Source organism: Amblyraja radiata, chromosome 5, assembly GCF_010909765.2.
Source record: "Amblyraja radiata isolate CabotCenter1 chromosome 5, sAmbRad1.1.pri, whole genome shotgun sequence".
In the NCBI taxonomy this organism is placed as follows: Eukaryota; Metazoa; Chordata; class Chondrichthyes; order Rajiformes; family Rajidae; genus Amblyraja; species Amblyraja radiata.
Window position 1 is genome coordinate 75,244,575 of NC_045960.1, and position 72,089 is coordinate 75,316,663.

Sequence of the window (72,089 nt, forward strand, 5' to 3'; positions counted from 1 at the left end):
CTATCACTCAGGTGTTGCCAGTTAGGAGAAGTTTAAGGATTGATTTTTTTGTTTATTTTTCAGGGGGAGATAGAAAAGCTGTAACTGAATTTCCCCAAGCTCAATTTACGCATGTTCAAATGGAAATATGTGACTGTTTTTCCACAGAAATCTTATCTATAGATGTAGGATATTAGAAAGTCATCTGCATCAAATACTATGCAGAGGCTGAAGCTGAGTGAGGAAATGCATAGTGATCTTGGACATAGAAAAGTGTAGAAAAGTAACTGCAGATGCTGGTTTAAACTGAAGACAGACACAAAAAGCTGGAGTAACTCATCGGGACAGGCAGCATCCCATTTCTTTTCTCCAGAGATGCTGCCTGTCCTGCTGAGTTACTCCAGCTTTTTGTGTCTATCTTTGATCATAGAAAACATTGTTCCTGATTTTACCCAATATAGTTCCAGTGTTGAGTGGAGTCAATGGTGTCTGAGGTGCCTTAAAATGAAATATTATACATGTGAATAACTAGATGTAACTGCGTGACTGAAACCCAAAAGAGATGAATATCAGTCAATGAGGTGCAAATTCATCATTAGATATGATGCATTTGGAGCTGATTTACATATGATTAGTGAAGTAACCTGCAGAACAAAAACATTCTCTGTTTGTATCCAACATGAATTTTCATTATCTTTAAGTACACAATCTGATTGTAACCAAAGTTACCAACAAACCGTTAACAATCTTTTGCAATGTTTCAGTCTTGGTGTCAAATTTAAAAGTAAAGGTGCTGCATTTGCTCAAATTACCTTAAATTAGCTATAACCCTTGTGGACAACATTTATCCTTACCACTTTGTGCAGAAGAACACCTTAGACCAGAAGTCAATCAGTTACTGCTCTGCACGGAATATCCTGCAGGCCCAGATAGCTGTTGGATAGTACCTTGAACAGACAGTCAAAGTCATTTGGCTGAAAGTCTTAGCTCACGAGCCTTCACACCAACATCGAAGCCTCACGTGGTTTGTGGAGATCAGAACCTTCACCCTCAGATTATTCAGAGCCAGAATCTCAGCCTCATAAAATGCTGCTGCTGAGGTTACGAGCACCATCCTCCTCCATCTGGATTGTGCATTTGACAAGAAGGTCTGGAAAAGGATGCTGTGATATGTGTGGAGGTTCATGTGTAACACAGGACTCTGTCCTCTACGGGCTGTTCACAGAGGCACATACTAAGACAAATACGCGCTGAATAAGGCCTTCACCTTCATGAAAGACATAGTAAAGGCTCAGCATAGAAAGGCACTGTGTACACACTTCCATTCCATCTTTGCAAGAGCAGTTGAGCCACTTGTAAAAACCTTTGAGATTTATCACTAATAGAATGCTGAGGAGAAAACATTTGTTGACACAATGAAAGTAATGATGAATGCAGCTGCCTATTGTAGTTTTGTAGAGGCAGCAGGGTGAAGGCCACAGACGGCAACAGGATTAACAAGCTCATCAGGAAGGCAGGCTCCATCCTAGGGGTGGAGTTGGATTCATGGGAGGTGGTCATGGAGGGGACGATGCTCCTCAAACTGCGTAATATCATGGACAATACAGCTCAACTCCTCCCTGACACATTGGCCAACTGGAGGAGTACCTTCAGCAACAGCCTGGTTCCACCAAGATGCAGGACAGAACGTCACAGGAGATCCTTCTTCCTTGTTGCAATCAAACTGTACACTCCTCTCCCTTCTGTCATGAAGTAGACTGACTCCCCTCCCCTCCCCTCCCCTCCCCTCCACCCCCCCCCCCTCCACCCCCCCCCCCCCCCCCCCCCCCCCGCACACCAAACTTTGCACATTCCCAATCCTTTCCACTCATCCCTTTAATTTCTTGTTTCATGTATCTTGTGTTTTATTACTGTTGGCAGATCAATTTCCCTCCTGTGATATCTTATCATATCATATCGTATCGTAGCTAGGGCCAGGATCATGCACCAGCATCAATAGACAATAGACAATAGACAATAGGAGTAGGCCCTTCGAGCCAGCACTGCCATTCAATGTGATCATGGCTGATCATCCCCAATCAGTACCCCGTTCCTGCCTTCTCCCCATATTCCCTGACTCCGCTATTTTTAAGAGCCCTATCTAGCTCTCCCTTGAAAGCATCCAGAGAACCTGCCTCCACCGCCCTCTGAGGCAGAGAATTCCACAGACTCACCACTCTCTGAGAAAAAGTGTTTCCTCGTCTCCGTTCTAAATGGCTTACTACTTATTCTTAAACTGTGGCCCCTGGTTCTGGACTCCCCCAACATCGGGAACATGTTTCCTGCCTCCAAACCCTTAACATTCTTATATGTTTCAATAAGATCCCCTCTCATGTATATTACTGGCATGGTCCGGATCAATGTACTCGTTTGAGGGATTGTGTCAATGAAAGGAAGTGTAATTTAGTTTAGTTTTGTTTAGTTAGCTTACTTTTGTTTTTTATTGTTATGTGCAACAAGTTTTTTGTTACCTGCTATCCAGTCAAAGAGAAGGCTATACATGATTACAATCTAGCCAACCATAGTGTACAGATGAAAGATAAAGTGTACAACTTTTAGTTCAAGATGAAGTCCGATTAAAGATATTTCAAAGCACTAGTGAGGTAGATGGGATGTCAGGCTTACACTCTCGCTGATGAGAGGACATTTCAGTTGCCTGATAACAGCTGGGAAGTAACTGTCTCTGAATCTGGAGGTTTGCGTTTTCAAACTTCTGAACCTTTTGCCTGCTGGAAGCGGGGAGAAGTGAGAGTGAGACGGGTCCTTGATTATGGTGACCTAGGTGAGGCAGTGTGAAGTGTAGATGGAATCAATGGGAGGTTGGTTTGCTTGATGGTCTGGGCTATGTCCACAATTCTCTGAAATTTCTTGCAGCTTTGGATGGGGCCGTCCCTAAACTATGCTGTGAGGCAACCTGATAAAATGCTTTCTGTAATATATTTTTTTATTAAAGGTAATCAATTACAGTGCTTCAAACAACTTTATATCAAATTAATTCAATTTGCATTAAGTAAAACACTAATAATACTTATCTACTATTTTTTTTTAGAAATAATGATTGAAAAAGAATAGAACAGTTATAAATCATTAAGAGAGTGATTAAATAATAATTTGATTATATATAAGAAAGAAAAGAGAAACAAAAAAAAACAAAACAAAAAAAAAAAAAAACAAAAATGAAAAACCACAATATGTATTGTTAATAACACTACTACAAGTGATAGTATCAATAAAGACATATATGTTAATTAATATAAAAATGAATTATTCTCACCAAATCCCGCAGGGTGCACGCCGAGCTGTGTTGCCAAGAACAGCTACTTCTCTAAATACTGTATATATGGAGACCATATCTGTTCAAAAGAATTATACTTGTCCAATAGGACAAATCTAATTCTTTCCAGATGTAACGTCTCCATCATCTCTGCTGCCCACATTTTGGTTGTGGGGGATAATGTTCCCTTCCAAAATTTCAATATGATTTTTTTCCCAATTATCAAACAGTAATCAAAGAAATTTCTTTGATTTACTGTAAGTGATAGATGTAAATCCGGAATTCCAAATATTATTAGCTTTGGGTTAGGGTCCAATTTAACTTTGATGACTTCAGAAATAACTTTAAAAATTTCTGTCCAGTAATAATTCAATTTAGGACATGTAACGAAACTATGTATTAAATTTGCCTCTGCTTTCTTGCACTTATCACAAATAGCGGAGAGATTCGGAAAAATACTATTTAATTTAGTTTTCGAATAATGTAACCTATATAATACTTTAAATTGTATCAATATATGTCTGGCGTTTAATGAACACCGGTGTATTCGTTGTAGACTTTCTTCCCAGTTTTCTTTTGTTATAGCCAATCCCATTTCATTTTCCCATGCTTGACGATATATTTCCGTTATTGGATTCTCCTTATCCAAAATGATGTTATATATATAGGCTATTAATTTTTCTGTATTTGGATATAAATTAAACAGTTCGTCTAACAGTCCTGCTTCTTTATTTTTATAATCTTGTGTATTGGATTTAATATAATCTCTAATTTGTAAATACCTAAACAAATGTTGTGGAGACAATCCATAAATATCTTGTAACTCCTGAAATAAAAGAAATTTTCCTTTTCTATAAAGGTGTTCTATCCTTGTAATTCCTAAATCATCCCATTGTTTAAACCCCCCATCTAATATAGCAGGTTTAAACAATGGGTTATTCATAATTGGTAATCTAAATGAGAGATTATCCAAATGTAGAGTCTTAACTATTTGTTTCCAAATACGTCTATTATTATATATTATTAGGTTGTCTTTATAATTTTTTTTTTGTACTTCCGTTGGTGCAAAAATTATCGAACCTACATTGAAAGGTAGACAGTCTTCCTTTTCTATATTTAACCATGTCGGTTCATGATCCATATTTACCCACCAGAAATTCATATTCTTAATCTGAACAGCCCAAAAATAATATAAAAAGTTTGGAAGTGCTAATCCTCCATTTATCTTAGCTTTGCATAGATGTTTTTTATTTATTCTGTGATTTTTATAATCCCAAATAAAACTATTAACAATATTATCAATTTAAAAAAAAAAAAGTTTTCGGAAGAAAAAAAGGAATAGCCTGAAACAAATATAACAACTGTGGTAGAAATACCATCTTTATGGCACTTATTCTACCAATCATGGATATAGGAAGTGTTTTCCAATATAAAATATTTTTTCTAAGTTTATCTAATAGTTGAGGATAGTTGGATTTTATTAATGAGTTATGAGTTTTAGTTACGTTAATCCCTAAATATTTAAGTTTGTCTGTAACTACTTTTAATGGGTATTGTTGTAATGTATTTAGATTTATTCCTGTTATTGGCATAATCTCGCTTTTATCCCAATTAATCCTATACCCAGAAAATGCACCAAACTTAGTTATAATGTTTAGCAGGTTGGGAATACTAATTTCCGGTTTTGTAATATAAATCAAAACATCATCTGCATATAAAGAAATTTTATTAGTTGTTGTATCAGTATTATAGCCATATATTTCAGGTTCAGATCTAATTTTTTCCGCCAATGGTTCTATCACCAATGCGAACAATAAGGGTGATAACGGACATCCCTGTCTGCATCCCCTAGAGAGTTTGAATTTGGCTGATAAAATTTGGTTAGTCAAAATTCTTGCAATAGGATTCGAGTATAAAATTCTGTGTGAAGTGTAGATGGAGTCAATGGGAGGTTGCAATGCGGCCCCTGGTTCTGGACTCCTCCAACATCGGGAACATGTTTCCTGCCTCCAAACCCTTAACATTCTTATATGTTTCAATAAGATCCCCTCTCATGTATATTACTGGCATGGTCCGGATCAATGTACTCGTTTGAGGGATTGTGTCAATGAAAGGAAGTGTAATTTAGTTTAGTTTTGTTTGGTTAGCTTACTTTTGCTTTTTATTGCTATGTGCAACAAGTTTTTTGTTGCCTGCTATCCAGTCAAAGAAAAGGCTATACATGATTACAATCTAGCCAACCATAGTGTACAGATGAAAGATAAAGTGCACAACTTTTAGTTCAAGATAAAGTCCGATTAAAGATATTTCAAAGCACTAGTGAGGTAGATGGGATGTCAGGCTTACACTCTCGCTGATGAGAGGACATTTCAGTTGCCTGATAACAGCTGGGAAGTAACTGTCTCTGAATCTGGAGGTTTGCGTTTTCAAACTTCTGAACCTTTTGCCTGCTGGAAGCGGGGAGAAGTGAGAGTGAGACGGGTCCTTGATTATGGTGGCCTAGGTGAGGCAGTGTGAAGTGTAGATGGAGTCAATGGGAGGTTGGTTTGCTTGATGGTCTGGGCTATGTCCACAATTCTCTGAAATTTCTTGCAGCTTTGGATGGGGCCGTCCCTAAACTATGCTGTGAGGCAACCTGATAAAATGCTTTCTACAGCGCATCTGTAGAAGTTGGTGAGGGTTGTTGGAGACATGCCCAACTCCCTAAGCCTTCTACTGATGATTATACAAGGCTCAGTTCCATCCTTAGCCCCGTCGCAAATAAACTAGTACATACCTGCGCACAGTCAGACCCTGACATCGTACTGGCGCAAGCTGATAAATGTGTTCTACATGTGCTGGGCAATGGTCTTCTCTTACAATACAGAGTTCACTGTCTACCCATGACATCACACGGCATGGCCACTGAATCCCTCACCATCAACATTCAAAGAGACACCATTGATCATCTTTTAAGCAGATGTTCACAGAAATGACGTGGGGTCAAGTGCAGTTGAGAGGCTGAGGAATCCGGCAAACACAGGAAGAGACCGATGCCGGTGAGTGGGCTGGGGGCTTATCCCTTGTGCCTATTTCCAAAACATTTCCAGGCCGCCGAGGAGTGTTCACCCGATGCCGGAGTTCCAGCTTTCCGGCAAGAGGGCCTGAAAACATCGGACTGGCTGCAGAGGCCACAAATAGGCCCCGACCTCGGGTGATTCACAGAGGAAGAGGACTTAACTTTTTGATGCCTTTCCCCACAGTGGAAAAAATTGCTTCTGTTGTGGGGGGACGTTCATGTTGAATTCTATAATGTGCTGTGTCATTTTTTCTTATTTTAATTTATTTTTTTCTAAGGCGATGGCCGTCGGTGGAGAAGGAAGGCTCATTCACGGGCTGATATCGAGGAGGCGTCGGAGTGATCGACTTGGCAGTGTGGGCTGCTGGAGGGCCTGAAGCTGCCTGGAGCTCACATAGATCGGGGCTGCTGCAAGTGGCTGATCACAGGGAACAAATGCACCCTGCAGCGGCATGCAGCAGCGGAGGACGCTGAAACATCGCGTGGCCAGGCCAACCCCTCATACACGGGCAACGTTAATGAGCCTCATATAATCTTTAATGCACAGAACTTGCCTAATACTTCAGCATTTCAGATAAATTAAGATGAAACATTTTAGGGAGAGACAAGTTTTTGAAGCACACTCAGTCCTCATTATTCTTCATCCCAGATCTATGTACTTGAGGTTGATAATCCGTTACTGGGAGTCAGGAAACCTTGCACAATTTCTACAGCAATCTCTTGTGTGTTCATGTGTCTGGGGAACTTCTAGCTGAGGACCAATATGTCCAAAGATAGACACAAAATTCTTGAGTAACTCAGAGGGACAGGCAGCATCTCTGGAAAGAAGGAATGAGTTAAGGTAGTCAAGGTAGCTTTTGTAGTCAGTGGGTTTGTAATATACCTCAGTCCATAGACTATCCTTGTGATGGAGACAGAGAGATCAAGAAAGGGAAGAGAGTATCGGAGATAGTCCAAGTGAATTTGAGCTATTTATTGGTCTGATGGCTCTAATCTAACAGCTTCACTTGGCACCTAAACCTTCTCCAACCCCTGTACTCAGTATTTCCTTCATTCTTCTCAGACTACATCAGTAGAGCCATCTCCATCATCCAGGACCCCTACCACCCATCACATCACATCTTTTCCATTCTGCCATCTGGGAAGAGGTACAGGAGCATCAGCTGCAAAACCAGCAGGATGCTCCTCAGCTTCTTCCCACAGGCAATAAGACTGATTAACGGACTTTGTCCCCTCCCAAAATATCGCTCATCCACACATCCAACCGCGCCTATACTTTGACAGTTAGGCATCTGTCAAAGTAAAGCCACTTTGAAGCCACTGTCGATCAGAATGACTATTTTTATTATATAGTTAATCTTTAGGCCTACTTTCTTGTTAAAAATCGTAATTTTAATTTGTTTTTAAAGCTCTATGTATTATCCTTTTTGTTTTTATTTTTACACCGAATGGAAACCGATTGAGCAACGTTTTTTCGTTTCCTCTGTGTATGCGAATACTCAGTGAAATGATATTAAAGAAATACTGAATACTGAATACTGAATGAATATTATATGGAATTAGGCAATGCATATGTTCTAGACCAGCGTTTCTAAACCGGGATTCCCCGTAATGCGAGGGTTCCGCGAGAGGTCGCTCGGGGTCTGAAAGAAATAGTGATAAACTAGATCATGGGTTTCAAACTACCGGCCCATGGGCCGCATCCGGCCCGCAAAGGGGTCCAATCTGGCCCCCGGGATGATTTTCCCAATGCCAGAGCGGGCCGCAGCAGTCCCTGGTGCCGGATCAGACTACAGATGTCCCCGGTGCCGGGGCGTCCGGGCTCCCCCTGACAGTGCTTCCACACCTCAAAAAACATGTCCTTTAATAGAATCCCCAATTTTCAGGAATTTGATGGTATTTCCTGAAATTTTCAAAAATGCTTCCTGCCTGCTATTTGTTGTTGGTTTTCTTTCGCAGGCTCTCGTTAACAACACGAAGAAGAACAAGGCAAAACAGATATAGGTAACTACACCGTATCTGCCTGCTTCTGTTACCCAAGCTTTCAAGCTCCTCTAACATCTCCCAGAAGGTGGAAGAGGGAAAAGGGAATGACCAGAGTGGCAGGTACACTTTTTCCTCTTCTTCTTCCCCTCCATTATCAAGCTTCTGAACGGTCCTTCGATACGCTGGGGCACGGTCCAATTCACCTTGACCTAATTGTGGACATTAAACTCTGTTCATGGAGCTGATGCACTACAATCCTGAGAACAATGTTTTGCACTCTTTATCTTCCCCTATATTGCAAAATGCAGTTATTCACTGTACCTCGGTACAAAATACAATAAACCTAAACCTTGACAATACTTATGTGTGGGAAAGAACTGCAAATCGAAGGTAGACACAAACTGCTGGAGTAACTCAGCGTGACAGGCAGCATCTCAAAACAGAATGAATGGGTGACGTTTCGGTTCGAGACCCTTCTTCAGAATGATGTCAGGGGAGAGGGATTGAATAGCAAGGTCAGGAGACTCAGGGTTGAATTGTGTTTGAGTGAAATAGGGCCCAGCAGTCTCTGCTTGGCACAACAGCTCTGCTATAAGTTCTTTGAATTTGTTCATGTGTGATTGAACGCCATCTATACTTACTGCCTTCCTATTGTAACACACCATGACAATGGACTAGAAGGAGTCGATGAGCCCATATCAGCTTCTTTTGCCACCCCAGAACACATCAAATAGGAGTCGTAATTAGTCACAGCCTGTCATTCTGAAATTAGTTAACCTTCATCTAAGAGAATCCTAGGACAAACTTCCTTTGATAAATGCAACATCAACTCTAACTCTGGGAATCTCTGTGTCATGACCACTCATACTGGACGTGTAGTAGTTAGGATAAACATTGAGAACTACTGGACTATGCATCGCATACCCAAAGAGGCCTATCTTAAATGGCATCTCTAGTTTGTGAAAGGATGGTTCAGTTGCCTAATAACAGCTGGGAAGAAACTGTAGATTGACATCAATTCTTCACCTGCAGTTTCCAAATTGGGACTGACCTTCCAAGTAATTTCACAAGGGGTAACAATGAAGTGGATGTGTACAGCCAGTGACAGAGTTGAATTTAATATAAATTTAATAATAAGCTTTGGATTAAAAAGTAGGATCCAAATGATGGAATAGAATAATTAGGAGTTTGTGTCGTTAACTGAGGCAACGTTTGTGCTGGGGTGCCTCTGATTGAACACAAGGTCCCCTGTTTCTCCTGGAATATAATAACAACTTAAAAGTAAAAGGCATGATGAATTAAGTTTGTAATTAATTTAGTTTAGTTTAGAGTAACAGCTCGGAAACAGGCCCTTCGACCCACTTAAGACACGTTGACCGGTGATCCCAGTACACTAACACTATCCTATGCATTAGGAACAATTTACAACCAAAGCCAATTAAACTACAAATCTGTATGTAATTGAAGTGTGTGAGGAAACCGGAGTACCCAGGGAAAACCCACGCGATCACAGGGAGAACGTACAAACTCTGTACAGACAGCACCCATTGTCAGAGTTGAATCCGAGTCCCTGGCGCCTTAACACAGCAGCTCTGCTGCCGTGCCACCATGCCACCCGTAATGATACAATGAAAGTCCCTTGTAAACACTTGAAAGCTGAGTAGAACCAAAGGTTCCAGAAACAACACAGCCACAGGTCTTTGAAGAAAAGATTGAATCATGGTACGATCGTTTATAGGATAACATTATTTTAGGTTAATCTATCCAAAAGTACTGGACTGAAATTTTATCAAACATTAGTAACTGTAATTTATTGGGTTTGTATTTAATGTTCATTCATAGTTTGTTGAGTTATCAGGTTTAGACAGCGCTTATTGCCGATCTTTACAAGTAAAGGTAGTTTTGAGCTACTCATTTGAACTGCTACAGACCTTTGGTGAAAGTACTCCCACCGCCATCTTGTGTAGGGACATTCAGGAATCATTTACAGGACCATTTACAATACACTGAAATAACGGTCACCATGATATAGGAGGGACGTGAAGCATGAGCAAGGTTGCGGAGGAGTTGTATGAAAATGCTGGCAGGTATGGGGAACATTAGTAACAAGATTGACTATGTTAGGATTGCTTTCAATGCAACAGAGGTGGGGAGAATTCAATGGTGGTGTATTACATGGAATACTGTGACAGAATAAGAAGAAACGCTTAGTTTCTTTATTGCAATTTTTTCAGGGGGGGTGCTGAGAAATATCTCTTTGCAAATAAAAAAGTGGTGAAGATTTTCCTTGTACCTTCTACCTTGTACCTTGTGGTCATCACTTCCGAAGAGTCCACCAGGGACCATACTGAAAGTAGAACAAATTTATGCTGGAAATTTTTGTTTACATTTATCAAGCCAATTAACCTACACACCTGTACCTCTTTTTAATGTGGGAGGAAACCGAAGATCTTGGAGAAAACCCACGCAGGTCACGGGGAGAACAACGTACAAACTCCGTACAGACAGCACGGGTCTCCGGTGCTGCATTCGCTGTAAGGCAGCAACTCTACCGCTGCACCACCATGACTACTCTTTTCAATGGTTCAATGGATATTTGTTGTCACATATGCAATTAAACATTACATGGTGAAATTCGTTTTGCAAATAATGCAGACACCACCATGTTTGATGCCATTTAAACAGGTTCACAGCCCTGGCCTGATCAAGCACGTCCGTAGCCAAATTTGGAATTTGGTACTTGAAAGGTTGTTGAGGATACCGTCGTCACTTTTGAAAAGTATCCAGATGAGCACTTCCTTCACATTGCCAGTAATGTTATTGGGTTGAGAGCTGCAAAATGGGATTCATGCCAATAGTTTTTCTCCAACTGTCCTGATCGTGAATATAATATCCCCTCATGCCCCCCCCCCCCCCCCCCCCCCCCCCAGGGTTTGCAATTATTTTATGTTGCCATGTTTAATCTGTTGTTTGTGATTTATATTTTGAATGTCAAACTTCCTCTAGAAATTCACCCACCAGAAAACCACTCATCTCCAACTTGCTGCCCACAATTTCACAGGTCACAGTCATAGAGCCTCACAGTGAAAATTAGGCCATGCCAACCAAGATGCCCCATCTAAGCTAGTCCCATTTGACTACATTTGGCCCATACTCCTCTGAATCTTTCCTATTTATGTACCTGTCAAGTGTCTTTCTAAATGGTGTTATGTTACTTTGCCTCAGCTACCCCCCTCTGGCAGCTCATTCCATAACCCACCAAAAACTAAAATAAGTAAACAGATGGGGGAGACATTTGGAAAAAAGTTTACTTATTTTAGTTTTTGAGTAATATAGTCTATGTAAAATGTTAAATTGGATTAGAATATGTCTTACATTGATTGAGCATTTGTGTACATATAGCAAGTGTCTATCCCACCTCTCTTTTGAAATTTTTATAGCTAGTTCTTGTTCCCAATCTCTTCTAATTCTATCGGATGATGGTATTTCTATATTTAGGATGATATTATACAAGTATGATATTAAATTAGTTGATTCCGCCTTTATATTCATTGCTTCGTCTAATAGGTCTGGAGAAAAATTTTGATATTCTTGTGTATATTTTTTCAAATAGTCACGGATTTGAAAATATTTAAAATATTGATTACTTCTCAGATTGTATTTAAGTCGTAGTTGTTGGAATGATAAAACATTTCCATTTTCATGCATGTCTCCAAACGTTTTAATTCCTATTCTTTCCCAGTATGTAAATGATTTATCTATAATAGACGATGGATTATTAACTATTGGGGAAAGAAGCGATAGGTTTCTTAATTTTAAGGTTAATTTTATTTGTTTCCAAATTCTAATTGTACTATGAATAATTGGATTTTTACTGTATTTTATATTATTCAATTAATCTTTAGATTAATTTAACAGGCTTTAGATCTGTAGCCCAGTTTCAGCATCAGCAATAGATTGAAATGGAAACTGAACAAAGTTCTCTGTCTCCTTTTGTAGTTATGAAATACTGAATTTCTGTTGGAATATTTTGACTTCCCAAATGTCCTCTTTGAATCACAATGACACAGGGCTGGATGAAGTAAAATTTATTTTGAATTTATTAAAATCACATCAATTGGCCAATGGAATGCAATCTTTACAATTACAGCAAAATATTATGAAACAGGAGAATACATCAGTCTGAAGAAGGGTTTCGGCCCGAAACGTTGCCTATTTCCTTCGCTCCATAGATGCTGCTGCACCCGCTGAGTTTCTCCAGCACTTTTGTCTACCCAGGTGAATACAATTGTCTGCTTCTTTGACCTAAATATACACATTAATGGCAATGCACTTAATCAGCTCCAGTTTATATTTATTTCTTGGCAAAATCCCCACTTCCTTCCAATAGCAAACAACACACTATAAAAGTTAAAATAAAAGTGACATTAAAAATAAATGCTAAATTTAAAGTTATATTCAGAATGGAGTGGTCATTAAAATGTTCTCTCACCCCAACCTCTATACTACGCACTACCTGTATTATTGATTATATCCCCATTCCCTCCATTTTACAATCGCTAGTAATAATCACAATGGACAGATCAGCTTTTGTTGATGCACACAACATGATCTCTGATTCCAAAAAGCTATAGAAGGATAACAAAAATATATACACATCAAAATAATGCATTAATTAAAACAACATTGGATTTTAAAAAGAAGTGTTTGGTCAGTCACTTAACAGCAAAATTCTCTGGCAGAAATTTGTGATCTTTTAAGCAAGATGGCATTAAATCCACCACAGAACCCTTGGGTATGGTAACAGATTTGGGTTTAGTCTTTAATTTACATTGAAATCAAACTTTCTATATCAGTCCACAGTTTATATCTTTATTCTAACTACCATACACAGCCTATTGTACACAAGCATATGTATTTAGTATTTTGCAATCATTCAAAATAAAAAGAGTTAATAAAAGATAGTTGACCACACTGTCAACCAGAGAGTTGGGAATGGGATAGGCATATCCATTTTTTCCCATTCTCTCAACAAATAATGATGCCATTGTGTGCAGCCTTCAATAAAACACCTGCATAAATAATGTAAAGTAATTGCAATAAACCAAAAAAAACTTTTACTTAATGTATTTGTATTTTCAGTACAAGTTTGGATTACAATATTTCAGAATTATTTATCGCTTTTTGCAATTAGAATATATATATTTTTGGACAAGTAATGTTAATAGTACTTTGAAGAAAAGTACTCACATGAGCAAATAAACAATATCGGGATATCCTTTCTCAATAAATGATGCAGAGTTGAAATTATATTTTATACGAAGAGAATGTCTTGTGAAATAATAACAGAAACACCTGCTAACACTCAGCAGCCCAGGCAGCATACGTGGAGAAAGAAAACTAGTTTCAGGTTGAAAAATGTTAATTTGTCATTTAATTGATGAAAAGTTATCAAACTGAAATGTTAACTGCTTTTCTCACAGATGCTGCCTGACATGCTGAATGTTTTCAGCATCTGGACGTGTTTGTTTGGTGATGATGATCCGCAAAGCACTTTGACCTGTCGGTGCTGAGCAATATCTTGAGTGATCCTGTACATTAGGAGAAAAGCAGGAGCAGAGAACAATTAGGTGTAAAGTATAACAATGCAGCATTAGATATCAGAATTATAGAAGCTTCATTCACAAAGTGTTTAAGAATGTGATTGAGTTTTACTTTACTTCTCAGTCATTTCCCCACTACGTGGAATTTTAATTGTGAAAATGAGGTTATGGATTGATGTGAAAATTCAGCGTGGTTTGATTCAATGGCAAGCTCATAACATCCAATACAAATGTATTCCTTTAGTTATTAAAAGTGGTAAAAAGGAGCTAAAATGCCAGTTGGTGACTTTATATTTGTAACCTTCACAGCCAGACTAGTGGCTGCAGAGGGCCATTGGTTTATGGCCAAAGCCCCAGCATGAAGCAAGCAGAAAGACTCTTCCGAGTCCTACTTACGAGGAGGCATTCAAAACCTGATTCTTATTTTCACCAAAGGCCTGGTCAGATAAGATCAGTTCACTTCAGGTCTAGAAATAGCCACGAATATATGTGTCGTCTTGTGGAGCAGAAATGTGTAGAAACAATTATTTTGGCTTCCGAAAAACATCAGACGTCGCCTACAACTCCTACAGCTACATAACTCGGGCTTCCACCAACACCCCAGTAACAGAACACTTAAATAAACTGTGGATGTTGAAAATTTGGAATAAAGGTTTTTCAACCCAAAATGTGGACTTTGATTCTGTAAAATGAATGCTGCCTCATCTGTTTGGAGTCTCCAGCATTTTGCTGTTTGTATCCCAAATAATAAAAAACTGTGCAAAATATTGGATTCTGGAAATAGTCAGCAAGGAAGATTGCAACTGTAGGCAGAGAAACAGGTAACAATTTAGGCCGATGGTCTTTCACCAGAGCTGGGACATGTTAAAGATGGAACAGGTTTAAAGCAGGAAAGAAATAAGGCAAGTAGTAGCGAGTGCAGAATGGAAGATGTGAGATAGAACAGATACCAAGTGAGATTGTATGATTGAATGATTGGAGCTGGCTGAGGGAAAGTGTTAAACACTAGTGAATAATTAAAATTATGTTTGGAGGAGCTGCAAGCAAGAGGATAGGAACAAACTCTGAAATATGGAAAAGAAGAGCCAAAATAATTGGAATACAGGAAAGGTAAGATCAAAGTCTGGAATGGTTCATCATCTGCAATGACTGAATTGGATCCTGAGTCATGAACGACTGTACAGAAGGTGAGGTGCTGGTCCTGAAACTTTCATTGAGTTTTGTAGGAACCATGTAGATTGTTGACGACCGAGAGATCAAGTGAAAATGGGCTGGGGACTTAAAGTGGAAGCTAAGATTCACTCACACAGATTGAATGAGGATGTTCATCAGATTGTACTCCAAACTACATTTGGTTTGCTCAGTGTGGATTACCTGATATCATGATCAGTGAATGCAATACATTAAATTACATTTGAAAGGCTGGTTGAAGAGCTGGATGGGAAAGGGGAAGAGGTAAAAGAGATAAAAGGGCAGATGCACATATAAGTGTTGTGGCAAGGGAGTGGTATTGGCTGAGACGAAAGAATGATCCAGTATTTCCGAGAAAGTTCAATCCTTCAGAATATTGAAGGGAGAGGGGGGCCATGCATTTAGTGGTGGCATCATTTTGGAGATCAGAAATTGCAGTGGAATCTGAAGAGGTGAGAGCAAGATGAACTCTCTCCTTGCTCATGGTGGAAGGAGATGCTTTGAGATCAGAACTGATGGGAATGGAACAGGCACAGTCAAGAGTCTTGTAAGCTATTGTTGGGAAGGAGCACTGGTTAGGGAGAAAGATAGATATGCCTGAAGCAATGCTGCACTTTAGTAGCAAAAACAGGAAGACAGATTACTATCTAAATGGCGTCAAGTTGGGAAAAGGGGAAGTATAGAATTATAGACCAGTTAGCCTGACATCGGTGGTGGGGAAGATGCTGCAGTCAATTATAAAAGATGAGATAGCCGCACATTTGGATAGCAGTAACAGGATTGGTCTGAGTCAGCATGGATTTACAAAGGGGAAATCATGCTTGACTAATCTTTTGGAAGTTTTTGAAGATGTAGCTAGGAAAATGGACAAGGGAGAGCCAGTGGATGTAGTGTACCTGGATTTTCAGAAAGCATTTGATAAGGTCCCACTTAGGAGATTTGTGGGCAAAATTAGGGCACATGGTATTGGGGGTAGAGTGCTGACATGGATAGAGAAGTAGTTGGCAGACAGGAAACAAAGAGTAGGGATTAACGGGTCCCTTTCAGAATGGCAGGCAGTGACTAGTGGGGTACCGCAAGCTTCGGTGCTGGGACCGCAGCTATTTACAATATACATCAATGATTTGGATGAAGGGATTCAAAGTAACATTAGCAAATTTGCAGATGACACAAAGCTGGGTGGCAGTGTGAACTGTGAGGAGGATGCTATGAGAATGCAGGGTGACTTGGACAGGTTGGGGGAGTGGGCAGATGCATCGCAGATGAAGTTTAATGCAGATAAATGTGAGGTTATCCACTTTAGTAGCAAAAACAGGAAGACAGATTACTATCTAAATGGCGTCAAGTTGGGAAAAGGGGAAGTACAACGGGATCTGGGGTCCTTGTACATCAGTCATGAAACCTGTACATGAAAGTAAGCATGCAGGTACAGCAGGCAGTGAAGAAAGCAAATGGCAGGTTGGCCTTTATAACAAGAGGAATCGAATATAGGAGCAAAGAGGTCTTTCTGCAGTTGTACAGAGCCCTAGTGAGACCACACCTGGAGTATTGTGTGCAGTTTTGGTCCCCTAATTTGAGGAAGGACATTCTTGCTATTGAGGGAGTGCAGCGTAGGTTTACAAGGTTAATTCCCGGGATGGCGGGACTGTCACATGCTGAAAGAATGGAGCAGCTGGGCTTGTACACTTGAGTTTAGAAGGTTGAGAGGGAATCTCATTGAAACATATAAGATTGTTAAGGGCTTGGATAAGCTAGAGGCAGGAAACATGTTCCCGATGTTGGGGGAGTCCAGAACCAGGGGCCACAGTTTAAGAATAAGGAGTAAGTCATTTAGAACAGTGATGAAGAAACACTGTTTCTCACAGAGAGTGGTGAGTCTGTGGAGAGGCTGGGTATCCTGTAGCAAGTGACAGTTCCTTCCATACCAATTGCTTCCCAATTTCTACAGGGTACAAGTCAGGAGTATGAAGACTTTCTGCTTGCCAGGATGATTGCAGATCCAAAACCTCTCAGAAAACATGATACCATATGATGCTAATTTCCTTGCTTGTTTAACACCCTAAATACTCCTGCCCTGATGTTCCAGTTTACAATGTTTAAAATGTACAAAATGGACTGCAGTTACATGTCTGGCCTACTTTGATTTCCTTTCCAAATACTCAGCGTCTACCACCAAGGAACACTCAGCTGACATGCAAGTGTTGCTCTGCACACCATCTAATTGGAAGTATATTCCTCAACATCATTGGGTTTAAATCCTGGAATGCCCTGGCCCGCAACACTGGTTAAACTCAGTAGTACGGCAGTTGTGGCTTGGATTAAGTCCTGACCTTGGGTGCTGTTTCTGTTGATTTTGCATTTATCTCCCGGTGACTGCATGAGTTTTCTTCAGGTTCCTCCCCTCATCTCAAAGGCGTACTGATGGCCAGGTTAATTGGCCATTGTAAGGTCAGGTCAGTAGCAGGAGAAACTCAAAATGTCAATGGGCAGGTGAGAGAGAATAGGTTCACTGCCACTTTCTCAGAGTGTCCTAAGATTTCTAGTCTTATGTCTTTCTCCACAGTAAAAACAGAGGAGAAATACGCTTTAAAGACCATGGTCATCTCCTGAGGTTCCTCACATAGATGACCACTTTGCTTTCTGAGGGCCCCTATTCTCTTTCCCTTCATGTACTTATAAAATCTCTTTGGATTCTCTTTAATCATTTCTGTCAGAGGTATATCTTGTCCCGTTTTTGCCCTCTTGATTTCTTTCTTGAGCATGCTCCTCAGTCCCCTAAACTCCTCTGGGGATAAACTTGGTCCCAGGTGCGTATGCCTGGCTTGCCTCTTTCTTCTTGACTAGAGCCTTAATTTCTCTCTTCATCCAGTCTTCCTTCCTTCCACCTGTCATATCTTTCACTTTAACAGGAATATGTATGTTATGAACGCTCACTGTCAAGCTTTTAAAAGCTTTCCACTTTCCGAATGTACCTTTGCCAGCAAAAAACCTACTCCAATCAACTTTTGAAAGTTCCTGTCTAATACCTTCAAAGTTTACCTTACTCCAATTTAGAATGTTTCTCGTGTGGACCAGCCCCGTCCTTATCCATGACTATTTTAAAGCTAATAGAACTGTAGTCACTGATCCAAAAAGTCTCACGGACCAGCACTTCAGTCATTTGCCCTTCCCAGTTTCTGAAGAGCATGTCAAGCATTGCCCTCTCTCTTCTAGGGCCCTCTACATATTGGCGAAGGAAACTCCTTCACACATTTGGCAAATTACGCCCCATCAATGATGTTCACACTGTTGCAATCCCAGTCTACATTTGGAAAGTTAAAATCGCCAACATGACAACACATTTAGTCTTGCAACTGTCCACAACGCTCGGCATATTAATTATTTTAATTCCATTGTCTATTTGAGGGCCTGAAGTACACTTCCATCAAGGTGATCACCCTCTTTTTTATTTATCAGCTCCGCCCATTTGTGCTTCACTGAACAAACCATCAGTAATGTCATCTCGGATCTAACCAAGAGCCCAAATGGTCAGAGCATTCATTTTATGAAGTGCTTTCCTGAGTAAACAATATCACATGCCCCAGCGTGAGTATCTTGGGCAGGTGCTAGCTCAGCTCCCTAAACTACATTGCAAAATTAGCCGTTGCTTATTTCTTTGCTAATTCCACACTGAAACATAGAATTATAACATGCTAACCAGCCATTTGGTCCATCACGTCTGCCCATTCACACCCATCCTACATTCTTCCATCCCACTATGTATTCCCCCCACATTCTCATCAACCCACAGATTCTAATACTCATTTACACAGAGGAGACAGTATATTCCGGCCATTTAACCTACCAATCCTTACCTTGATATAATTTATGTCTGAGCAGCAGTTCAGTGGGTGATATTTCACAAGTATATTTTACATAAATCTGACTGACTACATTAAAAAAAATATTACAAGTATAGAGGCATTAAATAATACATACCTGAAGCCCATTGGCAATATCAAATACTGGTCTGAAGATTTCTTTCCAAACTGGTATATTTCCAGCACTTGGTGTCACATATATAATTCCCAGCAACCAGCTGAGACCCAGAAGTGGAGTTAGGATGATAATGCATCTCAAAATCAGCTTGACTGAATTTTTATCACTTTGCTGACCGCTGGATTTCTCCCCGATTGCTGGGCGCAGCATCTTAACTATGGCAAATAATGTAATGAGGAAATTCATTCCAACGACGATCAGTGGCACCAAAGCAAATGAATGGAAAATATCAATTTGCTTCACATTAATCCAGCAATTCTTCTTTTCTATATAATTGTCCTTTAAGTGGCCTTTCACAAGCACAGAACTAGCAATTATGAATGGACAGGTGTAGCCCAGGATAAATGACATGAGCATCATTGATGTTCTGCTGTAATTTCTGAGAAGAAAAACTAAATGGTAAAGAAGTAGGAGGCCCAGCGTGAACATCCAAAAAGACAAGGCAAGCAAGAAGAAGTGAATAAAATAAATGACCACTTTACAACTTATGTCCTTTGGCTTCAGAAACGGGTGTATACAGAACAATGTATTCATTATCAGTAGAGAGAGCGCAATATTCAGTATTGCAATATGACGGGCAAGTGAGGTAGTATTTTTGGTGAGGTTCTTCCAAACAATTGCTTCTATAATAATACCAATTATCAAACTGACCTGACTTGTGCCAAGTACAACATGGTTTAACACGCTCAACCATAGGGGTGCCTCAAAGTCTGTTATCGGCGACATCAATAGAGAAAAGGTTGTCAGATGGTTACATTGGCATATAATGTTGATTCCATTTATTTCATGTTTGCACCCTTCTGTATCCCAACCTTCATTCTTGAGATTCCAAAATACACATTGTGCACTTGCTTGTACAAGTGTGGTATCTAGTGGCATGAAATGCATCGTAATGTCAATTAACTTGATTTCTGCTGTTGTTGCTACAACAAGACCATTCAATTTGTAATTACTTGTAGGTGGTGTGCTGAGGATTTCATTCATTGTTAGAAATGCAATGCTCATAACAAGACTGTCTTTGGGCAATTCCACCAACTTGTTTTGCTTAATGAAAACACTATTCGTTACTGATCTGTTATTTAACTTATTATTGAAATCTACTTGATAATCTTTGCCAGGCTCATACTTTATCCCCTTTAGTTGAATATTTGGTTTAGTGATGTTGAAAGTTTGATCAGGTGCATCTAATAATCTGGTAAAGTCTTCCACTGACTTTAATAATTGAGAGCTGGATGTTTTGTTTTCAGTCTTCACTGAGGTCCAGGCAGACTCTACCTTGGAATCTACCAGCGAATCCACTATGGAAAGGAAACCCTGGAAATATAAGACAAAGTTTGAAGAGGTGAATCATCGGACCATATTCTAATTGGAACAAACTAGAAACATGTTGAGAAAGACAATTAACAAAACAGCTCACAATCACTTTGTTGGCTGAATGATTCAAGGGCTTAGATAGGGTGGAATTTGTCAGATGTGTTCAGGAAGCCTCCAAGGCCTGTCCCACTTGGGCAACATTTTAGGTGAAAAGAGGTTGCCGCATCATCGTCAGGTCGTGACCCGTTGTGACGCGTGGTGACGCATGTAGTGACGCGTGGTGACGCATGTAGTGACGCATGTAGTGACGCGTGGTGACGCATGTAGCGACGCATGTAGTGACGCGTGGTGACGCGCGGTGTCTCCCTGCCACCCCAGGGTTTTGGAATGGTCAAAATCCTGGGGCGACATCTGGGTGTCTCATCAGGTCGTGCGCCCTGTCAAACGCTGACATATGCTGTCCTGCGGGTGACACCCGGTTAGGGTTGGGCTGTAAAATATTCTTCCGTAAAATATTCTTCTGTAAAATATACCACAGATAGGCTGTAAAATATTCTTCCTTCAATGCATAGTTTTTAAACATTAATATATTAAAATTAATACAATATAATCAATAGTGCAAATGAAAAGATGTCTGTCGTTCAGTTTTATTTACAGATATATTAGTCCGCTTCCAGATCCAAGAACTGTCTCTAACTTTTCACATGGATGGATTCAGTGAGTGTAGACTGAACTCCTCTCTCCCTTTCACCGCCCTCCTCCCCCCTCCCGCCCTATCCCTCCTTCTCCACTCCCCTCCTACCCTCTCTCCCCCTTCTTCCCGTCCCCCCTCTTCCTCCCATCTCCCCGCTCCACTTTTCTCCCCCTTCACATCCCCTTCTCCCCCTCTCCCTCCATTCTCCCATTCTCCAACGCCCTCGCCAACCCACTTTCCCCGATGCCCCCCATCTGTGGACCCAGCCTGCGTCAGCTAGATCCCACTAATACTACTGCAGAAGGCCACATCATCAGTTTTAGTAGCATTGATTATGGGATGCAGACTTTGGGAACAACACCACCCACCTCCCCCCCTCACTTCAAAATGGGTGGTGGGTATTTAGACTCAGTGGCCGGAGCAGGTGGGAGGTACATTGATAACATTGCTGTACCCAGTTGAAAAGCCCACTGCCTCTTGGGGTTTGGAGAGACAATTGGAAGAGAGATCTGCCTCTGGGACAACTTGTGGCCAACAGTTTAGTTCCCATGCAGAACATTGGGGGTTCGAGTCCAACCCCTGGGGCCCCTGTGTCACATTTAGTTCAGTGATACAGTGCCCTTCGGCCCATCAAGTCCGCAACGACCAGCGATTCCCCGCACACTATTCCACACATGCTAGGGACAATTTATACTTATACCAAGCCTATCAACCTAGAGTTAGGGTTAGGGTTAGGGTTTCCTCCCGCACTCCAAAGGCGCACAGGTTTGTATCAATTGTCCCTTGCAGGTGTGGGATAGTGTGCGGGGGATCACTGGTCCCAGGCTGGGTCCACAAATAGGGGGCGTCAGGGAAAGTGGGGGGGGGGGGGGGGTTGGAGAATGGGAGGAGGGAGGGAGAGGGAGAGAAGGGGATGTGAGCGGAAGGGGAAGAGTGGAGAAGGGGAGAAGAGTGGAGCGGGGAGAAGGGAGGAAGGGAGGGAAGGGAAAAAGAGGGTGGCAGGGGGGAAGAAGGGTGGGGGGGTGGAGAAGGAGGGATGGAGCGGGAGGAGGGAAAAGGGGGATGGAGGGGAGAGGAGAGTTCAGTCTACACTCACTTAATCCATCCCTGTGAAACGTTAGAGACAGTGGTTGGATCTGGAAGCGGACCAATATATCAATACACCAACAAATAAAACTGAACGACTCGGACATCTTTTCACTTGCACAATTGATTTTATTTTTAAATCCATGCATTGAAGGAAGAATATTTCACAGCCCATTTGTGGTCCCTAACCCTAATCCTAACCCTAACCCTAACCCTAAACCTAACCCTAACCCTAGCCCTAGCCCTAACCCTAACCCTAACCCTAACCCTAACCGGGCGTCACCTTCTGGGCAGCATACGTCAGCGTGTATGTCGTGCAACTTGACGGTTTTACTAGCGTCAATCACTGACACTCCGCAGTCACCGAAAAAGTCGTAAAGTGGTACAGGCCCTTTCCTCAGGCAAAATGTAGAGGGTGCTACAAAGGAGAGGGGAGAGCTTGGACTACTCTTATGAAATTGGGAAGTGCAAGTGACTAAAGTGTCTGGGGTCAAGCTTTTTGACACCAGCAACCACAGTTCTATTAGCTTGAAAATTGTTATGGACAAGGACAGGTTTAATCCACAAGTTAAAGTTTTAAATTGAGACAAAGCCACTTTGATGGCATGAGACCACAACTCGTAAAAAGTTGATTGGAGTAGGTTGTTTGCACGCCAAAAAAAAATTCCGGAAAGTGGGATGCTTTCAAAATTGTAATGTGAGAATTGCATGTTGCTGTTAGAGTGAAAGGCAAGGCAGGCACATGCAGGAAACCCTATATAACGAGAGTCCTAGCCTGTCCAATCTTTCTCTTTAGCTCAAGTCCTCAACACCTGGCAATGTCCTTTTACATCTTGGAGTCTTGCTCATGGCCACAGAAGGACTTGTTTATGCCCCTAACCAAAGAGTCCCCTATCATTATGGCTCGTCTAGATTTGTCCTGCCCCGCTTTATAGCAGAACCAGTCATGGTGCCGCTGATCTGGCTGCTGCTGCTATTTTCCCATGAGAGACTATCACCCTGCAACAGTATCCTAACTGATATACTTGTTTGTGAGGGGTACAGCCACAGGAGACTACTGCACCACCTACCTGACTGAACGTTTGGTGTGACCACCACCCTGAAGCTAATATATTTGAAACTATCTGCCTCCGACGTACTTCTCAGTAATTTCTGCTGCTGCTCCAAATTATCCATACAGTCAGAGAGTAACTGCAGCTGGACACATGATAGACACAATATACTGGAGTAACTCAGCGGAAATGCAGCATCTCTTGAGAGAAGGAATGGGTGATGTTTGGGTCGAGACCCTTCTTCATACCCGACGTCTTGACCCGAAACATCACCCATTCCTTCTCTCCAGAGATACTGCCTGTTCCAATACAATACAATACAATACAATACAAATTTATTGTCATTTGAGCCTCAGTGAGACTCAAACGAAATTTCGTTTACACAGCCATACAAACAAAGACAATGTCCTACAGACATACACACAATTAAATTCACACAAACATCCATCACAGTGAACCCACTGTGATGGAAGGCAAAGTCTTTTCTCTCCCCTGCTCTCAATTTCTCTCCCGATGTCCAAGCCCCAGGCGGGTGATGATAAGTCCCACGGCCATTTTAGGCCGCGCGGGGCGATTTACGGCCCCGCTCCCGGTCTGAAAGTACAAGGTTGGAGCCCCCGGCGGGCGCTGGTGTGTCCCACGGCCATGAAGCCGCGCCAGGTGATGTACGGGCCCGGTCCGGATCGTTCCAACCCCGCGACACGTGCTGGAGTGTCGCGTTGCAGGAGCTCCGGGAAGCGGTCTCTCTCTCTCCCCCGGACCCGCGAGCTCCCGATGTCCCAGTCCACCGGACCTGCGGCTGCGGTGCTGGAGCCTCCGAGCCCCAGGAGTCGAGTTGCAGCAGCGAGTCACCACCGCTCCCCACGCTCCGAGGCCGGCCAGCCCCACGATGGTGAGTACTCCGCAGCTCCGCAGCTCGGCAGTCTCCCGAACCCCGGGTTGTTCAGGTTGGAGGCCGCTCCACGGTGCTAGGCCCCAACGACAACGGAGACCCAACAGGGAAAAGGTCGGGTCTCCAGGACAGGGAAGAGATTCTAAACGGTTTCCCCCTTCCCCCCCCCCGCCCCCCACATATACACATTTAAAATCAGTATCAAAAAACACAAACAACTACATTTAACTAGACAAAAAACAAAAAAAAGACAGACAGGCTGTAGGGGCCGCTGCAACGGGTGAGTCGCGTCGCGTCCCATTGAGTTACTGCAGTATTTTGTGTCTATCTTAGGTTTAAACCTACATCTGCAGTTCATTTTTACACATACATCTGGACACAGTTATCTTTCACAAAGATTTGTATTCTTTGTATTGAAATCTTGGACACTGTGCACTTGTTGCCACCTGTCAATTGTTAGTTTTTTTAGCAGTAATAATTAGCAGTGATTTGAACACACTTTGATATTTGAACTCTTAATTTCTATCATGCTTAATTCTTACCTCCACAACAACCGGCTTTTGAGGTTCAATTGAGACTGTTGAAAAGGCGTGGAGGATATCAAGTGAGGCTTGCAGGTTACCAGGTGTTGTGTTATTCTGGCTTTTTGAAATGCTGACTAACTTTTCAACCAGTTTGGGAAGTTGCTTAGCTAATTCAGTTGAGTTCTTGGTGATCTAGAGTACAAAGGACGAACAGTCAGAAGGAACACAATATCATATTATGGTGTAAATTGGTGAAAAAAAACATATTTAATTGTGTCAATACTTGCAGCGGATAAACTCACGCAGGTGACGTAAGAGTGGGACATTATATTGGTTTATGAGATGCATAAAATGAGCAGCAAATACTGCAGACAAGTGGTGAAGTCAAAAATATACTGGGCTACAAATGACTGGAGTGAAAAGTCTTGGAGGTGCAGATGCTGGATTCTTAAGTAAGACACAAAGTGCTGGCAGAACTCAGTGGGCTGGGACTCTTTTTCAGATTGTCCATTCCCTCCTACAGATGTTGCCTGACCTGTTGAATTCTTCCAACACTTTGTGTTTTGAAGGAAGACGTTGCAGTTTAATGGTCTTTGATTAGATAAATAATAGATTAGCTCAATCTACTGTCTGCAGTTTTAATTTTAGTGTCAATGGAAGGATGTACTTGCCTTGGCATCAGCGTCAAATGGTATAATTCATGGGACGAGGAGATGGGCCTGTGAGGTGAGATTGAGTAAAATAGACCTACTATAGATTAGAAAATTAAGAGATGATTTTATTATGCCACACAAAATGGAGGGCGATTGATAGGCTGGATGCTACTCTAGAAATGATTTAATCGATCTTTGCTATAACTTCTCTACATCCTTTCCAAATTACAGTAATCATAGATAGATATTCTATTGGGCTCACTGGACATGCACTACGAGATAGATTTCTTAAACCAAGTGCTATAAACTCTGAGGATGTCCCTGCTCGTGAGGATTATTAATATAAATCCTGCATTTGGTAAGTCTCTTGCTTCTGCTCATCTAAGTAGGTGAAAGTTGGCAATTTTAAATGTAAGATATGATGCAGAAAACTATAGTAACATTGCAGCACATTACAGAGTCTTTCTGCCTAATTAGTTTGTGTTGGCTCATTTTATGGCAATCTAGTTTTTCCCATTTCATCTTTCTCCATTGCGATGCAATTTTTTACCCTCAAATGTTTATTCAATTGGAATTCATTGCCACAGACGTCTGTGGACACCAAGACATTGGGGATTGATAGCTTCTTGATTTGGGATGGCATCAAAGGTTCCAGCGAGAAGGCAGGAAAATGGGGTTGAGGGGAAGAATAATCAGCCATGATTGAATGGTGTAGACTCAATGGGCCGAATGGCCTAATTCTGTTCCTTACGGTCTTACTTAACCCATCCCACTCCGAAGGTGAGAAGAGATTTGGTCACAATATACAAAATCTTGAGACCATGAGTTAAAGTAAATAAAAATAAACTGTTCACAAAGAAGAGGAATCAAAGAGCCACGGACACACAATAGAAACACAATATAAGGACACATAAAATAGTTGCAGGGGTGGTCACTATATGATTTTCAGGTGAGAGGAACAAAAGTGTATGCAATAAAATGGGCCTGCTGGAGTTTAGAAATTTGAGGGAAAATCATATTTTGAAAACTTCAAATAAATCACCTTTTATCTGTTTAACATCCAGGAAATGCAATTGTACATTCTGTAATTGTAATTTAATCTTTGGTTCGTGCTTCAACCTATTAAATTAATATACCATTTCTCCACAGGTAATAGACTCTTTTTAAGTCATGATGCTCACAACTGATCCATCAGCACTTTGTATGTACACCTTTAGTAAAGTCACATGAACAAAATGGCAACACTGGAGACTACAAATGCTGAAACCTTGAGCAAAAAACAATGTTGTGAAGAATTTTGTGAGTCCTTAGACAGGTGGCTTTTCTGAAGAAGGGTCCCAACGTGAAACATCATCAGTCCATTTAACTCCACAGATGCTGCCTGGCCTGCTGAGTTCCTCCAGCACTTTGTTTTGTGCACTGGCGAAATGGTAGCTGTTCCTGAGAAGTTGTCGCCTAAGTAAAAATCCTGCTGCACAAATGTTAATTATTTATTATTTAATGCTGGTGAAATAAATGATGTATAATATTTGGTACCTGCAGAAGTTCATTGATTACAATTGAAACACAGAAGTCTTCCTCTTCTTCATAGTTTCCATCTGTAGAACATCTTTTTATTTTCTGTCCAGTCATACCATTTGTGCAATTTATTCTTGCATCCTCCTTAGCCTTAGATATTCCATAGGTGGGATCAATACAGAAGCGTCCAACTAGTTAAAGAAAACAGTTGTCATGCAATAACTTGCAGAATGTTAAATGATAAACAGAAATGCTGCTTCCAAGGTATTAGCACTGTATGGAGACATTTTAGGAGTATAGTTTTGACACAAAGACATCAGAATCATGCTTTAAAAGCCCTGAAAATCTTGATTGGCCAATTTAGCTATATAACATCATAAAGGAGCAGATTTTCTGTTATCTAAATACACGCTTTGGGGAGTAATGGTCCATGGGCACATCCCAGGGTTTGGATCTCGCAGGTTATGTGCCGAAACACAGATATCCTTTAAGCAGAAATAATTTGTGGGGATATTTCTTTGAGGAACAAAGTTCTGCACATCGGCCTCGAGTGGAGAAAAACCACAAGATCCACATGCACCAGGCTGCTAACTTTAGCTGGAATTTTGCTTCTTGACAAAGGCTTCTGTTGCTTGGCCAGGCCGCCCCTGCAATGTCACCACGACAACAGGCCATTATGTCAGCTGCACGTAAAACAACTTGGACTTTGCAAATGGTGCCAAATCCTGATGATTCTTGTGTATTGTCTCAGTGGACTATTTCTATACACTTTGTACTTAATCTAAGATTGGGTTTGTGTATAATAATACTTTACAGAACTGTATTCAAAAAAGCAATTTCACCGTACCTCAGTACATGTGACTATAAAGAACTATTGAACCATAGTTTAGATTAGTTTTGAGGAGTAGCGCGGAAACAGGCCCATCGGCCCACCGAGTCCGCATCGACCAGCGATCTTCATGCACTTATTCTATCCTACACACACTAGGGATAATTTACATTTATACCAAACCAATTAACCTACAAACCTGGTAGACTAAAATGTTGGAGTTTCTCCAGCAATTTTGTCTACCTTCGATTTTCCAGCATCTGCAGTTGCTTCATAAACCTACAAACCTGTACTTCATTGGAGTGTGGGAGGAAACCAAAGATCTCAGAGAAAACTGAGCGTCACGCACATCACGGGGAAAATGTATAAACTCCATACTGACAAGCACCCGTAGTCAGGATCGAGCCCGGGTCTCTGGCGTTGTAATGCAGTAGCTCCACCATTGCAAAACTGTGCTGCCCTTGATTGAATAATCTCTCAGGACTAAGGTTGCACGTGGCAAGGTTACTGTATGTCCAGTGAGTCCCCATGGATGTGCCCTGGACTCAGTTCCACAGAAAAGTTGAGAAAGCCATTGAGGAGGTGATCAGCCTTCAGCACTTACTGCACAGGGTCAGAATGTGGGGCAAAGATGTTAAAGTTCAGATCTTGATTGTGATCTAAACACCAGCTGTAGCCTCAAAATAATGTTTCATTTTAATATTTACTATTAAAGAATGATCTTTTAGTATTGGTTACATATTAGCTTGTTGCAAGAGGTGAATTAAAATACTAATTTAGAAACTTATTGGAGTTATTCAAATTTTTCATGAAAATGTAATATCTTTCATGTAATCATGAACTACAGCAAAAAAGTGGATTCCTTTCCTAATTTATACATCATTTATATATAAATATATATAGTATAACTTACCCTTTGCATTCCAACATTTCCTGTTATTCTTTTCACATCCGTATTTGAAGGAGTAAGTTCCTGAAGTATGAGAATGCAAAATATTATAATTTAAATATTCTAGGCATCTCACAAAGATAAAGTCAGTGGTTGAGTGCGGTATATTAGTAGTTTAGACTAATGTGAATTTATTCATTTTTGGAGAATAATTAATAAACAGAATATCTTTAAAATAGTGAGAAAATAATAAATATTGGCATGCAGAAATACTTTTATCTAATTCATGAACCCAATGTAGTTGGTTACAAATTGGGTTCAGATAAGTAGGTAAGGCAGATGGACCATTATTTCAAGAGTGCTCGAGAACACAGAAATATAGAAACATAGAAAATAGGTGCAGGACTAGGCCATTCGGCCCTACGAGTCAGCACCGCCATTCAATATGATCATGGCTGATCATCCAAAATCACTACCCTGTTTCTGCTTTCTCCCTATATCCCTTGATTCTGTTAGCCCTAAGAGCTATATTTAACTCTCTCTTGAAAACATTCAGTGAATTGGCCTCCACTGCCTTCTGTGGCAGAGAATTTCACAGATTCACAACTTTGGGTGAAAAACTGTGGGTGAAAACATTTAGTAGATTGTTTTCTGGGGCAAGGAGGTTGTCACATCACGTGATATTGAATAAGATTGGTAGGTACTCAATGGAGACTAGAGATATGGTCCAATAGATTATTTGCCTAGAAAAGCTTACCAATCCTTAATTACAGGTCTCTGTGGAACTGCACAAACCACATTGTAATAATTTATTTATTATGATTTGTCTGTAGAACATGCAATTTACTGACATTGCATTTGAAAACATTGTGTTTTTGTAGGTTTACCATAATCCTTCAATCAATAACATCATTTAATGATACAAACATGCAAGTACATTGTACTACTTACCAATGTTAGACTTCCCTTTCATACTTTCCTATAAATTGGAAATATGACATTTAAGAACAGTGGAATGCAGTTTAAAGCTTTTTTTTCTGCTTCATTATAGTTCTATTATCACTTTCTTCTGCCTCCAAATGCTTATTCACAGCATTATATTAATGTTTAAATATGACCAACGACTTACTGCAACATTGTCAGATGTGTAATTTAGTAAAATCCTTTTAATTAGATCCATTTTACCAACTTAAATGTATTATTTCAGTATGTTCTCTGAATGTTTTCTGGCTTTGACAAGATTATTTGAAAAATGTCCTAAGATAGATCAAATGGTTGACATAAATTAAAGCCATGTTTGAAACCAGGATCGATTACAATGAAATGCATGCACTTGTAGAGGCACTGTACAAGACACTGTACAGGAAGTATCAGAGAAATCATAGGATCTACAATTTGTTCATTCTCTTTCATGTTTTCTGTCGTCAATTGGATTATAGATACAATAACATTTAGACCACTTCCTAAAAATATAAATGTCAACTCAATATTATGCTTTGTGAATGTATTCACCTATTCCATTTAGATATAATAACAACATTTAAGGGGCTTTTTCACTCAGAGGGTAATGGATATATGAAGCAAGCAACCAGAGGAGATAGTTGAGGCAGGTACAATAACTGCATTTAAAAGACATTTGGACAGGTACAAGGATAGGAATTTTTTTGAGGGATATGGGCCAAACATGGGCAAATGGGACTAGTTTAGTTGTGCCATCTTAGTCGGCATGGATGAGTTGGGCCGAAGGGTCTGTTTCCATGCTATGTGACTCCATGACTAGTAAAAGTTATAAACAATTCATAAAAGAATACATGACTAAAATATTTTTAAATTCATTGTTAAAATAAATTGACATGGATGTTAACATCAATGTTAACCGACATCCACTATAAACCTACTGACTCCCATGGCTATCTAGACTACACTTTTTCCCACCCTGCTTCCTGTAAGGACTCCATCCCCTACTCCCAATTCCTCCGTCTACGCCACATCTACTCCCAAGATGAGGCGTTCCACACCAGGGCATCTGAAATGTCCTTATTCTTCAGGGAACGGGGGTTCCCCTCCTCCATCATATATGAGGCTCGCACCATGGTCTCTTCCATACCCCGCAACACTGCTCTCTCTCCCCATCCCCCCACTCGCAACAAGGGCAGAGTTCCCCTAGTCCTCACCTTTCACCCCACCAGCGTCACATACAACAAGTAATCCTCCTTCAGTTTCGCCACCTCCAACGTGACCCCACCACTCACCACATCTTCCCATCTTCCCCCATGTCTGCCTTCCGCAAAGACCGCTCCCTCCGTAACTCCCTTGTCAATTCTTCCCTTCCCTCCCGTACCACCCCCTCCCCGGGCACTTTCCGTTGCAACCGCAAGAGATGCAACACCTGTCCCTTTACCTCCCCCCTCGACTCCATTCAAGGACCCAAGCAGTCATTCCAGGTGCAACAGAGGTACACCTATATCTCCTCCAACCTCATCTATTGCATCCGCTGCTCTAGATGTCAGCTGATCTACATCGGTGAGACTATGCGGAGGCTAGGCGATCGTTTAGCCGAACACCTCCACTTGGTCCGCAAGAACCTACCTGACCTCCCGGTGGCTCAGCACTTCAACTCCCCCTCCCATTCCCCGTCCGACCTCTCTGTCCTGGGTCTCCTCCATGGCCAGAGTGAGCAACACCGGAAATTGGAGGAACAGCACCTCATATTCCACTTGGGGAGTCTGCATCCTGCGGGCATGAACATTGAATTCTCCCAATTTATTTAGCCCTAGCTGTCTCCTCCCCTTCCTCAGCCCTCGGGCTGTCTCCTCCCATCCCTCAGCCCTCCTTTTTCCTTTCTTCTCCCCACCACCCGCCATCAGTCTGAAGAAGGGGTTCGGCCCGAAACGTTGCCTATTTCCTTCGCTCCGTAGATGCTGCTGCACCCGCTGAATTTCTCCAGCATTTTTGTGTACCTTGGATGTTAACAATAATGTTTGCTCAACACAAAATACAAAGAGCGTCCACTCACAATTGAGAGCGAGTTCAAAAGAATGCAAGTCACAATCACAAGGAGCTGCACATCCATAATTCTGAGACACACCTGAAAGAAAGTTTTAAAAAATCTATGAAAATATTGAAATGAACAGTGGAAATGTTAGTCTTGGCAACACTCCAGCAATAGCACTTGTATTTCAGAACTCGCAGCACCCGTGGCCAAGCTATTCCAGTATAGCTACACACTGGCGTCTAATATCGACTGAACAGTGTGAAATATTGTCCTATCCACAAGTAGCAGGAAGAATCCTACCAGCCGATTACTGCCTCATCAGTCTACTCCTGATCACCAGGAAAGCAACGGAAGGGATAATTGATGGTGTAGTGAAGCGGCATTTACTTAGCAAAATCCTGCTCCACAGAAGCAACAATGATCAAGGAAAGGGGAGCCCCCGATGGCGGTTGTTGGCTGTGGAGTTGGTGCTAGCGAGTTATACAGACAGTGAAACTCAAATGAAGCAAATTAGATGAATAGCACCTCATATTTCACTTGGGCAATTTACAACCCAACGGTATGAATATTCAACAGGAAGGAACTGCAGATGCTGGTTTAAACCTTCCCAATCTGAAGAAGACTTGACCTGAATCGTCACCCATCCTTCTCTCCAGATATGCTGCCTGTCCTATTGAGTTACTCCAGCATTTTGTGTCTATCTTCGGTATGAATATTTATTTCTCTAACTTCAAGTAACATTGCATTCCCTCCCTCTCTGTTCCTCCTCCACTCTAGTCATCCCTTTCCCCTGACTCTCAGTGTGAAGAAGGGTCTCGATCTGAATCGTCACCTATTCGTTTTCTCCAGAGATGCTGTTCAATCATAAGGTCAGAAGTAAATGTGTTCCTTGATGATTGTGCAATGTTTAGCACCATTCACAATTCCTCAGATAAAGACACAGTCCGCATCCAATATCCACCGTACCCAATTGCTCAGATAATGAGACAGTCCACATCCAATATCCTGAGCTGATAGTGGCCAGTAACATTCATGCCACACAAGTACTGGGTATTGAGAATATCCAACAAGAGAAAATTCCCTATCACTCCCTGACATTTAATGGCATTAGTTCAAGTTCAAGTGTTCAAGTTCAAGTGAGTTTATTGTCATGTGTCCCTGTATAGGACAATGAAATTCTTGCTTTGCTTCAGCACACAGAACATAGTAGGCATTTACTACAAAACAGATAAGTGTGTCCATATACCATAATATAAATATATACACACATGAATAAATAAACTGATAAAGTGCAAATAACAGAAAATGGGTTATTAATAATCAGAGTTTTGTCCGAGCCAGGTTTAATAGCCTGATGGCTGTGGGGAATCCCCATCACCGAATCCCCCGCGATAACAATATCCTGGGGTTACCATTGACCAGAAGCAGAACTGGAGTAGCCAAATGGGTGGCATGGTGGCGCAGCGGTAGAGTTGCTGCCTTACAGCACTTGCAGTACCTGAGACCCAGGTTCGATCCCAACTATCTGTACGGAGTTTGTACGTTCTCCCCGTGACCGCGTGGGTTTTCTCCACAATCTTCGGTTTCCTCCCACACTCCAACACTCCAAAAACGCACACGTTTGTAGGTTAACTGGCTTGGATTTGTATACTTGGTATGTGTAAATTGTCCCTAGTGTGTATAGGATAGTGTTAATGTGCAGGGATCGCTTGTCAGTGCAAACTCGGTGGGCCGAATGACCTGTTTCCTCGCTGAATGTCTAAACTAAACTAAACTAAAAATGCACAACATAGCAGCACGAGCAGGTCAGAGGCTTCCCGTCCATCACTTTGTGGTGAGTAACTCTCCTCTGAGCTTCCCAAAGTCCGTCCACCATTTACAAACCTCATGTCAGGAGCATGGTAGAATATTCTCCACTTGACCAGATGAGTGCATCTTCTACAAAGTTGCACTAAGCCTCACACCATACAAGACATAGCAACCTGTTTGATAGGCACAGCATGTACAACCATTCACTCTGATACACAGGAGCAGTGGTTTGTATCATCTGTAGGGTACTTTGCAGAAACTCATAGAAACATAGAAAATAGTTGCATGAGGAGGCCATTCGGCCCTTCGAACCAGCACCGCCATTCATTGTGATCATAGCTGATCACTAAATACCCTTCAGATAGCATCTTACAAATCCACAACCTTTACAAGCTGGAAGGGCAAGGGCAGAGAAAGCATGGGAATATCACCACCTGAAAGTTGCCGCCAAGCCACCCACCATCCCGATTTGGAAATATGTCAGTTCCTTCACTGTCAATGGGTCCAAATCCTGGAAATCTTGCCCTAATAGCAGCGACACCTCACAGACAGCAACGGTTCAGGAAGGCTGCTCGCTAACACATTCACAACAGCAACTAAAGATGGACCTTTAAATGCCAGCTTAGCCTGTGAACCCACAGAGACTTTATGAATATAACAAAAAGGATAATTTCTCAGGCTGACAGCCTCCTTAAAAACCATTGTGCATAATTGTTTTTTTTTAGGTAATTGGATGATAAGGGAGTTTATAGTTTACCATTAAAAATCCATTTGAGAACTCTATCCACCACAGGTTGAAGATACTTTTTTGCAATATATAAATATATTGTTCAAAGCTATGTTTATTTATTTGATTATAGTATATATATATTCTCTATTCCTGTATTCGTCTTTTTGCATTATATATTTAAGCAATTTCCCCCTGCGATAAAGTGCTATCATATCGTATTATATATATATATATATATACTTTTTGCTATATTTATATACACACGCACACACACACACACACACATATATATATATGAATATAACAAAAATTGCACAGTATATTTACAGTATCCAGTACATATATATATACTGCAAAAAGTATATTAAAAATATATAAAAGGACTAGAGAATATTATCAAAGAAATATACATAACTTTGAACAAAATGAATAGAATAATTTGTACTCACATTTTTTCCCATCTTCTGTTCTTTCAGGTGCTACAACAGGGCAGGAAAACAAAGCTTCCCCACGGACTGAGTTTACCAAATGTATGAAAGGTGGTTTGATGTAAACTACGTTACAAAGATATGAACAACGTCTCAACCGGAAGTGTTCAATTCCTGGTAAGTGTACATGTGATTGGCTAGTTTAATCATCCTGTTGAAAGACTAGCAGCACAGATATGTAAATGATACCAATATATTTTAATTTTAAATATAACTTGCAAATACTTTCACTGCCATTCAGTAATGTTGAAATACTAATCCATCAGATTGATCTCTTAAATGTAGGGAGCGGAACATAGAACCTAGAAACATAGAAAAACAGGTGCAGGAGTAGCCCATTAGGCCCTTCGAGCCTGCACCGCCATTCAATATGATCATGGCTGATCATCCAACTCAGTATCCTGTACATGACTTCTCTCCATACCCCCTGATCCCTTTAGCCACAAGGGTCACATCTAACTCCCTCTTAAATATAGCCAATGAACTGGCCTCAACTACCTTCTGTGGCAGAGAATTCCACAGATTCACCACTCTCTGTGTGAAAAATGTTTTTCTCATCTTGGTCCTAAAAGATTTCCCCCTTATCCTTAAACTGTGACCCCCTTGTTCTGGACTTCCCCAACATCGGGAACAATCTTCCTGCATCTAGCCTGTCCAATCCCTTAAGAATTTTGTACGTTTCTATAAGATCCCCCCTCGATCTTCTAAATTCTAGCGAGTACAAGCCGAGTCTATCCAGTCTTTCTTCATATGAAAGTCCTGACATCCCAGGAATCAGTCTGGTGAACCTTCTCTGTACTCCCTCTATGGCAAGAATGTCTTTCCTCAGATTAGGAGACCAAAACTGTACGCAATACTCCAGGTGTGGTCTCACCAAGACCCTGTACAACTGCAGTAGAACGTCCCTGCCCCTATACTCAAATTCTTTTGCTATGAATGCTAACATACCATTCGCTTTCTTCACTGCCTGCTGCACCTGCATGCCTACTTTCAATAACTGGTGTACCATGACACCCAGGTCTCGTTGCATCTCCCCTTTTCCTAATCGGCTACCATTCAGATAATAGTCTACTTTCCTGTTTTTGGCACCAAAGTGGATAACCTCACATTTATATACATTATACATCATCTGCCATGCATTTGCCCACTAACCCAGCCAACCTAGGGTCCCCCTCCTACTCCTTCCAAAGTCCACAATCAGTTCCTTGGTTTTGCTGGTGTTGAGGGCCAGGTTATTGCGCTGGCACCATATGGACAGTTGCTCGATCTCTCTTCTGTACTCTGACTCATCCCCATCAGTGATACGCCCCACAATAGTGGTGTCGTCAGCGAACTTGATGATGGAGTTCGCACTGTGGTTCGCTACGCAGTCATGGGCATAGAGTGAGTACAGCAGGGGGCTGAGCACGCAGCCTTGAGGTGCTCCCGTGCTGATTGTTATTGAGGCTGACACATTTCCACCAATACGAACAGACTGTGGTCTGTGGACGAGGAAGTCGAGGATCCAGTTAAAGAGGGATGCGCAGAGACACAGTTCTGCGAGTTTGGTAACCAGTTTGGAGGGGATGATTGTGTTAAATGCCGAGCTGTAATCAATGAATAACAGCCTGACATATGAGTTTTTGTTGTCCAAGTGGTCCAGTGCGGAGTGGAGGGCCAGCGAGATCGCATCCACCGTTGATCTGTTGTGGCGGTACGCGAACTGCAGTGGGTCCAGGTTTTTGTCGATGTAGGAGTTGATTTGCTCCATGATCAACCTCTCAAAGCACTTCATCACCACCGGCGTTAGTGCCACTGGTCGATAGTCATTGAGGCATGTCACCTTCCTCTTCTTGGGCACTGGTATAATTGATGCCCTTTTAAAGCAGGTGGGGACCTCAGACCTCAGAAGTGAGAGGTTGAAAATGTCCGTAAAAACTCCCGCCAGTTGGTCCGCACAGGTTTTTAGAACACGTCCAGAATTTTCTGAATTTCTCCCAGTCCTCTGGTAGGAACAAAGGCTTTCTTACGTCCTGTAGCACTTCGTAAATACAGTTCTTATCACACATGTACTTCAGGAGAAGTTTTTGACCCCAGGAGTGAATGTCGTTACACCTGCTCCACTTGGCTTGTATTGTCTGCGAGGCCGAGGATCCGATCACCTATGATTTGACATCGAAAAATAATTAGATTTGGACAACCATTCCAAATTTTATGACCTGCAAAGATCCCAATCAATCACAATCACAATCACAAGCATGTTTGTCAACATACGAGGAATTTAATTTGCCAAGTCAGTCATACAAATAAAAAGCTACAGAACACACAAAATACATTTTAACATAAACATCCACCACAGTGACTCCTCCACACTCCTCACTCTGATGGAAGGCGAAAAAAAGTTAAAATCTCTTCCCTTCTATGCTCTCCCGCGGTCGGGAGCCTCGAGCTCTCCAATGACGGGACGATCTTGACTCCCGTAGCCGGAGGCATTTGGGCTCTCCGCAACGGGACGATCAGTTCCTGCATCGGGGGGGGGGATGTCAACTCCCCGCGCCGGTGATCGGACCCCGCGTCGCGGCTGGTCAAGTCTCTGCATCATTGGAGCTTCCTGACTCGGCCTCTCCCGAGACTGTGAGCTCACGATTGTAAAGTCCGCAGGCTGCGTTTCAAGTGAATACCGGCAAGGGATCAGCTCCGATGTTAAGTCCACACCCTGCGGTAGGGCTCAAGTCAGTCCGAGGAGGCCTCCAGCTCCATGATGTTAGGCCGCAGAGCGACCGGAGATGAGATCCAGAAAATAATCGCATCTCCGGCAAGATAAGAAACTGATAAAAAATGTTTCCTCTGACCCCCACCACCTCCCCCCCACATAAAACAAACCGGAGAACATCTACACAAACTTTTAACACACACTAGAAATTAAAAAATAGTAGAAGAAACAGACTGTTGGCGGGGCTGCCAATCATGCAGCGCCCCTGATCATTCACAATCACGGATACTGGAACTGTGGCAACACTGGAGGAGGATGGTTGACCAGCCAGGTCTGTGCTTGCTCCACAAACAGTGATCCTGTTCGTCCTTATTCTGAAGAAGGATCCCAACCTGAATGGTCGTCTGCGAGTCTGAAGAAAGGTCCTGACATGTAACGTCGACTGACCATTTCCTCCATAGATGGTGCTTGACTCTTTGAGTTCCTCCAGTTTGTGTGGTGCTCAAGATTTCCGTTCTGTCTACAAATCTCCTTATCGTCTGCAAATGTCTTTCCTTCAGATACTTATCCAGCACCCATTTGAACGATACAATAATGTCTGCTTCCATTACACTCCCCCCCCCCCCCCCCCCACTCTCCAGCCGTGCATTGCAGCCCCTAACTATTTGCTGCATAAAGAAGACTTTTTGCCAATCACTTTCGTTCCCTTCAGCCTCTTCACTCATGACTTATTCCAATCAGCTCAGTTTCTCATGATATAGTTTATACCCTTCATGATTGTAAATACTTTCATCTCCTTGTAAGTTCATAGTCTTGGTAGAAAAGTAACTGCAGATGCTGGTTTAAACTGAAGACAGACACAAAAAGCTGGAGTAACTCATCGGGACAGGCAGCATCCCATTTCTTTTCTCCAGAGATGCTGCCTGTCCTGCTGAGTTACTCCAGCTTTTTGTGTCTATCTTTGGTCATAGAAAACATTGTTCCTGATTTTACCCAATATAGGTACAGTGTTGAGTGGAGTCAATGGTGTCTGAGGTGCCTTAAAATGAAATATTATACATGTGAATAACTAGATGTAACTGCGTGACTGAAACCCAAAAGAGATGAATATCAGTCAATGAGATGCAAATTCATCATTAGATATGATGCATTTGGAGCTGATTTACATATGATTAGGGAAGTAACCTGCAGAACAAAAACATTTTCTGTTTGTATACAACATGAATTTTCATTATCTTTAAGTACACAATCTGATTGTAACCAAAGTTACCAACAAACCATTAACAATCTTTTGCAATGTTTCAGTCTTGGTGTCAAATTTAAAAGTAAAGGTGCTGCATTTGCTCAAATTACCTTAAATTAGCTATAACCCTTGTGGACAACATTTATCCTTACCATTTTGTGCAGAAGAACACCTTAGACCAGAAGTCAATCAGTTACTGCTCTGCACGGAATATCCTGCAGGCCCAGATAGCTGTTGGATAGTACCTTGAACAGACAGTCAAAGTCATTTGGCTGAAAGTCTTAGCTCACGAGCCTTCACACCAACATCGAAGCCTCGTGTGGTTTGTGGAGATCAGAACCTTCACCCTCAGATTATTCAGAGCCAGAATCTCAGCCTCATAAAATGCTGCTGCTGAGGTTACGAGCACCATCCACCTCCATCTGGATTGTGCATTTGACAAGAAGGTCTGGAAAAGGATGCAATGATATTTGTGGAGGTTCATGTGTAACACAGGACTCTGTCCTCTACGGGCTGTTCACAGAGGCACATACTAAGACAAATACGCGCTGAATAAGGTCTTCTCCTTCATGAAAGACATAGTAAAGGCTCAACATAGAAAGGCACTGTGTATACACTTCCATTCCATCTTTGCAAGAGCAGTTGAGCCACTTGTGAAAACCTTTGAGATTTATCACTAATAGAATGCTGAGGAGAAAACATTTGTTGACACAATGAAAGTAATGATGAATGCAGCTGCCTATTGTAGTTTTGCAGAGGCAGCAGGGCGAAGGCCACAGATGGCAACAGGATTATCAAGCTCATCAGGAAGGCAGGCTCCATCCTAGGGGTGGAGTTGGATTCATGGGAGGTGGTCATGGAGGGGAGGATGCTCCTCAAACTGCGTAACATCATGGATGATACAGCTCAACTCCTCCCTGACACATTGGCCAACTGGAGGAGTACCTTCAGCAACAGCCTGGTTCCACCAAGATGCAGGACAGAACGTCACAGGAGATCCTTCTCCCCTGCGGATATCAGACTGTACACTCCTCCCGCTTCTGTTGTGGGGTAGACTGACTCCTCTCACCCCCCCCCCCCCCCCCCCCACCCCCCCACCCCCACCCAATCTTTGCACATCCCCAATCCTTTCCACTCTTCACTTTAATTTAATTTAATTAATGTTAACTGCAGCAACAATGGGAACTCGGCTACAAGGAAAACCCGGAGAAAACATTGAGGGAAGCAGGGGGGGATTCGGAATAGGCTGAGAGCCCAAGCCTTTTGTCCCCCTCTGCCCAGCATTCTTCTGGCGAATGTCCAGCCCCTGGAAAACAAGCTGGATGACCTCAGGGCGAGGGTCAGATTCCAGCGGGACATAAGGGACTGCAACATCCTCTGCCTGACTGAAACATGACTGACCTCACTGATTCCGGATCAGGTAATCTGCCCAACTGAGTCCTTCACTGTTTACCGTGCTGACAGAACAGAAGCATCTGGGAAATCCAAGGGTGGAGGAGTCTGCTTCATGACCAATAACAACTGGTGCAATCCTGGAAATATCAAGATGCTCTCCCGTTCCTGCTCGCCGGACCTGGAGCACCTGACGATCTCATGCCGCCCATTCTACCTTCCCCGGGAGTTCGGCTCAGTGATCGTCACAGCCGTCTACATTCCACCGCAGGCGGACACCGGCGTGGCACTATCGGCCCTACACGATGTGCTATGTCGACATCAAAACAAGTATCCAGATGCAGCTATGGTGGTGGCTGGAGATTTTAATAAATCAAATCTCAAGAAGATCATGCCGAACTTCTACCAACACATCACGTGTGCCACCAGGGGGGAGAGAACTTTGGACCACTGCTACACACCGTTCAGGAAAGGCTACAAGGCCGTTTCACTCCATTCCCTAGGAAAATCTGACTACGCTGCCATTTTCCTGTTGCCGGAGTATAAACAGAGGATAGTTCGGGAAGCGGTAGAGACGAGGGACGTAAAGCGATGGTCCGACCAGTCAGAGGCCATGCTGCAAGATGCACTGAGTGATGTCGACTGGAATATGTTCGAAGCAAGTTCCAGTGACGTCAGTGAGTTCGCGGAAGCAGTCACGGACTTCATCGCAACAATAACCAACAACATCGTCCCCACGGTAAGAGTAAGCACCTTTCCGAACCAAAAACCCTGGGTAGACAGGTCTGTTCGTGTGGCCCTGAATGCTTGCACCGCTGCCTACAACTCGGGCCTGGCATCAGGAAACATGGACGTCTACAAGGCAGAGTCCTACCGACTGCGAAGGGCGGTGAAGGACGCAAAGAGAAGGTACAGAGACAAGATGGAGTTACAGATGGAGCAGCAGGACACCAGAAGCATGTGGCAGGGGCTACGGACTGTAACCAACTACCGGAGCACCCCTCCCTCATCCGCAAGTGCCGGCACCTCCCTAGCTGATGACCTGAACTCCTTTTATGCTCGTTTCGAGAGGGGCAACACCACTCCAGGACTGCCGACTATCGACAATACCGCCAGCGGGCTGGCTACCGAAGCTGCAGGGAGGAATGTGCACACATTCTCGCTGTCTGAGCACGACGTGAGGAGGGCTCTGACACGGGTGAACACGAGAAAAGCTGCAGGCCCCGATGGCATCTCGGGGCGAGTACTCAAGTCCTGTGCTACGCAGCTAGCTCCGGTGCTCACTACATTATTCAACCTCTCCCTGGAAAAGTCCGTGGTCCCTGCCTGCTTCAAAAAATCTATCATTGTACCGGTACCAAAAAATGCCTCCCCAGCCTGTCTGAATGACTACCGTCCAGTGGCCCTTACCTCGGTAGTCATGAAATGCTTTGAGAGGCTGGTGAAGAAACACATCTGCACCTTCCTCCCTCGGAACATGGACCCGTTGCAGTTCGCATACCGTCCGAACAGATCCACGGACGATACGGTCTCCCAGGTCTTGCACACCGCTCTCTCTCATCTTGACAGCCAGAAGGGGGGCTACGTGAGGATGCTGTTCATAGACTACAGTTCAGCCTTCAACACGATAGTCCCCACCAGACTGGCCGGGAAGCTAATGGAATTGGGGCTCAACACCTCCCTGTGTGCCTGGGTCCTGGACTTTCTCACCGCCAGGCCCCAGGTAGTCAAGATGGGAGGGAATACATCGAAGTCCCTCACCCTGAGCACAGGATCGCCCCAGGGTTGCGTCCTCAGCCCCCTATTGTACTCCCTGTACACACATGACTGTGTGGCTAGTTTCAGCTCCAACTCAATAATTAAGTTTGCTGATGACACTGTGGTGGTGGGCCTGATCTCAGACAACGACGAGAAGGCCTACCGGGAGGAGGTGGCTGGTCTAGCACTCTGGTGCCAGGATAACAGCGTCCTCTTGAACATCAAAAAAACGAAGGAGCTGATCGTGGACTTTAGGAGGGCACATCATCCGAGGACGTACACTCCATTGAGGATAAATGGGGATCTTGTGGATAGGGTGAACTGTTTTAAATATCTGGGAGTCCACATCTCTGAGGATATGAAATGGACATCACACGCCTCAGCACTCGTGAGTAAGGCAAGGCAGCGCCTTTACCACGTCAGGCAATTGAGGAAATTCAGAGTGTCTCCGAGGATCCTCCAGTGCTTCTACGCAGTGGCTGTGGAAAGCATCTTGTCCGGAAATATTACCATCTGGTTTGGGAATTGCTCTGCCCAGGACAAGAAGGCTCCGCAGAGAGTAGTGCGTTCGGCCGAACGCACTATGGGAACTTCACTCGCCCCCCTGCAAGAACTATACATCTGGAGGAGCAACTCCAGAGCCAACAAAATCATGGGAGACCCCTTCCACCCCTGCAACGGACTGTTCCAGCTGCTACGATCAGGCAAACGCCTCCGTTGCCATGCGGTGAGAACGGAGAGGTTGAGAAGGAGTTTCTTCCCAGAGGCCATTCGGACTGTAAATCTCACCAGGGACTAACTTTACTGAACGTTTTTCCTTCCAATATTTAATATGTAAAAGAATATGTGTGTGTTTATGATTGTGTTTATAGTTTGTTTGGTTGTTTGTCTGTTTGTCTTTTTGCATAAAGTCCGCGAGCATTGCCACTTTACATTTCACTGCGCATCTCGTATGTGTATGTGACAAATAAACTTGACTTGACTTGACTTGGATCTTGTGTTTTATGACTGTTGGCAGAATAATTTCCTTCCTGCGATAAATAAAGTTCTATCGTTTTGTATCGTATCGTATCGTATCGTATCGTAGTTAGGGCCAGGATCATGCACCATATTTCAAAGCTCTAGTGAGGTAGACGGGAGGTCAGGCTTACACTCTCGCTGATCAGAGGACCGTTCAGTTTCCTGATAACAGCTGGGAAGTAACTGTCCCTGAATCTGGAGTGTTGCATTTTCAAACTTCTGTACCTCTTGCCTGATGGAAGAGGGGAGAAGTGAGAGTGAAACTGGTCCCTGATTATGCTGGTGGCCTAGGTGAGGCAGTGTGAAGTGTAGATGGAGTCAATGGGAGGTTGGTTTGCTTGATGCTCTGGGCTATGTCCACAATTCTCTGAAATTTCTTGCAGCTTTGGATGGGGCCGTCCCTAAACTATGCTGTGATGCAACCCGATAAAATGCTTTCCATAGCGCATCTGTAGAAGTTGGTGAGGGTTGTTGAGGTCATGCCGAACTTCCTAAGCCTTCTACTGATGATGATACAAGGCCCAGTTCCATTCTCAGCCCTGTCGCAAATAAACCAGTACATACCTGCGCACAGACCCTGACATCGTACTGGCGCAAGCTGATAAATGTGTACTACATGTGCTGGGCAATGGTCTTCTCTTACAATACAGAGTTGACTGTCTACCCATGACATCACACGGCATGGCCACTGAATCCCTCACCATCAACATTCAAAGAGACACCATTGATCACCATTCAAGCAGATATTCACAGAATTGACGTGGCGTCAAGTGCAGTTGAGAGGCTGAGGAATCCGGCCTTAAGTGACTCACCTCCTGACACCCCAAAAGCTTGCTACCTTCAACAAAGCATATCAAGAATATCCCCCATTTGTTTGGATAAACATCCCTTCAAGATGGCGGTGGCGGCAAACACCGGAAATGACCGATGCCGGTGAGTGGGCTGGGGGCTTATCTCCTGTGCCTTCGGAGGAACTCGGAGGTCCTCTGTGTAGATCAATCACTATTGCTGATTTGATTCATGTCTTGTTTTGCTATTGCCATCCCGATCCATGATCCAAGCCGGATTTTCACATTGCCATCTGGTGATACGCAATTAACTAGATTCAGTTTGATCGACGATGCAGTACCTTGCAGAGGCTAATTCTATGGTCTCTACATGTATTCTTAACAAAATAATTTAAAATAGGTAGAGCCAGGATTTTGCCATAAATGCCATGTGCCTTTCCATGCCTTTTTTGATGATTTCACGAAGATAATGCCTTTTTTTGCCGTTTTGCTGAAAGGTCATTCTATTTTCTCCAGTTGTACCATGATTACAATTACCTTTTCTATGTTAACCCAAAAATATTAATGAGTTATTATTAACATGTTAATATAGTTTAACTTGCATGAAAATTTCCACCACTGGGGCGAAACCGTGGGCACCACCGTCGGTCGTTCATTCGTTCGTGCCGCTGCCCGCTGGTTCAGTTTTCTCCAAGATCTATTTAAGAAATAACTGCAGATGCAGGAAAAATCGAAGGTAGACAAAAAATCCAGGAGAAACTCAACGGGTGAGGCAGCATCTATGGAGAGAAGGAATAGGCGAGACCCTTTTTCGAAAGGAAGAGGCAGAGACAGCAGGACTAGACGGAGTGCTGGGAAGGAGGAGGAGGAAGAAGACAAGGGGTATCTAAAATTAGAGAAGTCAATGTTGATACCGCTGGGGTGTAGAGTACCCAAGTGAAATACCCAAGCTTGTCTCCTCACTACATTTACTGCTGGCTCCAGTCGCAAATCTGAGTGTTTGAGTGATCTGTGCAAGGCATTTATTGTCGCTGGAATTCCACTGTGGAAATTGGAAAACAAATCTCTCAGAGGTTTTTTAGAGATATACATAGAGGAACATTTACCAAGCGAGTCATCATTACAGAAAAATGATGTTGACAGCAACTTCAACATTGTTGTGCAGAAAATTTGAGATGAAGTTGCATGCAACAAAATATGGATATCAATAGACGAGACAACCGATGCTGTGGGGAGATATGTGGCCAATGTGCTCTTCGGTACACTGGGAGCAGGTCAACCATCAAAGAAGTATTTGTTGACATCAAAATTATTGGAGAAGTCATACAGCTCAACTATTGCTCAGTTGTTTACATCTTCACTTGCAGTACTTTGGCCAGAAGGTATAAAACACGAGCATGTTCTTCTGTTTGTGACTGATGCAGCTCCGTACATGAAAAAAGCTGCTTGTGCTCTTAAAGTTTTATTCCCCAAAATGTTGCATTTTACATGCTTAGCTGAAGGGCTTCATAGAATTGCCAAGCACATACGTAGCTTGTTTCCAAATGTCGATCGCCTAGTTTCCAATGTCAAGAAAATCTTCCTCAAAGCACCGTCACGTGTGCAGTTGTTCAAGGAAATGCACATGAGATTCCGCTACCTCCTCAGCCCGTTTTGACTAGGTGGGGTACATGGCTCTCTGCTGTACTCTACTATGCTGCAAATTTTGAAAAGATAAAAGAAATTGTCAACTGTTTTGAAGAAGAAGAATCTGCTACAGTCAGGATTGTCAGTGAAATCATGCAGAAAAGGTCCCTCCACCTCGATCTTGTGTTTATTGCTTCCAATTTCACAAACTTCCCACAATCTATCACTTCCCTTGAGAAACATGGCGAAACATTAGTGAATAACTTGCAGGTTTTCAACAAAGTAACTGACAATATTAATAAAGTTCCTGACGATGTAGGTAAAGACATACAAAGAAGTAGAAAGAAGTAGCCTGCCTATTTCAGAGTTTTTTCGTGCTTAAACATCCTGGTACTATTTTTAAGAAGTTCCACAATTGAGTGTCCTCACACTTCTTTACACTCTGGGTCGGTTGCGGGAGGCTCCCCGCGCACGAAAGTTCAGTGATGGCCGTCGGAGGTGAAGGACGGCTCATTCATGGGCCGATGTCGAGGAGACGTCGGAGTGATCGACTTGGCGGTGTGGGCAGCTGGAGGACCTGAAGCAGCCTGGAGCTCACATAGATCGGGGTCGCAGCAAGTGGCTGATCACAGGGAACAAATGCACCCTGCAGCGGCATGCAGCAGCGGAGGACGCTGAAACATCGCGTGGCCAGGCCAATCCCTCATACACTGGCAACGTTAATGAGCCTCATATAATCTTTACTTCACAGAACTTGCCCAATACTTCAGCATTTCAGATAAATGAAGATGAAACATTTTAGGGAGAGACAAGTTTTTGACGCACACTCAGTCCTCATTATTCTTCATCCCAGATCTATGTACTTGAGGTTGATAATCCGTTATTGGGAGTCAGGAAACCTTGCACAATTTCTTCAGCTTCTCCTGTGTGTTCATGTGTCTGGGGAATTTCTAGCCGAGGACCAATATGTCCAAAGATAGACACAAAATTCTTGAGTAACTCAGAGGGACAGGCAGCATCTCTGGAGAGAAGGAACGGGTGATGTTTTGGGTCGAGACCTTTCTTCAGCCTTTTCTCCACCAATATGTCCAAGTCTCTTCTAATCTGACAAATCACAGGGATAGACCTGACGTATACTACAAACCCACTGACTCCAACAGCTACCTTGACTATTCCTCCCCCCACCCTGCCTTCAACCACTTATGTGGAGTGGTTGTGTGTGACAAGTGCAAAGCCGACAAATCTTCCCAATTTCGTCTGTTTCAGACAAAGCAACAGAGAAACCCCGAAGGTAAAGGAGCAGTGGTGATTTGTCACCCGTATAAGCATGGCCTGTGGGATTTGAGGGGACTCTAGTTTACCACAATTATTTGTTGTGGTGACAGGAGAGAATTTCAGCAAGGCACCTCCCTCTCGTCACCACCAAAGAATGATTAAAGCTTCCAGAGCAGTGATTTAGAATCGGATGATTACTCAAGTTGAACCTTTCATACAGAAGAGACCCATGGTGGCATCTGCATTTTTATTATGCCCGGAAGTCTGTGCTTCTGTCCCTTATGGATAATGTAGACTGCATGTCACCTACAGTTGAAGTTTCAGACGCTTCTAATTAAGGGCCGTAGGTGCAGAGACATCTGTCACTGTTTCAAGGCAGGGCTGTGAATAGTGGCTTTACTGCCTCACACCTACTGAACCAGTGCAAGCTTCTAAATTACTGTAACACCAGCCTTTGATTTTGCTACAGGCTTTACGAGTGTTCTTTAAGCAAGCGCTGAATTAGGATTTTAAGGTTACCTGAAGATGTTCAACACATATAAAAAATTGACTCTCACAGCACCCATACAGATTTACCCAACTCCATTTCATATTCTTTGATTCCCTTCCTAAAGTATGTGAATTGATCACTTCACTTAAAAAGCCTCTGCCTTCTTATCTACTTACTATCTGCTTTCATTCCTATCTGAGCCTGCTGGAGGCCATTTTGTTAGTCAAGAGCAATTGCTTGATTCCATATAATATAGTCTGAGCAGAGCAGCTCAAATTCACTTGGACTATCTCCGATTATCTCTTCCCTTTCTTGATCTCTCTGTCTCTATCACCGGGATAGTCTATGGACTGAGGTATACTACAAACCTACTGACTACACCAGCAACCTTGACTACCTTAACTCCCCCGTCCCCCTAAATGGTATAAAAACAGTTCCTCTAGTCCCCACCTCTCAACCCATCAGTCTCTGCCTCAAACACATTATTCTCCAATATATCCAATATATCCACTCCTTCAATGTGACCAGTGACATCTTTCTGTTTCCACCACATTCTGCTTTCTGTAGCGACTGTTCCACCACAACTCCTTGTTTCACTCATCCCTTTCCACCCAAACCACTTTTCCCCCAGGCACTTCTCCCTTTAAACATAGGAGATGTAACACGTGGCCTGACAACTCCTCTCTCAATTTCCATCCAGAGACCATAGCAGCCCTTCCAGGAGTGATAGACGTTCACGCTCCCCTCTTCAAACTTCATGTACTGCATTTGATGCTTTTGATGCAGCCTCCATTACATCGGAGAGACCAAGCACAGATGAGGCACTCGTTACGAGCCGATTGCTTACTCACTGTCCACCAAGGCCTGCTGGATCTCTCGATTGCTAACCATTTTAACTCCCCTGTCCATTTCCATGCCAACCTTTCTGCCTGGGGCCTCCTCCATTGCCAAAGTGTAGCCACACACAAATTGATAGAACAGCACTTCATTTTCCGCCTAGGTAGGCTCAAACCCCGTGGCATGATCATTGAATTCTTCAGTGCCAAGTAATACCCTCATCGCCTTCTCTTTCTTTCCCCTTCTCTTCCAACCCGGTGCACACATATTCCTCCCACCATCTTCCACTGCCCATTTCCTTTTTATCCCCTCTCTTTCCCCTCCCCACTGTCCCCTTCCACCTGTATCTCTCTGCAGCTTCACATTTCCCTACCTTCTCATAGGATCATAGTCACACAGCACGGAAACAGGCCTGTTGACCCAACTCCTCTTCTTTCCTTACCTATCTTTTTATCTCCTTTACATCCCTCGCCTTTGTCACCTACTCCATCCATCTGCCAAACACCCCCCCCCCCCCCTCACCTGTATCTAGCTACCAAGTTCACAAGTCATTGGAGTAGAATTAGGCCATTCGGCCCATCGAGTCCACTCCGCCATTCAATCATGGCTGATCTCTGCCTCCTAATCCCATTTTTCTGCCTTCCCCCCATAACCCTTCACACCCATTCTACTTGTCATACTTTGCCCCACCCCCACCTCCCTTTCCCCGCGACCTCCCACTCCATCCATTTGAAGAAGGGTCCAGGCCCGAAACATCATCTCATTATTCCCTGCACAGATGCTACCTGGCCCACTGAGTTCCTCCAGCACCTTGTATTTGCTCAAGAATCCAGCATCTGCAGTTTCTCGTCTCTTTAGTGAATGATCTGGTTCCCACAGACCTCACATCTCTTTGACAAACATTAGCTGACAACTAGAAAGCTTATTCGAGTTACAGTAAATTTTAAAAGGTGGGTAAATATGAGGTATACTACAAACCTCATTGTATTATTCTACCACTGCCATGTCTCCAGGCATCTATTGGATGCCAGCCCATCCCATCTCTGTTAAAATGGCTATTGGATGAGTAAGAAGCAAATTGAGGTCTAACTATACAAACATTATGACATCTCATCTGATTTCATGATCACAACAACATTCTTGGTACCAAATACTGCATTATACCAGAAGAGCACAGGATTTCAAATTACGCCTGTGCTCAAAACTGCTCCACCATGTCATTCAGATGATTACTGATACATAAAATGTAGATAAAGCAAATTTGGTTGTCCAAAGAAATCCATACTGCACATTTTCTTGCAGCTCTTTTGCGATTAATATTTCAACAGAATGTTGTATGCAAGCAAATACAATGGCTGCACTTTTGAAGTTATATTAGACTTGAGAAAAGACGGATTTCCCAAGGAAAGACCCAAAGTGCAGGAGTAACTCAGCGGGTCAGGCAGTATCCCTGGAGAACATGGATAGGTGACGTGCATTTGGATTATAGCAGGATATTCTGCATAGACATAACATGGACTACTACAAAATAACAGATATTTTCAAACACTACTTCATTAGTCTGTTGAAGGGTCGAGGCCCAAAACGTCACCCATGCTTTCTCTCCAGAAATTGTTCCGCTGAGATGCTCCAGCATTTTGTGTCTATCTTCTGTTTAAACCAGCATCTGCAGTTCCTTCCTACATTACCTCCAGCCTTGAAGAAAAACCTCCCACCAGGACAGTGTGAATTTCTTCACCAAAGAAACTAACTATCTTGACAGCTTTCAAAGTCAACCTCTTAGTGTTGCAGTTTTATGCCAAGATGTTAGCTGTATTTTACACTAAGACTCCCAGGCTTTGTAGTATGGATCAAAAGATAAAGAACTTTAAGGAAACCTATTCACCACAAATAAGGATAGTGCCTCGAAGATCCATTATGATTTTGTTCAGCAATTCTTTATGTAATAAAGTTCACTTTACTTTGATGAATTTCAAACCAGTTCTTTGGATAATTTAATAAAAGCCAACTCCCACATTATTATTAAGACACCAACAAAAAAGTTTTAATTTTGATGATATATCACCACCAGCTAGTAAGGTGGTGATAAGTGGAAATATTTGAAGCATTTTTTAATATCAAAATATACCGCTTTTCATATAAATATCTATCAAAGCTATTTTAGTTTAGTTTTGTGATACAGTGCAGAAACAGGCCCTTCGACCCACCGGGTCCGCGCCAACCAGTGATCCCTGCACATTAACACTATCCTACACCCACTCGGGACAATTTTGTTATCACATTTGCCAAGCCAATTAACCTACAAACCTGTATGTCCTTGGAGTGTGGGAGGAAACTGAAGATCTCAGAGAAAACCCACGCAGGTCACGGGGGGAACGTACAAACTCCCTACAGACAGCACACGTAGTCAGGATCGAACCCGGGTCATTCGCTGTAAGGCAGCAACACTACGCTGCGCCACCGTGACCGCCCTTCGTAAGTGATTTTAAATCAACATGCTCACGGTTAGTTAACATAACATACAACCTATCTAAAACTTCAATTATCCGCTATCCAATTTTTCAGAAAACCTAATGGTTAGGCACCTGGCTCACTTGCTTCTGTTTTCTGCGCTCCCTTTAAACTCACCAGTATCCAATTCACACAGCTCATTTTAAACAGACCTGAGCTGTTTCCAGTAAGTTCTTTAAACTCACACTGGAAATGTTAATATACTACTACGTAATATCCAAAAAAGTGAATAAATGTATAATGTCTGAAAAATCTTGCAGGAAGGAACTGTAGATGCTGGCTTAAACCGAAGATATACACAAAATGCTGGAATAATTTAGCAAACAGGCAGCATCTCTGGATAGAAGGAATGGGTGACCTTTCGGGTCGAGACCCTTCTTCAGGATCTCAATTGAAGAAGGCTCTCGATCCAAAACGTCACCCATTCCTTCTATCCAGAGATGCTGCCTGTCCCGCTGAGTTAGCATTTTGTGTCTATTTCCAGTCTGAAAAATCTGCCGGTCTGGCAGCATTAATGTCCAAAGATGCTGGATTATCAGATTTTCCAACTTTAAATATTTTGGCGATTTCCTGCGTGCAAATACAAGACCCCTTAACATGGAAAAAAACTAATAAGAAATAAATGAAATTAAATAATTTTTCCCATGAAGAAGAAATGTAATTAATAAGGAAATCTGAGAGGAAAATCTAGAACAAATAATGAACCAATTTCAGAGTTTTAGAATTGCATCCTAAAGATTAATACCAATCCAAAGTGTCTTCCCTCTGTTATCCGGCAGCTGAACATGCCTTCCATAAGCTAGGATACCTTTCAATTCATCTCTACCCCATTGTGGTCATTGGACTTTGTCTAAGGAACTGAAGTGCGACAATGCGCTAAAATGCTGAGAACCATATTCTGCACTCTGCATCTTCATTTTTACACCTGAGTTTGTACTGATTGTACTTGAGTTTGATCTAATTGTATCTATGTCTGAAATATCTCATCTGTTTGTTATGGTATGGTACTTTATTTGTCACATGTACCGAGGTGCAGTGAAATTCATTTTTGTAGATGATAACATGCAAAACAAAGCTTGTCAGTGTACTTAGTGCATAAGAAACTTAAACCTAAACCAAACAGTAGAAAAGATACTGGTAGACTTTGTAAAAATGTTACTGAAGATTATTAAGCAGGTATTCAGGATAAGTGCTAGCCAAATCACATATTAATATGGAAATTCTAATAAAAAGGTAAAAGGTTTTTTTTTGGCTATTGTCTTCTCTGTTCCCCTGATGCTCTGCTATTTTCAGCATGCCTGCATCACTGGGTTCTACTTCATCTATTTTATGCAGTGAATGAAGTGAAAAAAGGGAGGTCAGAAAAGTGCTCAAATGGTGAACCTCCTGCAAACTCTCCTGCAAGTGTGACCAAAGTTGGGGCTACTTTTATGTCGGAACTTGGGATAGAATTCTTCAAAGATTTGTGCCACAAACTGGACCTTGCATATCGCAGAAAAATCAGTGCTGCATTCCGCACAATATTCAAGTCAATGGATATTTTTAAGGCGGAGATTGATAGATTCTTGATTAGTACGGGTGTCAGGGGTTATGGGGGAGAAGGCAGGAGAATGGGGTTGAGAGGGAAAGATCGATCTGCCATGATTAAATGGCAGAATAGATGATGTACCGAAGGGCCTAATTCTGCTCCTTTAACTTATGAACTTATGAACAGTAGTTCACTGATGAACATCAGGTTAAAGAAAACTCCATTCCGCAGCACAACCGTGGTTTTCCAGCAAATCAGTTGCAACATCCAAGACCTACTACTAGTATTGGAGCTTCAAAAAATAATGACCATTAACTTTATCAAAAGCTAGCAAGCGATTCCAGGAATGATAATTCAAATTGGTTTTAATAATGATGAATTGATATTTATGCAAGCCTGGAATCATTACAACATTTTCATATTTCCATTTCCATATGACATAGAGGGAGGTCACTCTGCTTTCAAAGTGATCATATCATTTCCATACCCCTCCTTTTTTTTGGTAACCTATTCTCTTTTGCGTAACCCATGAATTTCCCTTTACTTTCCAACCTCCCACATACACTGAGGATAATTTGCAATAGTCAATTCACCTAACAGCACCTTTTTTGGGATGTGGGAAGAAACCAGAGAACCTGGAGCATGTGGTCACAGGGAGAGAAGGTGCATAATCCACACAGATAGAGTTTAGGACTGAAAGCCAGATCGCTGTGAGGCAGAAGCTCCACCACTTCCACTACCATGGAAGTAGGTTATTTTGTTCACAAATCAGTGCCAGCAATTCTGATGGCCCTGGGATTTGCTCTCCCTGAAGTGTCCATCTAATAAACCCCTGTCCCACTTAGGAAACCCGAACGGAAACCTCTGGAGACTTTGCGCCCCACCCAAGGTTTCCGTGCGATTCCCGGAGGTTGCAGGTGGTTGCAGGAGGTTGCAGGTAGTGGAAGCAGGTAGGGAGACTGACAAAAACCTCCGGGAACCGCACGGAAACCTTGGGTGGGGCGCAAAGTCTCTAGAGGTTTCCGTTCAGGTTTCCTAAGTGGGACAGGGGTCATTCCCTTTAAAAACAAAGATCAAATCCCATTCCGAATCCTTCTCCACAGGGAAATGGACACCATTACTATTTGCTGCATGAGAAAGCTGTTGCCTCATGTCAGGCCTGGTACTTTTACCAATCACCTTAATTCCCTCAAACCACCCCTCATCAGAGTAGTGCACCAGCTTCGACATTCTATTCGCAGCACTTAAACCATTCACACCCAGGACCAAACCGCTAAATATTTATTGCATTCTCTGTAGGACTAGCACATACTTTCAGTAGCTCGGAGATCAGAAATAGATGCAACACTCCAGCTGCAGCTGAACCCATGTCTAATAGAGATTTTACACGGGTCCCCTTGATTTCATACTCTGTGCCTCAATTCATGAAGCCCAAGATGCAGTAAGCTTTTCTCAGTCATTCAATTTCCTTTATAACTTCAAAGATTTATGTCTCAGGCTTATCTTCATTACATTCCTTTGTGAATTGTAATCCTATGTTATATTACGAAACTGAAAGCTAGATCTTGGAGTGAATATAAAAGACATATCAATTATATTATGTTCATCGTTTCAGCATTTATTGGTGTTGCCACAAAAAAATAAAACATTGTAGTCATTAATCAGATAAAATTTGTTATAAAGTATCTCAAGATTATTTGTAGAATGCATCAATCTCTCTTACCATAAGTATGAACTATTCAATATACTGATAGATAATGATAGTTTTTTTTTACATTAATATTTAATGGTTAATACAAGTTGTCCAGTAACACATAAACTTTGAGCTAAACTAATCTAAATTTACAGTTAATATCAATTCTTAGTCCATTTGTACAAAACGCGTTCTTTTAACGCAATCGTTTCACATGCTATGTCCTGAATTCTGATGTCTTCCTTGTGCCAGTAATGTGGAAAGCTCAGAAATGTACTGGATGGCGCAGTGCAACGTCTGGATTTTGGTGAGAGTCTGACCACGCTGGCTGTAAACGGGTGGTAGAAAAGTCCGCAGCATGTGGAGAGCATGCGCCAGCCTCCTCATTCTCAGCTTTTCTCTCTCGCTTGCTTTCATCCGGCGTTTACCTGACATCTTGGCTCTGGGCAGTTGTTGGAGCCTCCGGGATGACGTTCCCTTCTCTTCAATGGCCCAGATCTGCCGCAAGGATTCAACGTCACGAGTTCCCACGGGCACGTTGTTTTTCGTCTCTGAGAGGGGTGTCATAGGAGGAGAGTATAATTCAAAAGACGATCCTTGTAAGAAACTGCGATGTGATGGATCCTGCTTAGACTCAAACTTGTCTTCTTCATCGTTCCAGCCGATGGAAGAAATCATATCCATGTCCATGAGTCCCACATCATCACCCATTTCCAGCAGAGTTTTCAGAAGATTCTCCATCGTGGATTCGGAAATCGTAGCCTGAGTTTAAGTCTGCAGACCAGCTGACTGCTGCGTTACCAGAAGCCTGTTTTATATAGTGAGCAGAGAAGTGACAGCTTGTGGATTCACAGCTGAGAAGGCAAGTTCAAAGAGTGAAAGTGTTGTGTTTTAAAATGCAAAACAACATCAAACTCTTCACTAGCACACAATCCATTGTCACCTCTCAACGCAATGTTGAAATAATTGTTGAAACAAGTTGAAATAATTTGTACAGGATCAAAAATGCTGTCAAAAATAATATATTTATAAAACTGCACTTTCATGGTGACATCAGTAATGGCACCAAAAAAGGAACCCATTAAAATCTGTAGACAAGGTGAATGAACTGGATATTGCAGATTTCATTTTTACATTTCCTAATTCTCCCATTAACTAGACAAATAAATTATTTTGTCAAGGAATCTTTTTTCCCTATAATTGCTACCCGTATCAAACTGATAAATGTGAAATGTGTTTTGGAACTACTTATACTGTGATCGCAATGTTATTTACAATGTACAGTATTTATTCTTCCTGCTTAAGTAAGAATACAAGAAAGTTTGGGATGAAAGAAAATCTTACAGCTCAGCAAAGAATAACCCTCTGATAATCTAACGTCCATATTAACAGCCAAATAACTAATAGACATTTTTATTGATTCTGCCTACTAATAGGAACTGCCAATGGGGACCTCTCCCTACCCGAGCCGGCTGCCTGCCCCTTTTCCGGGGATACGCCCTGTCTACGGGCACCCTGAGGGAGTTCCAGGACCGCTGAGTTCTGCAGGGTGTAGAATGTATCCTCAATAAGGATTGTATCATAATTGTATAATAGTTTATTATGGTTATATGTTTATATTGTATTATAGTGGTGGGCTCTGGCTTGTTTTATTGTAGTGTAAATATTATTTTTTAATAATTGAATACATTTTTTGATTAAAAAAAAAAAATGGGGACCTCTCGATGATGGCACATATTAAATATCAAAGGGAGCTTTAAAAATCTGATCCAATTGTGATACCACTCCTTCCTGCAGTCTCCATTTTTTTAAACAAACTGAAGCCACAATCGATTTGCTTCACACTTCTGCTACAAGATTACCGCTCCTGAATTTTATGTCATTTATATTGTACCTCACATTCTACTGCAGGGACATAGAGTTATACAGCATGAAAACAGGCCCTTTGGCCCACCTTGTCCTTGCCGACCAAGTTGTCATTCTGGGCAAATCTCATTTGCCCGCTGCTGGCCCATATCTCTCTAAACGGTCAAGATCCAACATTGCAATTTGAATGGCTCAGATTCAGATTCAGATTCAGATTCAATTTTAATTGTCATTGTCAGTGTACAGTACAGAGACAACGAAATGCATTTAGCATCTCCCTGGAAGAGCGACATAGCAAATGATTTGAATAAATAATAATAAGTGATAATAAGTGTCCGGGGGGTGGGGGGGTGATTGGCAGTCACCGAGGTACGTTGTTGAGTAGAGTGACAGCCGCCGGGAAGAAGCTGTTCCTGGACCTGCTGGTTCGGCAACGGAGAGACCTGTAGCGCCTCCCGGATGGTAGGAGGGTAAACAGTCCATGGTTGGGGTGAGAGCAGTCCTTGGCGATGCTGAGCGCCCTCCGCAGACAACGCTTGCTTTGGACAGACTCAATGGAGGGGAGCGAGGAACCGGTGATGCGTTCGGCAATTTTCACCACCCTCTGCAATGCCTTCCGGTCGGAGACAGAGCAGTTGCCATACCATACTGTGATGCAGTTGGTAAGGATGCTCTCGATGGTGCAGCGGTAGAAGTTCACCAGGATTTGAGGAGACAGATGGACCTTCTTCAGTCTCCTCAGGAAGAAGAGACGCTGGTGAGCATTCTTGATCAGAGCTGAGGTATTGTGGGTCCAAGAGAGGTCATCGGAGATGTTGACTCCCAGGAACCTGAAGCTAGAAACACGTTCCACCTCCGTCCCGTTAATGTGGATGGGGGTGTGCGTGCCGCCCCTGAACTTCCTGAAGTCTACAATGAGCTCCTTGGTCTTCTTGGAGTTAAGGGCCAGGTTGTTGTCAGCGCACCATGCTGCTAAGTGCTGGACCTCCTCCCTGTAGGCCGACTCATCGTTGTTGCTGATGAGGCCAATCACCGTTGTATCATCTGCATACTTGATGATGGTGTTAGTACCATGTACAGGTGTGCAGTCATAGGTGAAGAGGGAGTAGAGGAGGGGGCTCAGCACACAGCCCTGTGGAACGCCGGTGTTCAGGGTGAGGGTTGAAGAGGTGTGCTTGTCTAACCTAACAGACTGGGGTCTGTTGGTTAGAAAGTCCAGTATCCAGTTGCGCAATTTGAATGGCTCCACGCGAAACAAAGAATTTTACTGTACAAAAACAGGTAATTTGGTCTTTCATAAATTTATTTTGCTTTTCTCATTTCTGCAATCTAGTCTTAACCCCTTAGAACTCTTTACTCTTTGTAGCTTTTTAATATTCTTTGATATCAAGCAGCAAGCTAACTCTTTTGTGAAGAAAACCAAAAGCCAATTTTAACTCTTCAGTCCTTCAGTCCAAATTCTAATCCTATAATTCTCCTTTAAAAACAAGGTTGGAATGTTTATTCATTATCCACTGCTCCTCTCCTTCATGCTATCTAGAAATAATGTCTAGAGACATTCCTCCTATATGGCTTACTGTTTTTATACTTATGGGCCTGTCCCACTTAGGCAACTTTTTAGGCGACTGCAGGAGACTATGCAGTCGCCATATGGTCGCCGCATATTTGCGGGCGATTGCCGGGGAGTCGGCTTCATGGTCATGGCGAGTTCCCAGCAACTAGTCGCGGCCTCATTATAGTTGCCGCAAATTTTTCAACGTTGAAAAGTTAGCGGCGACTAGAATGAAGCCGCCATGGAGAGTAGCGAGAATTCTCGTGCTGTAGGTGTGTCGCCAGGAGGTCCTAGTGGGTTGTCAGGAGGTCGAAGATTCTCGTAGGTTCTCGTAGGTTGTAGCCGGTGCTGACCGGTGAATTTCATTGGCTCATTGGGAAAAATAAACGTAAGCACTAGTTTTCAGAACCAAGGATAACCGGCCGGTAATGTTAAATGTCCGCCGAGCTTCACAGCCGTGTATAGAGATTTTTAAAAAGTTGTCTCCACTCCTTCTCCCTCCTTCTCCCCCCTCTCCCCCCCTCTTTTAAAGGACTAACCGTACACTGTGCTCTAGCCGTCTTAATTACAGTGCCAACCTTCCTGTATCACATTGGCTTTGCACTGTGTGAATTTCACTCAGACAGCACTCCCCCACTTGCCCTGTCCCCGCCTTCATAACGGGCTGGTGAAGGAAGCGAGTTGTTTGTGTGTGTGTGTGTGTGTGTATATGTGTGTGTGTTCCACTCTGACAGTCGCCGTTCCAGTTGCCAGCTTTTCAGACGACTGCTAGCAACATGACAGTCGCCGGCAGTAGCCTGAAAAATCGCTTAAGTGGCATAGGCCCATAACTTTCCCTTTCATTTGATTTAAACGTAATATATTACTACTCTGGTGTATTTGAGGAGACACAAAGAGCCAGCAAAGGGATTTAAATAGGTTAAATAGGTGGGCAAGAAGTTGGCAGATGGGGTATAATCTGGGAAAATGTGACGTTGTTTACTTTGGAAAGACGAATGAACAACATTATTTAAAATTAAGTGAGACTGCAAACTGCCGTACTATGAAGAGGAAACAAGGAACTGCAAATGGTGGTTTACACAAAAGGACATAAAGTGCTGGAGTAACTTAACGGGTCTGCAGCATCTTTAGAGATCATGAAAAGGTGTTGTTTAAGGTCTGGACCCTTCTTCAGTCAGATGAAGGATCCTGACCCAAAACGACACCTTTCCATGATCTCCAAACATGCTGCCTGACCCGTTGAGTTACTCCAGCACTGTGTGTCCATTTTCGGTACTAAGCAGCCTGGGGTACTTATACCTGAATTGTAAAGGCCTGACATGTAGGGAAATAAAGTAATTAGGAAAGTAATGAATCATTGACCTTTATGACAAGGTGGGTGAGGTTTAAAAGTAAGGAATTTTTCATTACAGGTCAGTGATGAGATCTCACCAAGAGTACAGCACACTATTTGGATCTCAATATTTACTGAGGGATGTGTGCATTGAAAGGAAGACAAAAGTGCTGGAGAAATTCAGCGCGTGAGGCAGCATCTATGGAGCGAAGGAAATAGGCAATGTTATGGGCCGAAACCCTTCTTCAGACTGATGTAGGGTGGGGGGGGCGGGAAGAAGAAAGGAAGAGGAGGAGCCAGAGGGCTGAGGGAGAGCTGAGAAGGGGAGGAGACAGCAAGGGCTACCGGAAATTGTAGAAGTCAATGTTCAAGCCGCTGGGGTGCAGACTGCCCAAGCGGAATATGAGGTGTTGCTCCTCCAATTTCCGGTGGTGCTCACTCTGCCCATGGAGGAGGCCCAGGACAGAAAGGTCGGATTCGGAATGGGAGGGGGAGTTGAAGTGCTGAGCCACAGGGAGATCAGGTTGGTTATTGCAAACTGAGCGAAGGTGTTGGGCGAAGCAATTGCTAAGCCTACGCTTGGTCTCACCGATGTAGATCAGCTGACATCTAGAGCAGCGGATGCAATAGATGAGGAGGTGCAGGAGAACCTCAGTCGCACCTGGAACGACTGCTTGGGTCCTTGAATGGAGTCGAGGTGGGAGGTAAAGCATCTCCTGTGGTTGCAAGGAAAAGTGCCCGGGAGGGGGTGGTGCGGGTGGGAAGGGAAGAATTGACCAGGGAGTTACGGAGGGAGCGGTCTTTGCGGAAAGCAGACAGGGGGGAGAAACTCACTCGCTGAGTTTCTCCAGCACTTTTGTCTACCTTCGATTTTCCAGCATCTGCAGTTCCTTCTTGAACAATGCATTGAAAGGAATCTAGAAAATGACTAGTCCATGACTTATGACTGTAAATGGTTCACGAGTTTTATACTTGGGGTGATAAATAATGTATGAAGAGAGTTTGAGCTGATTTTGTTTGTACATATTGGAGTTTAGAAGAGTAAGTGATCTTGTGGCAATATATGAGCTTCTAAGAGGAATGACAGGATGGATGCTGAGAGGGTGCCCCTAATAGGGTGTATAGAATGATGGGCATTATATCAAAAGACATCCATTTATAGAGATGAGGACACATTTATTCTCAGAGGATCAGGACTCTGGAATTCTCTTACCCAGGAAAGTTGTGGAATCAGAGTCACTGAATATATTCAAAGAGAAGGTTCACAGGGATGTGATCTACAAGAGAATCAGGGAACTTTGGGGTGAGAGCAGGAAAATTATATTGTGGGCAAGATTGGATCAGTCAAGATCTTATTAAAGAGAGAAACAGACTGTTGGTCAAATGGCTCACTCCTGCTCCTGTTCCTTTTGTTTTTATACTATTCAAATATTGATATTTCACTTATAACATGCAAATGACTTGATTTTCTTTTATCATCTGTTATATAAACTACTTGCTTCAAATTGAATAAATCCCATCATTCAGTCATGATATTTCAGTCTTCATTGCATGTCTATTCATTTCTTTATTCGCTGCAGCCATCAGGCTATTAATACAACAACGAATAAGCTCTGAGCTCTGAACTGCAAAAGACGACATTATTATTGCACTATATATGTTATTTATTGAACTTTTTATTTTTCTTCTCTTCCCCCGTTATGTACTATGTTTACATATTCACATATTCTGTTGTGCTGCAACAAGTAAGAATTTCATTGTCCCATCCGGGACATATGACAATAAAACGCTCTTGACTCTTGATAGACTTGGTATAACTTTTCACAGGCTGTTACTTATTCTTCATTTCATATACTATTTAGCTATATACTAAGTGCAATTTAGCTCAGTACTATTTATTTCTTTGCAATTTTATTTACAGGTTTTCACTCAAAGTTGTATTCCTTGGCCTTTCCTTTGTTCTGATAGTAAACATAATTAACTTGCAGTAAGTATTTCCCAAATGTTTTACTTCTAACAAAGGTGAAAAAAAATGCCTTCTGCACCATGAGGATTTCCCCTATTTCAATCTTCTTTTTGATATTTTAAATAAAAATCACCTTCAGTTATGATTATGTTAAAATTCATGTTTTCAAATTCAACTGTGATATAATTCTTAACTTTTCCCTGCAGTATGCAGATTTCTAATTGTGGGACATCACTTTTACACTTAAATTATTATTTTTTAGGCTGGTTATATTATCTTTAGTTTTCCTCTCTCTCTCTACCGAATCCAATACTTGATATTAAAGTTTACTTAACAATCAGTCCTGACTGATTTATAACCACCCATTGGTTGAGGTCTTGAAGATTGCTTCATGAATCTCTAATTTGAGCAATGCAAATTCCCAATATGTTTTCATTGGGCAATAATCACCAAAAAATGCATTCAATTTTCTGCAGCATCGTTTTAATGTAGGAAGCATGACAACTAAATTATATACCATGAAATAAATGGCCAGATTATCTGGAAGTCTTGATTGAATTTTGACCAAGACATTAAGGATTTCCTTGGTTCAAACTGTAAGCTGTTTTACATTCACAGCTGAGAGCAAGTAGAGCATTAGTGCAAGGTAACACTATGGCAGTGCAATATTTCATCTCACACTGGACTGAAATCTCAGTTTACAATGTACACGCAGATGTCTGATCCAGGACTTGAGGCCACAGTTAGAAGCAAGAGTGGTCCTGCTGACATCATCACTTAATTTGCTATAAAGCTATAATGATTCTTTGAAGGCTCTCAGTTATAGAGTCATAGTCATAGAGTGATACAGTGTGGAAGCAGATCTTTCGGCCCAACTTGCCCACACCAGCCAACATGCTCTAGTTACACTAGTCCCACCTGCCCACGTTTGGTTCATATCCCTCCAAATCTGTCTTATCCATGTATCTGGCCTCGATTTGCCTACTCTGGGCAAGAGACTCTGTGCATCTACTTGATCTATTCCTCTCTTGATTTTATAAACTTCTATAAGATCACCCCTCATCCGCCTGCGCTCAAGGAATAGAGTCCCAGCCTGCTCAACCTCTCCCTATAGCTCACACCCTCTAGTCCTGGAACCATCCTCGTAAATCTTCTCTGTACCCTTTTCAGTTGCCAAAAAGAACGACATCAATTCAAGAGCCACTTCCCCAGGACGAGGACGAGCAGGTGAGCTGGGACGAAGGGCCTGTTTCCATGCTGTAAGACTGATGAGTAGAATTATATAATAAAGACAATTCAGGAAAACTTGCATTCTGAAATAATAATGCATAATACATAGAATACAATAACATTGGGCCCAAAGAGTCACAGTCACAAAGGCTCTTTGGCCTAAAATGTCCACACCAACCAAGATTCCCCAACTAAATTGGACCAATTTACCTGCATTTGGCTATCCACATAGCTGCCCAAATATCTTTTAAAAGTTGTTATTGTACCTGCCTCAAATACTTCCTCTGGCAGCTCGTTCCATGTAGTCAGCACCCACTGTGTAAATAAAATTACTTCTCAGGTTCAAAATCAATCTTTCCTCTTTTATGCCTTACCTAATAAGCTTCTAGCATTGAAATAAATGGAATTTAATCCAACCATCTATCTTCACTTTCCACGTGTTTCTGCCTATCAATCCAATGATCTTTCAGCTTCTCACTGCCTCACTGCTAAATTAGATCTTGTCCCCCTGCCACTCTAGTTTAAACCCTCCTGAGTACCACTAGCAAACCTGCTCGCCAGGATATTGGTCCCTCTCCAGTTCAGGTGAAACCCATCCTTCTTGGCAGTCACTTTGCCCCAGAAGAGATACCAATGGTCCATAATTCTGAATCCCTGTCCCCTGCACTTCAGCTCCTCAGTCATGCATTCATCTGTTCTATCTTCCTTGTCCTGCCCTCACTAGTATGTGGCACTGGAACTAATCTGGAGATTACAAATCTTGTCACGCCTAATAAATTAAGTCATTCCCATGAATTTAACCAAAATCTAAATAGCTGAATATAGAAAGCTACCTGCATCGCAAATAAATTTAATATAATATTTGGAATAACTATTTTTGCATCATCTAATGATTCAGATAGCTTCACCTGGGTGACCTATTGTGTTGTTTGACATTTAAAATTTCTGTTTTAAACTATGAAGTATTCAATATTTTTATTTAATTAATACATCTTGTATTACAAGTGGTAGTGCATGTCGGCACAAACGATGTCGGAAAGAAGGGGATGAATATTCTGCAGCGTGACTTTAGAGAGCTCGGAAAAATGCTGAAAAGCAGGACCTCCAGGGTTGTTATCTCCGGTTTGCTTCCAGTTCCTCGTGCTGGCGAGAGCAGGAACAGGGAGATACGGGACCTGAACGTGTGGCTGAGGAACTGGTGCACGGGGCAGGGATTTAGATTCTTAGATCACTGGGATCTGTTTTGGGGTAAGGGGGAACTGTACAAAAGGGATGGATTGCATCTTAACAGGTGTGGGACCAGCATTCTGGCAGGCAGGTTTGCCACTGCTACACGGGTGGTTTTAAACTGAATAAGGGGGGTGGGGTGTCGAATGGGCTAGTGGAGGATGGAGTTAAAGGGAAAGGGTTTCTTAAATGTGTGAGCGTAGAGACAGAGGGGTGTAAAATGAGGGTAGAAGCAATAGGTAGCAAGGTGAAAAGTAAAAGTGGCAGGCCGGAAAATCCAGGGCAAAAATCAAAAAGGGCCACTTTTCAACAAAATTGTATAAGGGGTAAGAGTGTTGTAAAAACAAGCCTGAAGGCTTTGTGTCTCAATGCAAGGAGCATTCGTAATAAGATGGATGAGTTGAATGTGCAGATAGCTATGATGATATAGATATATGACTATGATATAGTTGGGATCACGGAGACATGGCTCCAGGGTGACCAAGGCTGGGAGCTGAACATCCAGGGATATTCAATATTCAGGAGGGATAGAGAGAAAGGAAAAGGAGGTGGGGTAGCGTTGCTGATTAGAGAGGAGATTAACGCAATGGAAAGGAAGGACATTAGTTTGCAGGATGTGGAATCGGTATGGGTAGAGCTGCGAAACACTAAGGGGCAAAAAACGCTGGTGGGTGTTGTGTACAGGCCACCTAACAGTAGTAGTGAAGTTGGAGATGGTATCAAACAGGAAATTAGAAATGCGTGCGACAAAGGCAAAACCGTTATAATGGGTGACTTCAATCTACATATAGATTGGGTGAATCAAATTGGCAGGGGTGCTGAGGAAGATGATTTTTTGGAATGTATGCGGGATAGTTATCTAAATCAACATGTAGAGGAACCAACGAGAGAGCAGGCTATTTTAGACTGGGTATTGAGTAATGAGGAAGGGTTAGTTAGCAGTCTTGTTGTACGTGCCCCCTTGGGCAAGAGTGACCATAATATGGTTGAGTTCTTCATTAGGATGGAGAGTGACATTGTTAATTCAGAAACAATGGTTCTGAACTTAAAGAAAGGTAACTTTGAGGTTATGAGACGTGAATTGGCCAAGATTGACTGGCAATTAATTCTAAAAGGGTTGACGGTGGATATGCAATGGAAGACATTTAAAGACTGCATGGATGAACTACAAAAATTGTTCATCCTAGTTTGGCAAAAGAATAGATCAGGGAAGGTAGTGCATCCGTGGATAACAAGGGAAATCAGGGATAGTATCAAAGCGAAGGATGATGCGTACAAATTAGCCAGAAAAAGCAACATACCGGAGGACTGGGAGAAATTCAGAGACCAGCAGAGGAGGACAAAGGGCTTAATTAGGAAAGGGTAAATAGATTATGAAAGAAAACTGGCAGGGAACATAAAAACTGACTGCAAAAGTTTTTATAGATATGTGAAAAGAAAGAGATTAGTTAAAACAAATGTAGGTCCCTTGCAGTCAGAAACAGGTGAGTTGATCATGGGGAACAAGGATATGGCGGACCAATTGAATAACTACTTTGGTTCCGTCTTCACTAAGGAAGACATAAATAATCTGCTGGAAATAGCAGGGGACCGCGGGTCAAAGGAGTTGGAGGAATTGAGTGAAATCCAGGTTAGCCGGGAAGTGGTGTTGGGTAAATTAAATGGATTAAAGGCCGATAAATCCCCTGGGCCAGATAGGCTGCATCCCAGAGTACTTAAGGAAGTAGCTCCAGAAATAGTGGATGCATTAGTAATAATCTTTCAAAACTCTTTAGATTCTGGAGTAGTTCCTGAGGATTGGCGGGCAGCAAACGTAACCCCACTTTTTAAGAAGGGAGGGAGAGAGAAAACGGGGAATTACAGACCAGTTAGTCTAACATCGGTAGTGGGGAAACTGCTAGAGTCAGTTATTAAAGATGGGATAGCAGCACATTTGGAAAGTGGTGAAATCATTGGACAAAGTCAGCATGGATTTACAAAAGGTAAATCATGTCTGACGAATCTTATAGAATTTTTCGAGGATGTAACTAGTAGCGTGGATAGGGGAGAACCAGTGGATGTGGTGTATCTGGACTTCCAGAAGGCTTTCGACAAGGTCCCACATAAGAGATTAGTTTACAAACTTAAAGCACACGGCATTGGGGGTTCAGTATTGATGTGGATAGAGAACTGGCTGGCAAACAGGAAGCAAAGAGTAGGAGTAAACGGGTCCTTTTCACAATGGCAGGCAGTGACTAGTGGGGTACCGCAAGGCTCAGTGCTGGGACCCCAGCTATTTACAATATATATTAATGATCTGGATGAGGGAATTGAAGGCAATATCTCCAAGTTTGCGGATGACACTAAGCTGGGGGGCAGTGTTAGCTGTGAGGAGGATGCTAGGAGACTGCAAGGTGACTTGGATAGGCTGGGTGAGTGGGCAAATGTTTGGCAGATGCAGTATAATGTGGATAAATGTGAGGTTATCCATTTTGGTGGCAAAAACAGGAAAGCAGACTATTATCTAAATGGTGGCCGACTAGGAAAAGGGGAGATGCAGCGAGACCTGGGTGTCATGGTACACCAGTCATTGAAAGTGGGCATGCAGGTGCAGCAGGCAGTGAAGAAAGCGAATGGTATGTTAGCTTTCATAGCAAAAGGATTTGAGTATAGGAGCAGGGAGGTTCTACTGCAGTTGTACAGGGTCTTGGTGAGACCACACCTGGAGTATTGCGTACAGTTTTGGTCTCCAAATCTGAGGAAGGACATTATTGCCATAGAGGGAGTGCAGAGAAGGTTCACCAGACTGATTCCTGGGATGTCAGGACTGTCTTATGAAGAAAGACTGGATAGACTTGGTTTATACTCTCTAGAATTTAGGAGATTGAGAGGGGATCTTATAGAAACTTACAAAATTCTTAAGGGGTTGCACAGGCTAGATGCAGGAAGATTGCTCCCGATGTTGGGGAAGTCCAGGACAAGGGGTCACAGCTTAAGGATAAGGGGGAAATCCTTTAAAACCGAGATGAGAAGAACTTTTTTCACACAGAGAGTGGTGAATCTCTGGAACTCGCTGCCACAGAGGGTAGTCGAGGCCAGTTCATTGGCTATATTTAAGAGGGAGTTAGATGTGGCCCTGGTGGCTAAGGGGATCAGAGGGTATGGAGAGAAGGCAGGTACGGGATACTGAGTTGGATGATCAGCCATGATCATATTGAATGGCGGTGCAGGCTCGAAGGGCCGAATGGCCTACTCCTGCACCTAATTTCTATGTTTCTATGTCTATACATGCCATTTTATCTGTTAGGTATATTTTGTTGCTATATTTACCAACAATAAAACAAAGTACATGGAAAGAGATTTTCAATCTGGCTTCACTGGCTACATTCAGAAATGAAGATGAAAGTAAATGGTGAGACACAACTCCTTTGAAGAACAGTGTTCACTTTTAACACCACCAACATTTGAGCTGTCGACACCGCTCCCAAAATTTATGATAGGTGTAATCTGTTGTTCTATCGCTGTGATTCTGGCAATCTGTACAGTCACTGAATTACAGCTACAATTAAACTCGAATCAGCCTTTAATTTTGACAATTAAGCTTTGGTATTTCTGTATACTCCTTTATTTTATTCTTACAATATAATACATTCATTGATCTACAACCATGTATATTGTTCTATTAACAATAACACGTATTAACACAGAGATGTTGATATCCCAAGGTGTTTTACAAGAGCATCATCAAACAAAATCTGAGACTGAGCCATGACTAAAGCTTTGTTAGAGTTAGGCTTCAGGGACAAATAAGAATAAAGAGATTTACTGTTGTGGAATCGAATGTAAGTGTGAGCGTGAATATTACTATGCACAGGGTGTTTGGTGCTTAGTGGGTTTTTAGAGGAAAAGTTTCAAAGAATTGATCAAAGACGTAAAATGTAACATTCCTGCTGACTCATGTACTTCCCCGGGCCATGACCACTCAAAGGGAGAAGAAGCTTGCATGATGCTTTTGACAACCTCATGCGGACTTACATTGAAGCCCACCATAATCAATGATAGGAGAATGCTACATTAAAAAGTTATTACTGGTTTAAGGAAGGAGCTGGGGCCTTAAGGAACTCTCGTTTTCAGCATAGGTGAATAAGATTTGTTGTTGGGATAGTTTTAGGTGACAAGCTTTTGGAAGACCTCTTGTTTATCAAGTCTGAAGAAGGGTCTCGACCCGAAACGTCACCCATTCCTTCTCTCCAGAGATGCTGCCTCTCCCACTGAGTTAAGGGCCTGTCGAACGGGCATGCGACCTGCATGCGGCAAGCGCGACTTAAAGGGCCAGTCCCACCAGAATGCGGCAAGCGCGACCTAACGTGGTCGTTTGAGCCGTACGGCATGCGGCAAGCGTGACCAAACCAGAAGCGGGAGCCGCGCGGAGGTCGAGTTAGTGACACGGCGTCGATGCGGCTATGGGCCGGCAGGCCGTTGCCGCGCGGAATTTTTAAACACGGTCAGTTTTTCGGAGCCCCGCGCGATGTCGGGACCCGCTCCGCACAACTCCATACGGCTCCGGTGATCAAAGTGGGACCGGCCCCGCGAGGCCGTACGGCTCAAGCGACCACGCGCTTGCCGCATGCAGGAGCATGCTGGTGGGACCAGCCCTTTACGTCGCGCTTGCTGCATGCAGGTCGCATGCCCGCGGGACAGGCCCTTAACTCCAACATTTTGAGTCTACAGTGCCCTCCATAATGTTTGGGACAAAGACCCATCATTTATTTATTTGCCTCTGTATTCCACAATTTGAGATTTGTAATAGAAAAATATCACATGTGGTTAAAGTGCACATTGTCAGATTTTATTTAAGGGTATTTTTATACATTTTGGTTTCACCATGTAGAAATGACAGCTGTGTTTATACATAGTCCCCCCCATTTCAGCGCACCATAATGTTTGGGACAAATGGCTTCACAGGCGTTTGTAATTGCTCAGGTGTGTTTAATTAACCATATAACCATATAACAATTACAGCACGGAAACAGGCCATCTCGGCCCTACAAGTCCGTGCTGAACAACTTTTTTTCCCTTAGTCCCACCTGCCTGCACTCATACCATAACCCTCCATTCCCTTCTCATCCATATGCCTATCCAACTTATTTTTAAATTATACCAACGAACCTGCCTCCACCACTTCCACTGGAAGCTTTTTCCACACCGCTACCACTCTCTGAGTAAAGAAGTTCCCCCTCATGTTACCCCTAAACATCTGTCCCTTAATTCTGAAGTCATGTCCTCTTGTTTGAATCGTCCCTATTCTCAAAGGAAAAAGCTACAGTACATTTTTGTTCATCAAGACGGCTTACAAAATGTATATTTTGTTCAGAGGAAAAGTTAGAAGAATTAACACAATGATATCATGATATCTGCATTGATATCAGTATTAGTTTGATATTATCACTTGTTCCAAGACACATCGGAAAGCTTTGTTTGCGTGCTATCCAACCAAATCATACTTTACGAGCAAATTCAAGCCATACAAACCATACAAGTACAACAGGTAGCAGAAAGAGAAAAATGCCAGACTTCCGAATATAATGTTACAGCACTAAAGTGCTACAATTACAAAGTGCAGATAAAAAAAAGTGCAAATCCACAATGAGTTAGGTTGGAGGAATGGAACCACACCCCACCTTCAGTCAACTGATAACAGTGGGGAAGAAGCTGGTCCTGAAACTGATGGTACTTACGTTCAAGCTTTTGTATATTTTGCCTGATGAGAGGGAGGAGACACACCCCAGTAGGATGCTTTCCACAGTGCATCTGTAGAGGTTTGTAAGAGTCATTGGAGACATGCCCTGCTGCCTTAGACTTCTGAGGAAGTAGAGGTTTTGATGTGCTTTCTTGGCTGTAGCTTCAATGCAGTTGCTCCAAGACAACTTGTTGGACATATTTACACCAAGTAACTTGAAGGTCTTGACTATCTCGTACCTTCAGTGTCATTAGTGTTGACTGCAAAGTGTACACCAAGTCCTTTCTTGAAATCAGTAACTATCTCTTTCATCTTGCTGCCATTGAGGGAGAGGTTGGGGTCTTTACATCATGTGTCTAAACTCTCTAAATACTTTTCGTACCCCATCATTTTTTAAAAGCCCACTGCAGTGGTGTCATCTGCAAACTTTTATATGAAGTTATGGCAGAATTTGGTCAATCAGTCATGAGCACAAAAGGAGCATAGTAAAGGGTCGAGAACACATCTTTATGGCATTTTATCATTGTGAGATGTTCTGAATTGTTATTTCTCAGATATTATGAAACTCATTGTGATCTGAAGGGATCTGAATAAGGGTTTGAAATCTATTGGTAAAAAACAGTAGATTTTTATTCAAAACGACCATGACATTTAGAAGCATTTGAAAACTCGCAAAATCAATACTATAGCTTCCTGTGTATGTCAAGGTGCTCTCCGAGGACAAGACCTCTAGCATTAAGGCCCCCAGAACATTAAATCAGCTACTCATGGCAGTAGACATCAGTTGCATGCTTGACTTTCTATTCCGAGTTCTGTCAGGTGTAGAGATTACTTAGTAGATAGAGCAACCAAATGCTCAAAACCTCAATGTAGCATCCCCATCAGTGCTCAGAATAAAGGAACATAAAGTCATGGATTCATAGAGTAATACAGTATGGAAACAGGCCCTTTGGCTCAGCTCGCCCACACCGGCCAACAATGTCCCATCTACCTTGTAGTGTATTTTGGGTACTTGGAACTGACTCAAAAGAACTCTCAGATACAGGAGTAAACTCACAAGCTTCTTTATTGCTGGACGCCACCATGAGTCTCCTCCAGCGCATGTGTCCCCTCGCACAAGACATAACATATGCTAATTACATTATATACATTACATACCCTAGCCCCACTTGCCTGCGCTTGGTCCATAACCCTCCAAACCTGCCCCATCCATGTACTGTCCAACTATTTATTTTTAATGATGGGATAGTCGGAGCATCAACTACCTCCTCAAGTTCAAGTTCAAGTAAGTTTATTGTCATGTGTCCCTGTATAGGACAATGAAATTCTTGCTTTGCTTCAGCACACACAACACAGTAGGCATTGACTGCATGATGGCAGCTTGTTCCATACACCCACGACCCTTTGTGTGAAAAAGTTACCCCTCGGATTCCTATTAAATCTTTTCTGTTTCACCTTGAACCTTTGTCCTCTGGTCCTCGATTCCCCTACTCTGGGTAAAGGACTCTGTGCATCTACCCGATCTATTCCTCTCATGATTTTGTATACCTTTATAAGATCTCCCCTCATCCTCCTACGCTCTATGGAATAGAGACCCAGCCTACTCAAACTCTCCCTATAGCTCACACCCTCTAGTCCTGGCAACATCCTCGTAATTCTTTTCTGAACCCTTTCAAGCTTGACAGTATCTTTCCTATAACATCTGGGATAGCACGGAGACCCTTGTGATCGTGCATCAAGAGCACATACTGTAGAAGTTTGGTGGATGACACGAAGCTGGGGGGCAGTGTGAGCTGTGAGGAGGATGCTAGGAGGCTGCAAGGTGACATAAACATAGAAACATAGAAAGTAGGTGCGAGAGTAGACCACCAGGTCCGTCGAGCCCGCACCGCCATTCGCTCATGGCTGAACACTAAACAGACACACTTACCCACAAACAGTAGACACAAGACACAGAACACAAGACACTACCCTCCCCTTTATACCGCTATCACCCCTCTCCACCCCAAGAACCGCGTGATCTCCTGGGGGAGGCAAAAAAACGGATAAAAACCCAGGTCCAATTCGGGAAAAAAATCCGGGAAATTCCTCTCCGACCCCAATCCAGGCGATCGACACTTGTCCAGGAGATCACTCAGGTCTTACTATACTAACCATACCTAGGTCCATATCCCTGCCCTCTCCCCGTAGCCCCTTATCCCCTTGGCAGCTAAAAAACCATCTATTTTAGACTTAAATATATTTAACGTTTCTGCTTCCACTGCTCCCTGGGGCAGTGAATTCCATAAATTAACCACCCTCTGGGTGAAGAAGTTCTTCCTCATCTCAGTTTTAAAAGAGCCCCCCTTGGATAGGCTGGGTGAGTGGGCAAATGCATGGCAGATGCATTATAATGTGGATAAATGTGAGGTTATCCACTTTGGTGGCAAAAACAGGAAAGTAGACTATTATCTGAATGGTGGCCGATTAGGAAAATGGGAGATGCAACGAGACCTGGGTGTCATGGTACACCAGTCGTTGAAAGTAGGCATGCAGGTGCAGCAGGCAGTGAAGAAAGCGAATGGTATGTTAGCATTCATAGCAAAAGGATTTGTGTATAGGAGCAGGGAGGTTCTACTGCAGTTGTACAGGGTCTTGGTGAGATCACAACTGGAATATTGCATACAGTTTTGGTCTCCAAATCTGCCATTCTTGCCATAGAGGGAGTACAGAGAAGGTTCACCAGACTGATTCCTGGGATGTCAGGACTTTCATATGAAGAAAGACTGGATAGACTCGGCTTGTACTTGCTAGAATTTAGAAGATTGAGGGGGCATCTTATAGAAACTTACAAAATTCTTAAGGGGTTGGACAGGCTAGATGCAGGAAGATTGTTCCCAATGTTGTGGAAGTCCAGAACAAGGGGTCACAGTCACAGGATAAGGGGGAAATCTTTTAGGACCGAGATGAGAAAAACATTTTTCACACACATGAGTGGTGAATCTGTGGAATTCACTGCCACAGAAGGTAGTTGAGGCCAGTTCATTGGCTATATTTAAGAGGAAGTTAGATGTGGGCCTTGTGGCTAAAGGGATCAGGGGGTATGGAGAGAAGGCAGGTACAGGATACTGACTTGGATGATCAGCCATGATCATATTGAATGGCGGTGCAGTCTCGAAGGGCCGAATGGCCTACTCCTGCACCTATTTGCTATGTTTCTATGGAAGTTATGGAAGGAACGGCCACCTCACAGCTCACAAAAAGTCAGATTAGTTTATTGTGATAGACATCAGGATTCATTGAAATTCCCCGTTCACAGAAAAAAACGTATATATAGTGATAGATACAACAATAAATATATTGACAAGCCATGTAATATTGAAGTGAAATCTAGAGCAATGCAGAAAGGTATTTAAGTACAATAACAGAACAACTGAATTAAATAGAAGTGAATGTAAATCTAGCAAGTAAGTAAAAGTAAATGGCAGCACCTCCGGGAAGAAGAGGATGTGAAAAGGGTGATTGGTTCAGGAATCAGATAATGGTGAGGAAGGCACTGTTCTTAAGTCTAAATGTCCAAGCTTTCAATCTCTATCATCTCCCAGAAGGTAGAAGAGGGAAAGGGGAATGACCAGGGTGGCAGATACACTTTTTCCTCTTCTTCTTCCCCTCCATTATCAGGCTTCTGTACGGTCCTTCCTTAAGCTGGGGCACGGTCCAATT

The 72,089-nt window shown here is 42.6% G+C and overlaps 1 protein-coding gene and 1 long non-coding RNA gene across 2 annotated transcripts; both read right to left on the reverse strand.

Annotated features, from left to right (window-relative positions):
• Positions 1 to 29,570: 29,570 nt before the first annotated feature.
• LOC116972852 lies at positions 29,571 to 34,708 on the reverse strand. Its single transcript, XR_004411922.1, has 3 exons — positions 34,603 to 34,708; positions 31,636 to 31,707; positions 29,571 to 29,598 (listed from the first exon to the last, which is right to left on the reverse strand). It is a non-coding gene; the product is annotated as an uncharacterized LOC116972852 (long non-coding RNA).
• An 18,996-nt stretch (positions 34,709 to 53,704) lies between these two features.
• msgn1 (mesogenin 1) lies at positions 53,705 to 54,235 on the reverse strand. The gene has a single exon (XM_033022074.1). The coding sequence runs from the start codon at positions 54,233 to 54,235 to the stop codon at positions 53,705 to 53,707; it is 531 nt and encodes a 176-aa protein (XP_032877965.1).
• Positions 54,236 to 72,089: the final 17,854 nt, after the last annotated feature.

Coding starts and splice junctions, on each gene's coding strand:
- msgn1 (XM_033022074.1), bottom strand. CDS start 54,235: ATGGAGAATCTTCTGAAAACTCTGCTGGAAATGGGTGATGATGTGGGA.